At 34.7% G+C, this 72,089-nt stretch overlaps 6 protein-coding genes across 6 annotated transcripts in view; 3 read left to right on the forward strand and 3 right to left on the reverse strand.

Annotated features, from left to right (window-relative positions):
- The first annotated feature begins 14,155 nt into the window (after positions 1-14,155).
- On the forward strand, positions 14,156-18,174 carry LOC132554084 (uncharacterized). Its single transcript, XM_060218382.1, has 4 exons — positions 14,156-14,198; positions 15,146-15,293; positions 17,298-17,437; positions 18,095-18,174. The coding sequence occupies exons 1-4, from the start codon at positions 14,156-14,158 to the stop codon at positions 18,172-18,174; spliced, it is 411 nt and encodes a 136-aa protein (XP_060074365.1).
- A 1,862-nt stretch (positions 18,175-20,036) lies between these two features.
- LOC132554085 (uncharacterized) lies at positions 20,037-22,355 on the forward strand. Its single transcript, XM_060218383.1, has 4 exons — positions 20,037-20,079; positions 20,606-20,753; positions 21,835-21,974; positions 22,270-22,355. The coding sequence occupies exons 1-4, from the start codon at positions 20,037-20,039 to the stop codon at positions 22,353-22,355; spliced, it is 417 nt and encodes a 138-aa protein (XP_060074366.1).
- A 3,731-nt stretch (positions 22,356-26,086) lies between these two features.
- LOC132554087 (sodium- and chloride-dependent glycine transporter 2-like) lies at positions 26,087-36,600 on the reverse strand. The gene is made up of 14 exons (XM_060218384.1): positions 36,471-36,600; positions 34,994-35,125; positions 34,514-34,734; positions 34,043-34,125; positions 33,559-33,691; positions 33,040-33,174; positions 32,706-32,809; positions 32,239-32,363; positions 30,583-30,698; positions 30,216-30,347; positions 29,329-29,428; positions 27,645-27,745; positions 26,477-26,644; positions 26,087-26,269 (listed from the first exon to the last, which is right to left on the reverse strand). Exons 1-14 carry the CDS (start codon positions 36,598-36,600, stop codon positions 26,087-26,089), a joined length of 1,863 nt encoding a protein of 620 aa, XP_060074367.1.
- Positions 36,601-49,719: 13,119 nt separating this feature from the next.
- On the reverse strand, positions 49,720-58,836 carry LOC132554103 (tubulin delta chain-like). Its single transcript, XM_060218402.1, has 7 exons — positions 58,746-58,836; positions 56,972-57,202; positions 55,118-55,237; positions 53,233-53,546; positions 52,627-52,868; positions 52,143-52,307; positions 49,720-50,924 (listed from the first exon to the last, which is right to left on the reverse strand). Exons 2-7 carry the CDS (start codon positions 57,074-57,076, stop codon positions 50,521-50,523), a joined length of 1,350 nt encoding a protein of 449 aa, XP_060074385.1. The 5' UTR covers positions 57,077-57,202; positions 58,746-58,836; the 3' UTR covers positions 49,720-50,520.
- Positions 58,837-59,006: 170 nt separating this feature from the next.
- Positions 59,007-64,110, forward strand: LOC132554102 (large ribosomal subunit protein mL50-like). Its single transcript, XM_060218401.1, has 4 exons — positions 59,007-59,087; positions 60,494-60,654; positions 62,015-62,150; positions 63,360-64,110. Exons 1-4 carry the CDS (start codon positions 59,007-59,009, stop codon positions 63,654-63,656), a joined length of 675 nt encoding a protein of 224 aa, XP_060074384.1. The 3' UTR covers positions 63,657-64,110.
- Positions 64,111-70,189: 6,079 nt separating this feature from the next.
- LOC132554083 (potassium voltage-gated channel protein Shaw-like) overlaps positions 70,190-72,089 on the reverse strand; it is a 9,369-nt gene continuing 7,469 nt past the window's right edge. The window contains exon 3 of the mRNA XM_060218381.1: positions 70,190-72,089. This exon is cut by the window's right edge and continues 603 nt beyond it. Coding sequence (XP_060074364.1) covers positions 71,859-72,089 — 231 coding nt within the window. The 3' untranslated portion in view covers positions 70,190-71,858.

Genomic DNA, 72,089 nt, shown 5'->3' on the forward strand with positions numbered 1-72,089 from the left:
TGTATCCTGTATAGTGTATGTAGACTTTAGGACAATCAGATGGTGTAATCCTGTATAGTGTATGTAGATTTTAGGATTCAATCAGACCCTGTTATCCTGTATAGTGTATGTAGACTTTAGGATTCAATCAGATGGTGTAATCCTGTATAGTGTATGTAGACTTTAGGATCAATCATGGTGTAATCCTGTATAGTGTATGTAGACTTTAGGCTTAAATCAGATGGTTTTATCGTTTATAGTGTATGTAGACTTTAGGATTCAATCAGATGGTGTAATCCTGTATAGTGTATGTAGTAACTTTAGGATTCAATCAGATGGTGTAATCCTGTATAGTGTATGTAGACTTTAGGATACAATCAGATGGTGTAATCCTGTATAGTGTATGTAGACTTTAGGATACAATCAGACACTGTAATCCTGTATAGTGTATGTAGACTTTAGGATACAATCAGACACTGTAATCCTGTATAGTGTATGTAGACTTTAGGATACAATCAGATGGTGTAATCCTGTATAGTGTATGTAGACTTTAGGATACAATCAGATGGTGTAATCCTGTATAGTGTATGTAGACTTTAGGATACAATCAGATGGTGTAATCCTGTATAGTGTATGTAGACTTTAGGATACAATCAGACACTGTAATCCTGTATAGTGTATGTAGACTTTAGGATACAATCAGATGGTGTAATCCTGTATAGTGTATGTAGACTTTAGGATACAATCAGATGGTGTAATCCTGTATAGTGTATGTAGACTTTAGGATACAATCTGTATAGTGTATGTAGACTTTAGGATACAATCAGTGTAATCCTGTATAGTGTATGTAGACTTTAGGATACAATCAGATGGTGTAATCCTGTATAGTGTATGTAGACATTAGGATTCAATCAGCCTTTGTTATCCTGTATAGTGTATGTAGACTTTAGGATACAATCAGACACTGTAATCCTGTATAGTGTATGTACACTTTAGGATTCAATCAGACACTGTAATCCTGTATAGTGTATGTAGACTTTAGGATTCAATCAGATGGTGTAATCCTGTATAGTGTATGTAGACTTTAGGATTCAATCAGATAGTAATCCTGTATAGTGTATGTAGTTTAGGATCAATCAGATGGTGTAATCCTGTATAGTGAATGTAGACTTTAGGATACAATCAGATGGTGTAATCCTGTATAGTGTATGTAGACTTTAGGATTCAATCAGATGGTGTAATCCTGTATAGTGTATGTAGACTTTAGGATTCAATCAGATGGTGTAATCCTGTATAGTGTATGTAGACTTTAGGATTCAATCAGATGGTGTAATCCTGTATAGTGTATGTAGACTTTAGGATTCAATCAGATGGTGTAATCCTGTATAGTCAATGTATGATAGGATTCAATCAGATGGTGTAATCCTGTATAGTGTATGTAGACTTTAGGATTCAATCAGACACTGTAATCCTGTATAGTGTATGTAGACTTTAGGATACAATCAGATGGTGTAATCCTGTATAGTGTATGTAGACTTTAGGATTCAATCAGATGGTGTAATCCTGTATAGTGTATGTAGACTTTAGGATTCAATCAGACACTGTTGGTGTAATCCTGTATAGTGTATGTAGACTTTAGGATCAGATGGTGTAATCCAATAGACAGGATTCAATCAGATGGTGTAATCCTGTATAGTGTATGTAGACTTTAGGATTCAATCAGATGGTGTAATCCTGTATAGTGTATGTAGACTTTAGGATTCAATCAGATGGTGTAATCCTGTATAGTGTATGTAGACTTTAGGATTCAATCAGATGGTGTAATCCTGTATAGTGTATGTAGACTTTAGGATCAATCAATGGTGATCCTGTATAGTGTATGTAGACTTTAGGATTCAATCAGATGGTGTAATCCTGTATAGTGTATGTAGACTTTAGGATACAATCAGATAGTGGAAATCCTGAATAGTGAATGTATACTTTAGGATTCAATCAGATGGTGTAATCCTGTATAGTGTATGTAGACTTTAGGATTCAATCAGATGTTGTAATCCTGTATAGTGTATGTAGACTTTGTCAGACACTGTAATCCTGTATAGTGTATGTAGACTTTAGGTAGTAATCCTGTATAGTGTATGTAGACTTTAGGATACAATCAGACACTGTTATCCTGTATAGTGTATGTAGACTTTAGGATTCAATCAGATGTTGTAATCCTGTATAGTGTATGTAGACTTTAGGATTCAATCAGATGGTGTAATCCTGTATAGTGTATGTAGACTTTAGGATTCAATCAGATGGTGTAATCCTGTATAGTGTATGTAGACTTTAGGATTCAATCAGATGGTGTAATCCTGTATAGTGTATGTAGACTTTAGGATTCAATCAGATGGTGTAATCCTGTATAGTGTATGTAGACTTTAGGATTCAATCAGACATGGTGTAATCCTGTATAGTGTATGTAGACTTTAGGATTCAATCAGATGGTGTAATCCTGTATAGTGTATGTAGACTTTAGGATTCAATCAGATGGTGTAATCCTGTAGTAGTGTATGTAGACTGTATAGTGATGTAGACAATCAGATGGTGTAATCTGTATAGTGTATGTAGACTTTAGGATAATCCAATCAGATTCAATCAGACACTGTGTAATCCTGTATAGTGTATGTAGACTTTAGGATTCAATCAGATGGTGTAATCCTGTATAGTGTATGTAGACTTTAGGATTCAATCAGATGGTGTAATCCTGTATAGTGTATCAGACACTGATCCTGTATAGTGTATGTAGACTTTAGGATTCAATACTGTAATCCTGTATAGTGTATGTAGACTTTAGGATACAATCAGATGGTGTAATCCTGTATAGTGTATGTAGACTTTAGGATACAATCAGATGGTGTAATCCTGTATAGTGATTAGACTTTAGGATTCAATCAGATGGTGTAATCCTGTATAGTGTATGTAGACTTTAGGATTCAATCAGATGGTGTAATCCTGTATAGTGTATGTAGACTTTAGGATTCAATCAGATGGTGTAATCCTGTATAGTGTATGTAGACTTAGGATTCAATCTGTATAGTGTAGATGGACACTGTAATCCTGTATAGTGTATGTAGACTTTAGGATTCAATCAGATGGTGTAATCCTGTATAGTGTATGTAGACTTTAGGATATGGTGTAATCCTGTATAGTGTATGTAGACTTTAGGATACAATCAGATGGTGTAATCCTGTATAGTGTATGTAGACTTTAGGATACAATCAGATGGTGTAATCCTGTATAGTGTATGTAGACCAATCAGATAGTGTAATCCTGTATAGTGTATGTAGACTTTAGGATATCAATCAGATGGTGTAATCCTGTATAGTGTATGTAGACTTTAGGATTCAATCAGATGGTGTAATCCTGTATAGTGTATGTAGACTTTAGGATTCAATCAGATAATCCAGTGTATGTAGACTTTAGGATACAATCAAATGGTGTAATCCTGTATAGTGTATGTAGACTTTAGGATACAATCAGATGGTGTAATCCTGTATAGGTGTCAGATGTAGACTTTAGGATTCAATCAGATGGTGTAATCCTGTATAGTGTATGTAGACTTTAGGATTCAATCAGATGGTGTAATCCTGTATAGTGTATGTAGACTTTAGGATTCAATCAGATGGTGTAATCCTGTATAGTGTATGTAGACTTTAGGATACAATCAGATGGTGTAATCCTGTATAGTGTATGTAGACTTTAGGATACAATACTGTAATCCTGTATAGTGTATGTAGACTTTAGGATACAATCAGACACTGTAATCCTGTATAGTGTATGTAGACTTTAGGATACAATCAGACACTGTAATCCTGTATAGTGTATGTAGACTTTAGGATTCAATCAGAAATCCTGTATAGTGTATGTAGACTTTAGGATTCAATCAGACACTGTAATCCTGTATAGTGTATGTAGACTTTAGGATACAATCAGACACTGTAATCCTGTATAGTGTATGTAGACTTTAGGATACAATCAGATGGTGTAATCCTGTATAGTGTATGTAGACTTTAGGATTCAATCAGATGTTGTTTTAATCTTTATCTTATTTTGGCAGTGGCATTTCATTCAAAGCATGTTATACAAAAAGGATTCAGAAAGAAGTTATAAACTTATCTGTCTCCTGAGAAGTGACAAGCAGGCAGCGACTGATCGAATTTGGGAAAGGGAAAATGAAAAGAGTTTCGTAGAGGGAAATGAAGTAAGAAAAGTGGATAGAATGAGTAGTATAGTATGTATACATTATGTAAGATCGACAAATACAATATGATAAGGAATGCAAGTTCATCCATAGTAACATATGGGTATCTTAATAAATTGTTAATTATACATGTAGTACTACAAACTGCTGTACTGTTAGTTAATACAGACATACAAAAACTCATGAAAATAAAAAGATTCGCGTATATGGAAGGAGTACAGCAGTGTTGGCAGTAACTCTTCCTAATGCTCAAATTGTATAGTCTTTAATATGAAAGTTTGGACACTAACAAATATAGCTTCATTTTCTGCAAATGATAAAAATGTATCGCCAAAAAGAAGGACGTCTACAGATTCAATGGGAAGAAGATGAGAAAGAAAAAGATGTCTACATCTGTTATGATTAGAACAAGATAAAAAAATGTTCGGTTGTTTCGTTTCCCATACCACGATCACAAATAGGACTATCAACTAGATTTTTACTGAAAAGGTGACCCTTAAGTGAACTACATTGCATTCGTAATCTGGAATGATAAATTTTTCCTAGTCTTGAACCAACATAGAAATATCCTGGAATATTGGAATTAAGGCCATTTGAGTAATTCTTCAGAGTGTAAAGAGATGGGTTTTCTTTAGCATGCACAGGTAGGGAATTCCAAAGATTTACCGCCGGAGGAAGAAAAGAGTCTTTGTATAGCTTTGTTCTACATGCAACTGGACCTAAGTTCGCTGCGTCTCTAGTGTTATGGTTATGCAGGTCGGATTGACGAGGTGGAAGGAAGTCATGAAGGAATGACGGCGATACACCGTGAACTATTTTATGAAACTGGATAATTTTACTATGTTTGCGTCTGGTGGACAGACTAACCCAACCAGTTTGTTTATAAAGTCTATTTATACTTGTAAGCTTGGTTCCCCCAGTTACGATTCTAGCCGCTTCTAGTTGAATACTTTCTATTACATTTGACTGGGTTGTCGTTATATTATCCTAGACGTTATTGGCGTATTCTAGAACTGGCCTTATGAAAGAAAAGTACATAGTCTGCAAAGACTTTCTATCCACTTTAAATTTTAGTTTTCTCATAAGTCCTATTTTTTTACTAGCCTTTTTGATTATATTATCAACATGATCTGCCCAACCCCCATTTTCAGATAGTTCAACGCCAAGATGTCTATGGGAGTTAACCTGCTGAAGAGGAATATTGTTCATTAACAAAGGGGGATGATGTGGGTTTTTTTCTTACTTATTATTATTGTTTCTGTTTTTGATGGGTTGAATTTAACAAGCAATAAATCAGACCAATCCTGAATTTTGGCAAGATTTTCATTAAGAATATTTGCACAGACATCTGGCACATCAACAATGAGATATAAAGACGTATCATCGGCAAATAGTTTAATAATTACATTAATATTGTCAACTATATCATTAATAGAAATTAGAAAGAGAAGCGGACCTAGAATCGAGCCCTGGGGAACACCAGCTTTAACTTCTGTCCATTCTGAAGATCTACCATTTATAACCACTCGCTGTTTACGATTTAATAAGTAATTTTCGAGCCATATAAGCAATTGACCGTTAATTCCAAAGTTAAACAGCTTACGCAATAGACCCCGGTGCCAAACTCTATCGAAGGCCTTGATTATGTCACAAAAGACCATCCGTATTTCTTTCCCTCTATCAAGTGCGGAATAAATATCATTAGTTATAGATAACTGGTTGACAGTGGAATCACCTGACCGGAAACCAGGCTGACATAGAGTAAACAGAGAATGATCAACAACGAAATTGTAAATATATTTAAAAACACATCTGTCCATTACCTTTCCAACGATGGATAAAAGTGAATTAGGACGATAGTTACTAAGTTGCGAGCGGTCTCCTTTTTTATGGACAGGCGTAACGTTTGCCTGTTTCCATAACTGTGGGAAATGACCAAGAGAAATAGAAAGATTAAAGATTTTTTCAAGAGGAACACTGATGATTCTAACTGCCTCTGTAAGTAAACGTGGATTAATTAGGTCAGGACCAATAACTTTAGAAGAATCAAGGACTGATATAACATCTATAATATATTGCAAAGAAATAATAATATTAGAAATTTCAAAATTGTGATTCTTCATAATTGGGGGTAGAACTGCATTTGAGTCGTCTACTATTGATTGGGAATGAAAAAACCATTAAAAGCACTAGCCTTATCAGCATCATCAGACAGAACTATGTTATTTTCCGATATAGGAGGAATAAAACATTTTTTGTCAGAGTTTGACATGAAACTGTTTACTATTTTCCACTACTGTTTAGAACTAAGATTTTTTTTACTATCAAGATTTTTGCAAAGTTTCTCGAAATAATAGATTTTTGCCCATCTTACTGCATTTACACATTTATTTCGAATTCGTTTAAAGTTTGACCAATCCGTGTCAAGCGCTGTACGCTTAGCTATACGGTGCAACGTTTTACATTTACGAATCAGCTTCCGAATTTCATTAGACATCCACGGAGGGTTTTTAGATCTAACGGTTATCATTTTACTGGGAATACACTGTTTAGCGGCGTTAATAACAACATTGTTCTACACATTTCTACACATTTATTGGCATCGTTAATATCGATAATGTCGTCCCAGTTAATATTGTCGAGTTTTTGTCTATAAGAAATGTAGTTCCTTAGGTCAAACAACCAAATACTCCTTTTAAAGCTTACCTTTTTTGGTTTCTCAAGATTAAATGACACATAAACCGGACAATGATACCTTAACGGCTGGTCAAGAAAGCTTTCACCAACGTAACAATTTCAAAATCAATGACGAGTTGCTCGTGCAGACTATATCTATTAGGGACGACGTTGTTTCAGTATAAAAAGTTGGTTCATTTACTAGCTGGGATAAGTTAAAATTTGTGATAATGTCCGTAAATGTACATAAGTATGGCTCTGAACGAGTAAATTAACGTTAAAATCTCCAGTGATTATAATATCATTTATACCAGTATTAAATGCTAGATCGATAGAATGGCATATATGATCCCATGTAGATACCGGGGAGTTCGGGGGCCTATAAAATGTACCATAAAGGATTTTTCTATTACCAACGACAACTTGTAGCCAAACGCATTCGACTGCGCGAACTTCCAGATCAGCTCGACGAGAAGTTAAAATATTGTCATTTACATAGACTGAAACGCCGCCACCTAATCGCCCAGTCCTAAAGTAGGAAAAAGGCTCAGAGAAACCAGGAAAGCTAAGTTCGTTCATATCGTCACTTGGGCTCAGCCAAGTTTCGGTAAACGATATGATGTCGTTATTGTATAATTCACTAAAAAGGACATCGACCTTGTGTTTTAAACTTTGGACGTTAAGATGAACAAAAGAAAACTTCTGATGGTCGAGTTCATTACTACTTTCATATGTACACGACGATTCAGAAGACAAGTCGTGATAAGACCCAGGTCCTGGATTAGTTTCAATGTCACCAGAAAGTAGTAAAGATAATTCAGTAAAGACTAAGATACATAAAATCACAAGAGAGAAAATACCAACACTGCACTTCGATTGGGACGCGACTTTGTACCAACATAACACGATTATATATATCGTGGGCATTAACATAAATTGTAACAAATGCAGTTAAGAATAATGTGTCAAGAGCAAGAGAACTAATTAAGTTGAAATACCCTTTGGCACGGGATGTGAGAGAATGGTAAAATAGACCAATCCGAGCACGGTAGAGACCAAGACAATCAGGCATTTATGTCACACCTATCGGTAGGTGCTGGAATTGTTTACGTGCTCGGATGGGACATACAAATACATAGTTTACCACTAAATGACGTTTAGATTTCCTTATCATAACACAGAACAGGTTTGATGGAAAAACCATTGAAGAATTAGAGACAAAGGTAAAAGAACAGACACATAGGAGAGCTGAGAAGAAAGGATAGGAGAAAGGATAGCTGTTCATATAGAGTTTAAATCAAGAGATAATGACAGAGGTCAGCAGAATAATATTTTAAGTTAAATTACATCATTTGAAACACTAATGATATATATATATATATATATATCTGTATTTGATTGATCAAGCCTATTACGTCACATGCTACCAGCGTAAGCAGATCGGACGGGCAACTCTTTATATGATAAGAGATGGTAATATCTTCTTTATAGATATGAATATTTGAATGCGACTTCGAAAATGACTCGTTATAATTGTGTTTAATAAGCGTTCAATCAAATACCGAGTAATTCAGTTATGCACTAAAACTAAATATTTAAAACAAGGTATATATGTATACGATACACGTTCTTTACACCAGAAGTAAGCTAATATTGTAAAACACCGTGTCTGGCCGACTCAACCACTAACACAGGCTAATCCATCTGTAGGTAGAGATAGGGTATCAGACAGATGTTATCATACCAAAAATAGTCAGCTTTTCCAATGCATGCATAATTATTAATAGATAAGTCTAAATAAATGTTTTACATACAATTATCAGTACGAAGGTTCAGGACGATTTTCAAAGTATTAATATATACAAAAGTAAATAATTACAATGTAACATGAACAAATGTAGTTCCAGTATACCCAATGATATGGACTCGTCATGCAGACATGCATGCGTACTGAATATGTACATACCCAAAACAGTCATAGTATTTACATAATATACAAATTACTCGCGGTCACCGATTATTGGTTACCGACAGACGAAGCGAATAGATGATGGTAGTTCATTGTAAAAATGTTCTTCTAATAGGATTTTGAGTCGAACTTAATGGAGATAGACAAGATTAACGGATTCCATATCAAAAAGTTTAGTTTAGTAAGCGGCATATTTTAACTTAAGCTGATAATTTCATAAGCGAAAATAGCTGGAATAAGGGTACAATAATCAAGCCATCGAGCAACTGGACATCTATGAGCTCTATTGGGTGTTGATGAGCTACAGTACTTATGTGCTTGAGAACAACACGACTTGTTTATCTAGCTAAGAATTAGCTGATCGTATAAAAACATCTTATCTAACAGACTCGGCCAATAACACAGATTATTCCATCTGTGTGTAGTGATAGCTCGGGTGTCAGGCAAGTGACATCATACCATAAATCAATTACCAATGAAAAGAGAAAAAAATACAGGAAAATAATTAAGTTCACCAAAGAGATATAAGGATATCAATTCAAAAGTAATATTAATTATGCTGCACGTGTAGTGATACCAATATACGCGCGAATAAAGATATGACATCGACCAACGGATGTGCATGTGTACACGCACCCATGTACCAAGAGCTATCAGGCAGTGTTTACATATGCAAATTTCTCGTGGTCATTGGCTAACGACCGATAGAACCTGACAACCGATTTATAGAACTATTCAGGTAAATACAGGTAATAGGTCGGTTTAATGTAAAAAAAAAAAAAATAGCAAAAGAAACAATTACCAACACGTTACGTTCGATCATTAAAATTTTCAAAATCGACCAACTAAGCACTGGCCAAATCTGTACTGCTTTACGTAGTATGTATAGCTAACAAGCTATGTGTGTTGTTTTAGAGAAGCCAAGAGTCGGCTGATCTTATAAAAACACTTCACCTGACTGACCAACCAATAACACGGACTATTTCATCTGGAATTATTGATGGATAGGTGTCGGGCAGATGATACCTTACTAAAACACAACTTTCAGACAATTATGATATTGGAAGCCGAGTCTAAAATAAGGGGCTTATGATATGAACACTGAACTGACCTTCAAAGATTTCTTCCGTAATAAGTTAGTCTAAGAATTGCGCAACTTCTTGTACCTGCACACTCGGTGACATGGAGTAGCCCAGTGAGTGAATGGGTGCACATACATACACGTGAGCGACAATGGAATACGGAGCAGTTCAAACTTGTTTACGTGCAATGCAAATTTAAATTGCTTGCTAACATTTCATTGGCCATTCAAACGTAAACAGACACGCCCACAAAAGCATTTTTGGGAAAGCAAAACATGAATAAATAAAGAGCCTTTTAAAATGTAACAGAACTTCGTACATGTACAAAGAAGTTAATTTGTATACGAGTGAAACGTAAGAAAGATTAGCATGAAATAGCATTCACAAATGGCTGTATTGTGTAAATTCAACAAGACGGGCGCACGAGTGTACGCGTGCATGTACACACGTAAATAGCAGGATACCACAAGATTTATACGACATAACTACATGTACAACATAGATATATTAATCAAAGGAACAATCTAGACAGATATAAAGGTTTCAAATTATATGCAACTGAAAATTAATAAAAAATGTTTATAAACTGAACTAATATTAACTGGGAAAAACAGAACATTCCTATATATACAATACACTTGTGTCAGATTCATTCATGAGGAGCGGGTGCAGATACATGACCAAACGGGACGAGATCAGATACAGTGCGGACTTGACAAACACCCGAGGATTTGTCTTTAATCATTACTTTTCCGTTCGTTGTCCAGGACTTGAGAATTTTGTGCGACTTAGCGAGCTTACGCGCATGAAAGGCCAGTTCATTTCTGTGTTTGGTGAGATCCTCGTTAACGGACACATGGGCAAAGCGAGGACCGTTACGAAAAGCCTTACTAGTTTTCAGAAGCCGAAACTTGGCATCCACTGATTTCAGGTGCGCGATAATCTGGCGTGGTCTAACAGTCTGGTGACTGCCCTGCTGACTGGTTTACCAACTCGATGGAAACGCTCCACATCGGCAGGATTTAAGTCAACCCTAGCAGCAGTAACAGCCGCCACGATTTTGGCTGTGGTATCCTCATCTTTGTCCTCCTGGATCCCAGAGAATCTTATCGCGGTTTTCGCACTCCAGTGATTCAACACGAACAAGTATGGGTGTTACACGTTTGCTGACCTCAGCTTCCACAAGCTCATTAATTTCTTCTCGGAAGGAAATTTTCAAGGCCTGAACGACACGATTGATATCCTCATCAGAAAGTCTAAATCCACCTATAGCAGGCTGTCCCGGTGAATACAATGGCTGAGGAGAAGGGCTCATATAATTATGAGGACTAACATTGGGCACTCCATACTGACTTGCGGATACATGTGACATATTCATGTGAGTGGGCGAGAATACACCAGCAAAGGAATCGTCAGAAGATAATAATGAAGATGACGATGAAGAAGTATAGTGTTTATATTTTGTATTCTCACGGTGGATTGGTGAGTTTGTCGACGACGATGAACTTACACGTTGTCACTTGTCTCGCTGAGAAGAGACGGAGTGATTCATGTATCAGTATTAAGCAAGTCAGATATAATTCACAAGTAAGCGTATAATACAGGTAGCGATGGGAGAAGCAGCATATGTAACGTGAAGATAAAATGAAGTCACAATCATGAATACAATAAGGAATACTCGAGAAGCCAGTGCAGGACCGTCGTACTCATCGCTACAGAATGACATCAACAATGGTAGGCACGTGAAACATACACGTCCGTACAATGCGGATGTGCATGAGAGTAAGAGACGGGTATTGCAGCAGTATAGGTTCACATATACACAGCTTTCTACTGACGTCAGTATATCCTTAAACAGTCATTTAAGTGAAATTTATCGGGAGTCGACCATAATGGCTGCTCACCCATCAAGGGCCGTAACTCTCAACCGTCAGATCTCTGATCCTGTATATAGTATAGTGTGTTTATATATATAGCATAATCGGATTGAAGATAAACAGAGTGGCGTCTGTTACCCCATTTGATAACAGTTTATTGTTTAATTACACTATACGTCATTAACAGAGAATACCAAATGGTAAAATAATATTCAATGAATGAAGTGAATACATTATGTAGAATTCTGTGTTTTCCGTTGGAGTAAGGCTTGACGTTGTTTGCCTCCTGTGTTGTAAGGTTAGTATTTTTAGGGCTTTTCACCAACTGGTGAAAAGACCTATTGTTTTTGTTATGTTTCTTATTAATCTTCTTATTCTTCTTCCAATTTTGTGGGTTCGTAATCTTTTAAATTGTAAAAGCTAGACATACAGTCTATTCACCTGTTTGTAGATACGTATATGAAGTTGTCGATGCCGATTTTTCAACTAGGTCAAAAATCCAATATGGCCGCCATGACGTCATAAGTTAAAAAGTTAAAAACGGCAATATCTCGAAAACCATTGATTGTACAGAGCTTGTGCAATACTATTATTTGTAGAGAATTTCCTTATCTAAATTTTTGTCAGACATATTATCAGAAAATATGTCGAAATAAAAAAGCTCGCTGTTGGGTAAAGTTTTCGAAATTTAACAATTTTTTTCTTTTTTTCAATTTTGAAATTTCTTGAAATTTTCCTCTTCAGATCGATGCAGAACATCCTTCCGATGAATTTACTGTTTTGTTTTTCGGTAGATTGTCGCCAAAGAAGTGAAAAGCCCGCAAAATTCTTAGCAACAATTTCTGGTTAACAGTGAGTTTATACTGGAGGTAATAAACAATAAAGAATCTGAGACAAACGTGTCCTTACTCTCAGAGATAAAGGACTAATAGAAGAACAGGTATGAAACAACCTTATATATAATTCGGTCATGTTCCTGGTTTGTGGCTGACATATGTTCTATTCCCAAGATTAGGTCAAGCTATGTACTTATGGCAACTAAAACATTAATATCTAGTGACGAGGTTTGAAGTAACCCTTGCTTGTTTCTTACATTTGTATCGAGTGGAGAGTTTTGCTTTAATAATATCTGATTACTGTTGAGAATCCGTTTTAATCATATCTTAACAAATCCTAAATCGAACACATAGCGGATATTTTATTGTAAAATATCTTAACAAATAGTTTTAAGTATACTTTAAATAATATCGGAACGAAGGCTTAGGATGTTGAGTAATTATTGCAATGATATTGTATGTTATTTATTAATTACCATCCATTATGTAAATGCATACTTTCGCTGGTTTTATCTTGGTATTTATATAATTTTTGTCGGATATCGTCTTGGTGTAGTTTTTGACGCAGCACTTCGTTGTCGTAAATACTTCCTTTGTCACGTGTGCCTCTATCAATTGTTTATTACATCATATTAGATTCCATTTCTATAATGTAACCTTGTGGATACTTTTTTGGAAGTCGAGTACCGGTTACGTGTACATAAACAACAAAATAAATACTAGTATCCTAACAGAACTTTAACTCAAATTCGATGAAACTAGAGGAAAATATCAACAAATATTTACTTTTCCGATTTACCTCTATGCGTTTGTTTTAACTTTTTTAATTTTAAGAATTGTTTCGTATTCACTGGAAAACTCAAAACCATCTGTATATGATATATATGGAAATGGAAGTATTTAAAATTACTCACAAAAATGTAATAAAAAGATGACGTTATTCTTTAATGTTTTTCTGTTTACTTCATTTAGTTGGCAATCTTTTTTCGCGAAATTGTAATCAATTTTTTGTTTTTGTTTTTGTTTTGTTTTTTTAGTTGTGCTGTTCCACGAATGCGTACAACGTCCAAGGAACAACGATTATTGTTTTATTTTTTGAAGTGCGCACTGAAGGAAAAAATCCTTTCAAAATGTGGAGAGATTTTACAATACATTATACTTCATTTAAATGTGTTTAATATCCTCAAATTAATGACATTTCAAATTCAAACTAATCATTTCCTACAATACACTTCAAAACAACATGATTTCATTATACAACTGGCTAGTGTTTATCTAGATTTGTGTTACATTTCTGAAGTAATTGATGTCTCAATAATTCACAAGTCATTTTTAGATATCTGGCATCGTATAACTGTACTGAGTTCGAAAAACACGCGAGAAGTGCGTGACAGTCGTTGAGTGTCAAAGAATGTAGGTACAAGGTTTCCGCCTATGTTAGGGACTGATTACGTTTTGGTGCATAACAGGTTCGGTGTTCCTCAACAGCCATCATGTTGTCACTGTGTATTCTGATATTCCTATCACTGCAAATTGGTAAGTTTCAATTGAATGATCATTAAGAATATATTAGAACATCACTAAATGAGTAATTGGCACATTCTCACATTCCTTCGTCTATTTCGATCAGCTCATGGGTCACAATGGCGCCCTGGCATAAAATTGAATGACGTGTAAAGCAGCTACTCTTTAATCTATCGCCATACAGCTAAATTACTTCAACGTCCATATCCTTAAATATCGTCATGATGTAATTATCATTTTAAACATCGATACAAACCATTTCTTTATACGATAAAAAACTTAACAGGTGAATTTGATGTCGGGGGGTTTCAGAAACGTTATGGAATTTTTATTGTTATGGAGACACGTGTCTTACTTCCAATATCATCTTAATTGGCTGGCTTTAGTAGTGATATAAGCAATATATTAGGGCCAACATAGAGATGATAGGTTCTTTAAGAATCTATTGGAAATATTTTTGTAGACACCCAAATGTCAGGATGTAAAGATCTCTAATCCACAATCTATTGGGTGTAGAGCAGATGGCGTTTAATAATTTCAATGACTATTTCAAAATCATCTAATGAAAAGCAAATATTGTTCTTTTCCACAGTAGATCAAATAACCTAACATTAAACCTTCTGTCTCTGTAAGATAAATGTACAATACTTTATTTCTATTCGCATAGTTATATTGACTTCATCATAAATTATTTCAATTCTTTTTTTAATGCCAAAACAACATGTAAAATTACCTTACTGTTAAAATTTTGAAATATCTTCATTCATTTCCACTAGTATCAGCATTCATGTTTCGTTTGAAATGCGTCCACCTTTCAAAATTAGAAATTAATATCACCAGTATGAAAATTCTTGATTTTTCACTTCGAATACTGAGTGTGCACATGATGACAATGGGGGTGTATTTCTGCAGTACATTATGATAGTATCTACTTATCTTCCTTGTAACACTGTTTACAGTTGAAGGAGTCGTGAACTGCGACGGTCAAGCAGACGGGAACTACGAAGTGACATGTCTCGGATACACCAATTGTCACGACGGTGTGGCTACTGACGTTGACTGTTATGATGGGAAGCTGTACAATCCCACCAGCAATCAATGTGACGAGTAAGTTAACATTATGTATAATCTCGTAAATTTGGCTTATCCTTGTGTATTGATTTTGTATATATATATATAAGTATTGTACGCCACCTCGAGGCTCTAACTATAGCGAACTAAATAACTTATACGACTATAAAATATATATGGTATGGCACATTGCGATATTTTCATCAAAATTGCTTGATTATACGAAGATATAGACGGTGCATTTTCCTTTATCAGAGGAATTACCTTGTTTACTGCCTCTGTTGTGTTGGTAACCCATGACTACGACTGGTCATTCGCGCGTGACTACGACTGGTCATTCCCGCGGTAAAAGATGACGCCGATCCTATGATTGATCACTGTTGCATCATGACTATATCGCAATTATTTTATTCTATGGATTCAACAAGGTTTACACGGCGGGTGTCGTCGATGAAGCAGAAGACGCTGACTCTTCCGAAACGCCAGTTCTTGTCCTCTTTGTACCTTTTCAGGAGTATCCGTATAGAATCTTCTTTTGTTCACATAGTATCGTAGTTTTATTGATTTTGAATTTGGATTTTGACTATGTTGACATGTTGTTTCTTTGTTGATTTTTGAGCTTAAGAAGTAAAGATCTAAAAAAAATAAATACAAATGGGAAAAAATGTTAATATAGTAAATATATGATTGGGTTTCAGATCACAATGTCCAAAATTCATTAATATACATATTCAACTAGGTGCAATCATGATATGATATACATGTATGTAATAAAATATCTAGGTAAGACCAATGTGATCACTCTGACAATCAATTCATGACTCATGACTGTCCATTGAGTATCAAAAACCCATTATCTATACAGTTAAAATCAAACAACATGCAAAGATTTTGTCATAAATAAGTGACATATGAGTCTGAAAATGAAAAAAAATTATTCAGTATGTTACATCAGAAAAAAATCCATGGTTTCACTCTCGATAAACATATCCTTTTCTATACCCTGACGTGAAATCATGTATGAACACAAAAGATTGTAGTTGTACTCAAGGTTAATAATCTCCTGATCGCAAAACAATTTTAGATAAAGACTTATCAGATCACAGGCCTGCTGTTTCATGTCTCACATATCTAAGATAGAGATTTATCATATCACAGGCCTGCTGTTTCATGTCTCACATATCTAAGATAGAGATTTATCATATCACAGGCCTACTGTTTCATGTCTCACACATCTAAGATAGAGATTTATCATATCACAGGCCTGCTGTTTCATGTCTGACATATCTTAAATAAAGACTCATCAGATCACAGGCCTGCTGTTTCATGTCTCACATATCTAAGATAGAGATTTATCATATCACAGGCCTACTGTTTCATGTCTCACACATCTAAGATAGAGATTTATCAGATCACAGGCCTGCTGTTTCATGTCTCACATATCTAAGATAGAGATTTATCATATCACAGGCCTGCTGTTTCATGTCATACGATCATGTCACATTTGGTTTAACACCATTGTGACGTCATAAATAAATCATGTCTTTTTCATGTTTACGAATCTCATACTCGTCTCGATGTCATGTTTGGTTTATCAAACTCTTTTAATAATATGATAATCAATCCTGGCAAATCGAACTATCTTAAATAACGTCTATCGAGACTCATGTAAGGTCATTTATAGAAACAACTGTACAATAAGTGGAAATCTATCAGATTTTTACCCTTAAAACATCGTCAGTCCTCTTGACAGTTAGACTGATTTGCCGCAATGTGACGAAAATGTGAAGCTTGGCGTATTACTGGGTGAAATTACCTTAACTATAGTACATGGTCGCATTGAAGGGGGGATCTTTACGTGACTCTATCTTCCCGATCATGTTAGAGTGTTTCCCAAGAGTTTTCTACATTAACGTAATCAAGTGTACATGGTGACAAATGCCGGAGTCGGTGTTACCTATGTGTTATTGTACCATTGAATTTATATTTCTTTTAAAACGAATGACTTTTTTATTGATGACATTTTTGTTTTCCATCAAGTCCTATATATCCACCCTGCAACATAGACCGGGACTGCAGTGGTACTCCTAACGGTCGCTTTCCCGACATGGAAACAAATTGTACGTCATATTATACTTGTTCAAATGGAATTTTTTTCGGCCACAACTTCTGTAACCCAGGTAAGTTAATCATCAGATGTGTATAATGTTAGTTAAAGTATTGATAATGTGTAATACCAGGATTAAATTCAAACAAAGATTCAATCTATTTAATCAGGCATGTAGGTGTTAGTAGTATTGTGGTAAACAAAAGATGTCATTTTAAATATAAAAACCAACAGAGTCATGTCACGTCTACGTCGAATGTCTCAACCTTGTTAATTGCATGCTTGTATACAGATACCAATACGCATAGTCGTTTATGCTTATAAAAATGGCAAGTGGAGATAACTCTGGATTTACATATCGTTTTCCGGTTTTAACTTTTACTGTGGTTTTAAAATGTGTTGTAGATTTATTAGATTTATTACACAGCAAATCCTGATCACTTTCCATTTATTCACAAACTTTATAAGTGTAAGACTTTAATTCAAATTGTGCCATCACTTGTAATAAATTATATATATATTATCGCTGAAATAAGGAGAAAACTTCACAACATGGATCAATCACTGTTGTTCGAAATCCTCGGGTTTTTTCGTGATAATGTATTGATGTATCATGGAATAGCACACATGCTCAATCAAACAACATTTATTTTCCTGTCTTGATTTTAGGAATAATGGAGACGATTTGGTAGATATGTATAGACAGTCATTGCTACTTGTCTTGTTTCAGGTTTGGTATATGACCAGATAAAACAGCTATGTAATTGGCCTCACAATGTATCTCCGCCTTGTGGTACGAGTACTAGATAACTCGACTGATGACACTATTTCTATATAAAGTCACTACAACATAATTAGTCTTCAGTGTCCTTTGTTTCCTTCCAGAACTTTGCAATATGAAATGATGATACACATATAAAACACACCCTCAAACACCGTCATATAACAAAATGCACACACAAAGACTCTCAACAACCACCATTCACATTCATATAATGTTTATCATACCTCATCCATACCCTTACTCATTCTCATACACATACCCTCTTATTTACCTTATCCACAAAGCTAACATTCATAAACAAGTATGTTCCCTTTCCGCCATACCTTTACAGATTTATCCATCATCTCAGACAATTTCTGGTTTGAGTGAGAAAAATAAGAAAGACAGATAATAGCAACATGTCGACACAATCATAATCCAAACTCACATTCAATAAACCCAAACAAAATATGGAAAAAAGATTTACACGGAGACTCCTGAAAAAGTACAAGGAGAATTAGACCAGGTATTTCGGAAGAGTAAGCGTCTTCTCTTTCATCGACGACACGCGCCATGTAACCCTTGGTCGATCCAAGTAAGTAATATCACGTTCGCAAATAAGAACAAAATATACAACAACGGAAGTAACAGGAAAACTAACGAGCATCAAATACGACCAGCTTCAAGTCACAAAAAGAAATAGAATATTTCTCAATGAGATCACTATTGCGAAAATCGTGAAACTGGGAACAGGCCCTTGAATATCGAATCAACTGTGACGTGTAAATACCATAGGTTGGAGATGCAGGGATATTGCTATCCACAAATGGAAAATTCAGAATAGTGAAATTGATACATCACATTTATCAAACAGCTTGACGGAAAGTTATCGATGTTGGTTTCATTGTAGGAAAAGATTGAGATAAGCAGTTGCTGTAGAAGAGTTTGCCGTATCTTTGATTTCAAGTTCTAACGGGTATATACAGCTTAAGACAAGTGAGGAATGAAGTTGCGATATGTAACAACGGCTGAGGGCAAGTAATCCCCAGGCTATACTGCTTCCAAAATGTCATAAAACTGTTTACACTATTAGCGTAAACTTCCTTGGAAGACTAAACGATGGAGTTATTCAACAAACACTCAGTTTCATGGTGCAGGTCAGCTGGATTTCATGATGAGAGAATATTGTCGCACTGCATTGGTGAGAAAAGCGACTCCATTGACAAAATAGCATCAGAAATACCACGAAAGAATAATTTCAACCTTGAAATAAATACACATCAATTGTAAATCTCAATAATGATTTCTGTTATACCACAATACTTACTGAAGCAACCAAGGAAACATACCAAAGCCTCTTAAATCTTACTTCACACACTTATTTTTTTTACTTCTAATAAAATTATGGTGATATTTTACTACTGACATGGCAACACATCATTTCCTTATGCACGCCATACCATGTAGAATAGCTCTGACATAGAAATTAAGTTTTCCTGTTTGATCATGATGATTCCTTAAAATTCTTTCCTTTTCTCCCGAAGAAAATTCTGGTAACTGAAATCACAGGCTAATGAGCCGTTTTGAATTATTAGTGTGGTCAGTGTCTCCTAACTGTGTAAGTTTCAGAGAAAAGATAACTTCAAAGTGACTAATGAATAACATCAACATGCACTATACCTTAAAGCATAGGGTTGAAGCACCATTTACTTAAGCATTGGAACTTTTCTGTTACCTGCACACATTTTAATACCTTTTACATGCGATTACCGTTTGTCCAAAAGACATACGATAACTGCGTGACAGCTGTTGAGTACTGTTAAAGAAGGTATCTAAGGTTATCTGCGTCTATATCCGGGACCGATTACGTTTTGGTGCATAACTGGTTCGGTGTTTCTCAACAGCCATCATGTTGTCGCTGTGTATTCTGATATTCCTGCCACTCGGAATCGGTGAGTATCAATTGTTTGATGATCATTACGAATATGTCAGAATAGAATTTCACTAATAAAATAATTATCATGGTTATCTTTTTCTGGGGTCACTTTTTATTCAGATTTTTTAGCGTAACAATGTTCACAACATCACGTTCGGATGAACGTGAATAATGAATGTGAACTGTACCTTGATATTTCTTACCATTGGATGAAATATATAGTATCGTAATTTTAATAATGCCAAATAATCTAATGTTAACAGGCGTGTAAATCATCTTTTCATGACTCAAAATAGCTTATCGCCGCAAATCCAATATGTTTTCCAGAAATACTTTGACATTTGTGTCAATATCTTTTTGCCTTTTTGAATCGAATGCCTCGATTCCTTTAAGTAAGTAGCTCTCCTCTTCATGAAGTCTTGATAGAGATGTAACCAACTATGCCTGGGTTCTATGGTTAAAACCATCGTTTTTTCATGTATTGAATGTATGTTATTAATATCCTTTCGTTTCATACATTGCCCATATACCATGTTTTACAGTCGAGGGTGTCGTGAACTGCTACGGTAAAGCAGACGGGAACTACGAAATAACCTGTCACGACTACACCCGTTGTCACAACGGGCTGGGCACTCATATTACCTGTCCGAGCTCACAGTTCTACAATCCAGCCAATGAAAGATGTGACACGTAAGTTACCACGGCGTAGGTGTGAAGATCTCTTCAATTAACTTTGCTCAAGTATGGCGACTGCCAAAGAAATGAAAAAACATCAACTTTCTTTCTTCTATGCATCAATATGCATATCCATTAAAGACAAACATAACCAAGCATGTTTAATGAGTCAGTATATCTCATATTAAAAACACAGGCACTTGGCACGAATTCCAAACCATTGGTTCAACTATTTGTTTTTTTTTTTAATTAGCGAAGTCATGCCTTAGTCAGTCTTATCTCGTTCATCAAGCACTCATTGGAACGATTAAATTTGTTGTTGATATTTTTAGTTAAAGATAATGTATGTGACGATTCAGATCTACGGCCCATAGAATATAAAAGAAATGATAGATATATATATTCCATTTTCCCTTCTCAAGAATTACAACTGTTGCCACTATGATACATAGATATAAACCATGTGTTGTCGGCAAACTATTCGTGTAAAGTCTTTGTGTTTAAAACTTAAGGACATCGTTCTCGGTCAAAATTGCTGCAGCATTTTTGACAGACTTGGAATCCCGCAATATTCTCCTGTGCACAATCTCGAATCTAGGTTTCCTGAACATTCAGGATCTCTTATATATATATATATATATATATATATATATTTGTGAGTCATTGCCGAAAAGTTGGCCTTTTTATCTTATAAATGACGTTGGGCGACTGAATGGTTAAGTATTTAATTGCAATTGAATGTAGAAAAAATTAGGACATGAAACTTGAAACTTCAACTTTCGAATAAAAGACATGTTGATTATGACCTCAATGTTTATTATCTAACTCCGTTTGAGAGTTCAGGCGATAGCGTCTGCATACAATATAGCTGTATATATTTATGTTAATGTCAAAGCCTGATAATAGTAGTCTATTCTTACAATTCTTCATATATTTGAGAAGATAAAATCAAACATATTAATTTTTAATCTTTCATTCATGTCACAAGTGATGCCGACATTATTTTGTTATGAAATATGTTACAAAAAACAACCTATTAAAAATATAACTTCCTAATACTGAATAAATAATTAATACTGTTTTTGGTTTCCTACAGTAATATCCACATACCATGTAGCATTCAACGAGACTGCAGTGGTATGGCTGACAAGCGTTATGCCGACCTTGAGACACATTGTAAATCCTACTATACCTGTGCAAATGGGTATTTCCTTGGTCATAACTTCTGTAACCCAGGTATGTTAATCATCAGATGAGTATGACGTCATAGTATGGATATTGTGCGATATTTCATACCAGAATTAGATTCAATAAAGCTCAAATACATGTATCTTCCTACAAATGTCTGTACTCTAGGGAACAATAACGCTTATGTTTTTAATAGAAAAACATTAGTGTCTAATTCATGTCTTCGTTGAACATTCCAACCTAACCGATATACAACTGTTATGTTCCCGAGAAAACATCATCTAGATGATCTAGTTGATTGACATGTAAAAGCATGTTTTTGTATGAATTCTCAAATTTTCAGGTTTGGTATATGACGAAGCAATGCAGCTCTGTAATTGGCCAGTGAATGTTGTTGCACCTTGTGGGGGTGCTAGCGTGGTCGGTTGATAGCACGCTACGTTTATAAAGTCATTTCAGCGTTCTTAATCTTCCGCGTTTTCATTTCACAAACTTTCGATGTACATTGATAGATAAATAAACTAACACACAAAAACCCTCAGCAACATTCACACACTCCTCCGTTTACACCCTACTAACACAAACACCTCCATGCGATTTCTTTCTTGTGAAAAAGCGTGTTTAGAAATCAATGCGTATTCTGGAACGATGAAGTGATAGGATATTTGATGTTGCATAGATATGATCTTTTTTTTATCATATTGTATATTAGAAAATTTCTGTTCATGACACATATGAGCTGAATAGCACTTATCCGTCACGTCTTAAATATACACTAAATTCGAGATAAATTCATGAAACTTATAGAAGATCGAGATTACATTACTTTCTACGCCTTCAGTTGTAAACACCCCCAAGAGACGCTGAACGTCTTCGAAACTGCTTTCTCTCTCCGCCAGTAACAATAGATAAACAGATCTTGCATACATACTATTCAATTTCATTTTAGATTCAAAAGTGAATGCATATCGACTGTATACTACCATTTGGTAACAGTTCAATGCTTAAATGTAAAACAGCCGATGTAGACAAAAAGTACGCGCATTACTGCCTTTGGGCAACAACTATATAACTTTGCAATGATCAGGGTCACGAGGCACGACGTATGATTTTTATGTCCTCTCAAAAAATAATCTTCATTAAGATCCTACACTAGAAATGTTTCTTTTTGTCAGAAAAAAACTTTAAGTATAGCATTGCCCACTAGTTCACTCCCCAACGAGGAAACTACCGATAAATGGTGTGTAGACCACGCCACTGCCGGTCAAATTAACACTCATGATCAACCACGTGTTCGAAATAATCATGGCTATTAGATCACATCTAAGACATCAGCCCCGTATTCTTTGCCAATGCAACATTTCATGGGTATATGATTTCCATTTTTTTCAAAATAGATGACGGATAGGTAAATATCATGATTTTTTCGTACATACTGTCATGTCTAGCCATCCAAGCGGTCATTTCATCCAAGCGTTTCTTTGGAGCCGTGTCACGTTTCATGAATTAATAACAATGCGCGAATTTAGGGCGACATGAATATGAATCTGTTACTCAAATTGTATTCATATTAGCTGTATATTACCACTTGGTAAGAGTTCATTGCTTAGATATAGACAAGCTTATGTAACCAAACTGCTTCTCTCTTGGATAAAATTGGGTTTTTCATACGAGGCTGAAGTTAAAGAAAATCTTATCAAAACTGGGAACAAAGACTGGGATAGCATTTGGCGTTTTGTCTTAAAATAATAGGAAATAAATTGTCCATCGTTTATAACCCTGAAATTTGAAATCATTGAAGCTAAATACTCTTCTACATCAGCTGCTTGCCTCGAGTTTACCTTCAAAGAAACAACAGAGACAGCTGTCCGCCGTGTGATAAGTGTAATGACTGCAATTTCTCTATCACTAATTTTCCTTTTTCTTGTGACGTTCTTGCTTCCCTATCCTACACGTGAGAGTTACTCCCTGCGTTCAACATAATGATGAACAACGGTTCAGCAAGCAAGGTTTGCGATACAGAAACAAGGGCCCAAAAAGACCACGGAACTCACCCGTTTAGGCAAGCGGACGACCAAGATGGCAGAATGTCAGATAAATTTCTAAGCAAGAAACACATTTTTATAAACATAGCAGTGACTACAAAAACTTTTCTTTGGTCTAGTCATTTCTGCTTAGTGAACACTTGAAACGCTTCATTCACAAGCATTCTACATCATCACATGATCTATTACAGCTTGATATACAAAAATGCAACAAGAAAAGACCAAATGCCAACATGCCAACATCATCTAAACTCAAATCTAATAAAACTAGGTACTAATATGAGCCAAAGAAAGATTTACAGGCAGACCCCTGCAAATATACATGGAAAATAAGACCAAAGGTTACGAAAGATTAAGCGTTTAGGACTTCATGTATTTACATAAAATCACAAAAGTGTCGCATGGAAATTTTTAACTTCGCCAAAATCCAAGTTGATATTGCATCTCAGTGCATCCAAAAAAATAAGAGAGAATCTGCAAAACATACGATATGACCCGTGATATTTAAAGCATTATTCAATGTATATAAAACAAAGTCACGCGTATAATGGAAATTATTAACAACTTCTGAATCAAATGTGCTAAAAGTTAGCAAATCACTGAAAGATAAAACCAGAACAAAACACTTTGTATTAAAATCAAGTCTATATTTAAGGCGCTTTTAAAAAACAACATCACTTTTATGAAAACTGTAGAAGAAAGCCTAGACAAGCTACTATTTTGGCTTAACAACTTCAAACAGATATCAATGATTAAAGTGCACTCTAGAGCAGTTTGAAAACAAGAATTGCTACTGAGATAAATGACAAATTATAAAACAAAGTCGTTTAAACGATGGAAGAACAAACCTTCACTCTTCATAGCAATATTTAAACTGACAAATACCACCAGGTGTAGACAATATGTCATGTCTGGGTGATTCTTAGAATATATCACAAGGTTAATATAAAAACTGGAACTTTACAAGATCATACTGAGTACTATCAAATTGGATCAGTGAGAGCCCTGTTAAGTAAACATGTAACAAGCTATCAAAATATGGAACGAAATGTCTCAAAACATATTTCTTTTAGACTTCTGAAATTTAGTTTGCAGACGTGTATGTCAAACAAAACACGGTCATGTATGTGGCATGACATGTATCGTCTTATCAAGTACCATTGCAATGATTTGCTGTTCCAAACGATTTTCAATATTCCAATATGGTTAGTGACAGGGAATGTTTGTATAGACGTAAGAAGTAAGCGCGATCATAACGCCCTCTTTGCCCGATCTCTGCTTTCAAAGAACCGATACCCATATTAAAATGTGAAGGGGAACTTATCTGAAAGTCTCAGATTAATTAAATTCAGCACCTTTTGCAAAGTTCTGTAGGCTTTGTACACACAACTTCAAAATAATATAATAAAGTGAAAACAATCTCAGTATTTACTTATTTTCATGCTTGTGATATCAATCTGAAATCATCAAAATAAACCAACTTAAAATTAATCAAAAATGAAAAAATATGACATTGTACTAATATGGTGTGTCTTTAAATATTTATATCATTTTGATAAACTTTTAGATCTATTTCATTAACTGTTAATCTGGACACAATTATAACAATTTTAAGTCATAGATGTAAGTGTTTCAGGAAAACCTTACTGAACATAAAGATATTTTTGAAAATGTTTATGACCGAAGTCAAAAAGCTGAAAAATCAAGCAGAATATCAAAATATTACTTTGAAATAAATCATGAATTGTAAAACTTCCAAAATAAACATCTTCACCTAATATTCTAGATAAAACATTGAATATCTACATTTGAGGTAAACTACGTGTATTAAAGACAATTTGCTCTTAGATTAATATCTATATAAAAAGAAGTTATTTTGTTATTATGAATGACAGCAGTTTCAACTTAGCCTACGAATAAAATAATTTTAGTTAGAAACATCGTTAGAATTCACGATGTAATTTATTTAATTTATCACTCAGTTGAACTTTAAACTTCAAATGTACATGAATTTACGTTGCTTTTTAATTACCACAATACCTATACAGATTATTGATTAAAGTGTTGTTATTTGGAATATAAATATGAAACTGTTACATAGTCCTCATTGATAATTTATAACATTGGTACAGAGTCCGTACATTCCTTTATAACAATGCCCCCTCGTCCAGTTAGATTAAACCAAAACAGTTGTTTCCAGGTATATTCCGCAGAGCGCTCCGAATCCCGATATATATCCCCGGCCTTCTCATCGGCTGGTATCCACTTTGACGAACGCCTTGCAAGATGCTTGATACGCTACAATGAAAGGATAAGTATTATTGCTTGCATTGACCCAATATGTATTTTCCAGGTTGAAATGACATTTCAAAAAAGCTTTTAATTCCAAAAATAAACAAATAAAACAATAAATGGATAATCTGTACGTTAAAATATCTACTTAACATTTTCCCATATAGACAACATTAATGGTGTATCTGACATTGAATGTGACACAATACATACCTCCCCTAATGTTCCTTCTGCTTTGGTAGTGACCCACACACAGTAGCAAATAGCTGGTAGTACGGACGAAAAAGTAAAACACCAGCCTAATGTTTGGGCATACACAGGGTAGTTATACTCTCCAAAGGATGGCGGCTTGTAGGTAAAGACGCTGATAACCAGGAGACACTGTAGAAAACATTGGTAGAGTATATAAAATGTTCCCCAAGATCGCAATAACATTAAAGCAATGCTACGAAATAGGTTAAGGTTTTAGACTTCGTTTTAATCGTATCGAATCCAACTCCGAAGAACACAACGTGTGAAGTTATACAGATGAACATCATACAAATATGTCATTTTGTCATGCCGGCTATAGTTCATTTGATTAGCCATCGTCTATAATTTACGACTGTATAACATCAATATACTGAATCACAGTTCTTATTCACATATATAGTCAAGGTAGCAACGTTCATGACCACCGATCGTCCTGATTGGTCATTATAATTACTCTAGGAACAACGGGAACTGTCAGCCCTATTTGCTGATGCATACGATCTGTACAATATTTGTTTAGCATGCCTAATAAGAGGCAATTTCTCATTGTTTCTTTTTAAAATGGTACCATGGTAATTTTTCATAAATTAAAAATGCCATATCCTAATCATTATACATATGCTTTTATTGCATAAACCAAATATGACAAATACATTGTAATAGGGATTTATCGTCTGACCAAGGTTAACAACTGATTACATGGCCGATGAGTTGTGTAGTACACTACATATCTATTGTAAACCAAGCTGCCGTAGGTTCTGAAAGTAATGCCAGGACAAAATTTGCGGACGACAGGGGGACACCAAAGCAACTTCATTGTGCTTTTCGTATAACTTCAAAAACAAAGTTCGCTTGGGTGGAAAAAGCTAGACCCCAAAATATAAAAAGATATTTCCTTCGCTTTAAATGGTCCTTGCTTCATAAGTCACGTGGTTTCTTTAAAATGTTTCTACCCCGTCACTTGGTTATGTACAGCTATAAACCATATAACTGCATGAGTTTCTCTCACAACGAAATGAGGTCGAACGAATGAGCAAGATGAGTGGGGGTGACTAAGGTTTCCAAGGACAGATGTAAGGTATGAAAAACACTAAATTAACAGCACAATATCACCAGCTACTGAACATACCGTGAGAAAAAAAGGCATAATAAATGCAGTGCTGATTCGAACAATGGTTGGAAGTGGCCTTTTGAGCATCAGTCGGACATCACGATCGATCCTGTGTGTACCTGTAGCATGAAGAAATATGTAATAAACAGCTAACATATCTGTGTGCATATCCTGTCGGAATTAATTTTCTTCTGATTTTAGACAAGTACGAAACCTGAATACGATTGTGTGTTTTTTATCTCCCGGCGGATTGATATCGGTAATAACACTGTAAAATACGTGAAAAGGTCCGTGTACGAATACATACAGGACTATCAGGACTACTTTCTACAATAGCTGCCAGTGAGAATGCGCCACCAAGAAAGCTTTTGTTACACTCTACTTAAATATGAACTGATTTTATCTCTTTATTGAAACAAAAACGTACACATGTCACAAACAATTACATCGAAAAGGCACATGTAAAACGTGACCAAGAAAGATTCTTAAACTCAATTTTGTTGGTTTTTAATCATACCGGCAAAAGTTAAGAAATATCGGTTTATCTTTCAAATTTATCTACGTTTTGGATATTCCTGTAAAGTGAACAACTACATCTATCTAGTAACAGATTGACCTTTGTGATACGTTCATATTTGTCCATATGCCAGTTAGAAAGGATAGCTTCCGACTGTCGCTGCCAGTAAGAATGCGTCATCATCCAAGTACAGTTTAAGCTTTTGTTAAAATTTTCCTAAATATGAGTTCTGTTATATCTTTTCTATCAATACATACACACTGTTTGTATTCTCTTTTTGGACACAAATTTTGATATAAAAACCCTTTTTGTTCTGTTGGGATGTAGGCCTTGGCATATGGACAGATGTGAAATGTTTTCTCCGGGTGGCACAACTATCTAAATTTGTGTTTATATAGATTTCGTTACTGAAAATTGGTGAAGTCTATTTCTGAATGGCAAAGCTTTACTGATGTAGATAGATAAAACAACGGTTGTTGAGGAGCTGCTTAAAAAGACAAGACACTCCTCTTTCGAATGGAGATTCATATATTATTCTGGAAATGATTAACCAATAAATGTAGTAGAATAATAGTCGTGATATTACAACAGAAATTGATATCTGAATTGCAAACATTACCTAACAGTTACTTGTCGTATTTTCCAACACTATGGCATTAACTTTCTCTACTGTTAAGATCAATCATCTGCCTCAACAGCAAAGACGGCAGCCACGGTTTGGCTAGAGTTAAAATGATTTGCATTGCAGCGTCTTGGTAATTCAGGAGTATATTAGGGATAAGACCATTGAAATAATCTAATAAAAACCGTTATATAACCATTGTTTTAGAATTCATTGTGTCCTTCCCCCTTCTTTATTGATGATAAGTGACTACATGTTGTATAGAGGAGAGGGGGAAATTAAAAATGAAATGTCAATATGCGAGGTGTTTTCACTCTTCCGCCCAAGGTTTCGCTGCATCTTACAGAACCCACACCCCAGTCATTTTACCCCCACACGCCTGTCTCTCCTACCTCCCCCTTCCCACAACCCTCACCTCGCCATGAACGATTCATCATTAAAACAGAGATATTTGTATAACAATGTATGTATATATAGGTATGATCGTGCAAGTTAAAGCTGATACGAAAGAGAAAAAGATTAAAATTCTAAAGAAAAAAAAAAGAAAACTTAAGTATAATTACCATAAACCCAAGCAAACACGACACACTCGGCAATACATATCAACATCACGCTCCAGGTTCCAGTGTACCAGTCAATTAGAAGAAATATGTAGACTCCTGCCTGCCGGAAGATAAGTGGTACAAATGGAATATATTAATAGTTCTTTTTTCAGAATTAATTTGCACACTTATTTTTTCACATTTGCATAGAGCTCGATCAAATATTGTTTTTCATTAAATTTGCATTGTAAGGGATGACAAACGAACATCCAACACGAACTCCAGCCTTGTTATGATATAGCCACCACATATCGCCTTTGATAACTTGCATGCGTTAAGCATATGATAGAAGACGTATATGTTCTGCTTTATATGTTACATATTTCAACACAGTGCAATAAATATTGTCGTGCTGTAAAAATATCACAACGTAGAACCTGAGAAACAGATTTAAACTGTTGCAAAGATTTCATAATATATAAACCAGCACCTTCAAACACATAGAATAAGAAATAAGTATGGAAAAAATCTTTTCTCCTAATTGTGAATTCTCCGTTTCAAAACAACATATTTATGCTTCTCAAAATATTACATTTTCGTGCGAGATGTTGACAGCTGGTCGGTTTTGAGAGATACAAGTGGATGAATGTCGTGGATAAATTTTATAGTCGTCCTCGTAATCTCATTGGGAAATTTTATATTTCTTTGCGGTATGTAATGGTTTATGTTTGATAGCATTTGCCTTAAAAATTCTGTTGACAAAATGGTATTTTAGTTTTTGGTCCAGGAAAGCTCTGTCCTGTAAACCGATCATATAGGTACTAGCAAGACTATAAAACATAGTTAAGGTAAGAATTCCACACCGCTTTAAAGCTATGTAAGGAATTCCGGCATACAGTAAACAGTACCTGTGTAGCGTGTGGTAGACCAAGTAAAAACATTACAACACTGACAACAGTCAGTAGAGGAATCCTTCTGTTGTTTAAAAACTTTGGGAACAATTCTTCACAGATCATCAGAAAAGGTTCTGTAAGTATCGCCTGAAAAATATGTACACTTATATATAGTTAAGAGTGTTTTGTCGTTCAAAAACCTAAACTCTCTGCAATTAAAGATATTTAGCTTAATTATTGTCATGAGTCAACATTTTATTATTTCCGTTATGAGATATTCGTTTGAAATATCCGATCATCATATGTCGTTTAGCTTAAAATAAAAAAAACTACCATCGATGATATGAGTCATCAATGAGAACGATATATTCAAAACAGTCACCATGGCATCCAGTCCCGGAAGCAGAATGATCAGATAGAAGATTCCACACCAAAGTTGTGGTAAGGGGAAATAACTCAGAGCCTTTGGATAAGCTATAAATCCTATGGAAAATCCACCTAGAAAAATCGGATGAACGTTATTCGCAACAAAGCAATATTTAAAATGTCAACAATAACAACAGACAGGCGCAAGCAGAAGTATGTCATGGTAAATCTAGTAAAAATATTTGAATTAATAGTGTCTCTCTCTCTTTGCTGACTCGAGGTTGTTTCCCAAAAAGCCCGAATTTAACGAAAGCCTTTTCAAAATAGGTAATACAAACAACGAACCCTTTCATTTACTTTTGATTGTCAATCGATTATGTGTACCCAAAGCGTTATTATGTGTACCCAAAGCGTTATTATGTGTACCCAAAGCGTGATTATGTGTACCCAAAGCGTTATTATGTGTACCCAAAGCGTGATTATGTGTACCCAAAGCGTTATTATGTGTACCCAAAGTGTTATTATGTGTACCCAAAGCGTTATTATGTGTACCCAAAGCGTTATTATGTGTACCCAAAGCGTGATTATGTGTACCCAAAGCGTTATTATGTGTACCCAAAGCGTTATTATGTGTACCCAAAGCGTTATTATGTGTACCCAAAGCGTGATTATGTGTACCCAAAGCGTTATTATGTGTACCCAAAGCGTTATTATGTGTACCCAAAGCGTGATTATGTGTACCCAAAGCGTTATTATGTGTACCCAAAGCGTGATTATGTGTACCCAAAGCGTTATTATGTGTACCCAAAGCGTTAATGTGTACCCAAAGCGTTATTATGTGTCAAAGCGTTATAATGTGTACCCAAAGCGTTATTATGTGTACCCAAAGCGTTATTATGTGTACCCAAAGCGTGATTATGTGTACCCAAAGCGTTATTATGTGTACCCAAAGCGTAATTATGTGTACCCAAAGCGTTATTATGTGTACCCAAAGCGTTATTATGTGTACCCAAAGCGTTATTATGTGTACCCAAAGCGTTATTATGTGTACCCAAAGCGTTATTATGTGTACCCAAAGCGTGATTATGTGTACCCAAAGCGTGGTTATGTGTACCCAAAGCGTTATTATGTTTAGCGTGATTATGTGTACCCAAACGTGATTATGTGTTACCCAAAGCGTGATTATGTGTACCCAAAGCGTTATTATGTGTACCCAAAGCGTTATTATGTGTACCCAAAGCGTTATTATGTGTACCCAAAGCGTTATTATGTGTACCCAAAGCGTGATTATGTGTACCCAAAGCGTTATTATGTGTACCCAAAGCGTTATTATGTGTACCCAAAGCGTTATTATGTGTACCCAAAGCGTTATTATGTGTACCCAAAGCGTTATTATGTGTACCCAAAGCGTTATTATGTGTACCCAAAGCGTTATTATGCCTGGTAACTTTGTTGTCACATTTGTTTACATGATATGCAGTTGTGGACATAATATTATTACAGTATCGAAACACATCATCTTTATATTTTTTGTTGTTCAACTGTCTCCGAGTAAATGTTTCACTTGTTCATTACGTCAGGTTGTTTGAGTTTACTTACATGTCGATATTCTCAAGTTATTTTTGAAAACCGAGGTAAGTATACCAAATCGTTTGAGACGTGCCATACTAACCTGAGGTCATTACGTCTTTAATTGGGACGCCGATCTCTTCTGACATCACACCGAGCACGGAAAACACCACGAGACCATTGAGAAGCCCAAACGTCAACGTCGCCGCTGTTGAAATTACAGCAGACCTTGCAAGGAAAATTGGCATAATGATGATTTTATCCATTTAATACGATATGTCAGACAGCAAAAATGTAATTGGAATAGGTACCCATGAAATAGGTTATGTTGTGTTTATTGTAGTCAATGGTAAATTACAATAATTATTATGAAAAAAATCATTCTTTCATAATAACAGAATGTGTAACGTCATACAAGTTTGGTTGATTTCGGTAATGCAAATTCAGTATGATATTGAGATCATGTTGTTCAGGGCTTACCGGTTATCGATTTTTAATTTCATGTCACTTAACCGTTAGGGAAAATCACAAAAAATGAATACATAAATAAATAAATGTATAGATATTTACTGGAAGCAGTTCGTGTGAAATTTATTATGAGCTCCAATCATCATCAGCCCTCCCCAGCCTGGACCAAGTGTTATGAACGTCTGGAAAGAGGCTTCTATCCACAACTACAAGTGTACAAAAACCAATGACGTAGGAAATATGTTTTAAAAGATATTTATGTTTGATTAAAGCGCTAAAATACCCTTTCGTGACTTATTTGTTACCAAACCGAAATTGAGATAATTTTAGGAATAAGAAAAATAGTGTTCCAGTTTCGAGTTTCCAGTCAAAAGCTCTCTGATGTGAACTACACGGTACGGTGTATAAATTTAAATCATGATGATAAAATTTCTACCTGTGGATCAGCAAACCTTCCGAAGTCAGCCGATACAAAATACAACATCCCTGTAGCAGCACCTGGTAAAGTCAAGGCCCGTATCCAGATTACTATCACCAAAACTAGAGGTAGTAGTGCTGTTATATACAATACCTAGAGGAAAAAGAATGGTATTACTTTGTCATTCGTTTATCATCAAACGTTTTATCACATCTAATCTTTCATGAATTTGCGGCAAGTATGGTTTCCAACAAAACTGATGTCATATCATGTTCTTTCAAAAGCAACTAAAAACATATCACATTTTGGTTATTAGCAAATTGCAGAGAGTATGTAAACATTGCCAAAAGGATATGAATATCTTGGCCATAGAGTATAAATACCTTGCCCACGGAGTATAAATACCTTGCCCATAGAGTATAAATACCTCGCCCATAGAGTATAAATACCTTGCCCATAGAGTATAAATACCTTGCCCATAGAGTATAGATACCTTGCCCATGGAGTATAAATACCTTGCTCATAGAGTATAAATACCTTGCCCATACTTTCGACACTTTTCACTATGGTGATTGCAGCTATTAGTCGTATCACAAACAAGTAAACAACAAACAAAACACTGATAGATCCCAGGAAGCCAATCCCATCTGATATCTTCAGGATCCGATATCTAATAAAAGCAAAAAACTCCTCAGAATGTGTGCATCTATGTCAATTTCATAATTTCTACTGAATATCGATTCAGGAAATAACTTGTAATGTATACAAACTTCATCTAACGTAAGACGACGACTACCATTTTACAGCAGTATGTTTCAGTATTATGCAAAATATTGAGACAAATTTAAGTATTATATTTGACTGGAAAAGGGCATATTATCATTTTATTTATTAATGAAAAAATGAATGGGTTACATTTCAAAACATGAATATAGATGATAAATATACATGAAAGATGAGCAAGTACTCTGTCTAGTTTCGAAAAAGAAAGAGAAACTATGTACATAGTTTATATACTTACAGCCAGAACTCGTTAACGGAATCTACTGGATGTTGTATTGTTTCATTCTGTTTAAAAATCGCCGTTAATGAATACGTCAAGTTCTGGAACATTGAAGTTGGAAATTTTGATGAAGCAATACTTTACAACATTACAAAACTGGAAACACTCTATGTGATTAAACAGCGGAAAATACTCTACTGTAGTGCATCAAATTGTACTATATATAATACATTTATTGAAAAAAGTTTTTATCATAAAACCGATTACCACAAGTATATGATTGGGAATATTTCTATTAGAAAGAATTGATACCGATTGCTTCAGTTCTCAGAGCTGAATGTGTTATATGGATTATTAATGGACATATTTGTACCTGGAGTGCTATTGTGAACACTCAGGTCTCAGTGATTGAAATGTTATCAACTAAGTATTTCGGTTACTCAGAGAAAAGTATGAAAATTCTTCCAATGATACAAAAATTTACATTACCACCATGCTCAAGTTTCTATTGTTGTCATACAAAGAGACGTTCCCAGCAATGTCGTGTGAGCCCTCCTTGTAACATGCCGGGGTGTTCCAGTCATTGTCACAGTTTGTCCAGGGCAGGACTGCTTTAAAGGAGTTCACGAAATACTCAAAAGCCCAGGCCTCCATTATAGCAGTGTTTATGGAGCTTATACCATTGAAAACTGCTATAGCGATTCCAATCCCTGCATCAACATTAACAACATTAACGTAACCTACCTACCAATTATCATCCTCGAAATGCTTACATCTGTTTATTTTTCGTTAAATATTTCATCTTATAGAAATAGCAAATTAACTTAAACGGTTTCCTATTTTGATGGGGACAGGGAGTATTCATACAAATCTGGAACTAATTTTTAATTCAGTTGGTCGATGCTACTACACCGATTCTTTTTCCAATCTTTCACCTCCACGTTGAATATACCGTTGTACAACCAATACCTCGTAGTAGTGGACAGATGTCCCAGAATTTCCATGGTCCTTTACCAGAGTACTGCGAAAGTGCTAACTCGAGGAAGTACAAAGGCAGGCCGCACACCAGCATCAACAGGATGTAGGCGATAATGAAAGGGCCTGCAATATCGATTGATACGGACTAATGTAAATATCAATATCATTTTGGTTATAAGCTTAAGGTTTTCTGTAGGTAGAGAGGGGTATACTATCCAAGTCATTCATTCCAAAACTGTTCAAAATAAAGGGGTACACCGATCTGAAATGCCACACTGTAATACTTTTTAGGGGGATGGGAGTTGGGATATGCCGTTACAAAACTATCGTACTCTAAAATGCACAAGTATGATATCAAACATTCGTATAGTACATACGTGTGTGAAGTTTAATCAAAATCTAAGGACAAGAAGCTGCTAGATGGCTTATAATTACTTGTTAGTCATAGAAATGGTGACCTTGACGTTGACCTTAAATCGTAGATCACTTAGACTCGAATCGCGTTTGTTGAAGCTGTCATAGTCTTTGTAAGTGTGTGAGGTTTGAGAAAAATCTTATTTAAAAGCAGTGTCGAGACCTATTACAAGAAGTAGGCATGAACGTTCAAAAACGGTACATTATGTGCCAACATACAAATAGTTTAAGTCAGTATTTGGCACTACTGCGTCTAATTCCAAGTTGTCTTTAAAGGTGCTATTCCCTGTTGAACTTCAGTTATTACTAAAGGCGCTAACAACATCAGCAGTACTCAAGATATTCGATGCTTTCAATATCATGTTTTCTTCCTGTGATCAGCTAAATGATAGTTACAACATAGAGTTTCGAGAAGATGTAAATTGAAGAAAACAATGGGGAAGTTTTCCGATCATCACGGCAATTTGATTAGGAAATATTACTTTGACAGAGAGCAAAGGGACATATGAATATATACACATTGTCTATGAGATATCGTGGTAAACGCCCAAATGAAAGAACGTGAAACACATCCTATCGTAGCAGCTCAGCAGCGTAGGCTGGCGAGTGTCGTAATGCATCGTCTCATAACACTTTCGGGACGAGTTGACATGGACCAATTTACTAGCGGACAGTCGACTTGTCATCTATCAATCACAACAAAATTGTCATCATCTCATCTTCAAATATCCTATGCAATATTAAATAAGACATGCTCTATACTTGTTAGTATGTTTCCAATTTCAGAACAAAATTTAGTTTAAAAATACCTTTACACCGCGTGCTATATGTGATTATAACATCATTTTGGAGAGTCAGGTCATAATCAAAAAGTAAACTTTACCGTGTAGTTATCTAGTATTTGGCAACACTGGGCGATGGTATGCGTCTGTCAATATGTATGTATTTTTTCACAAGAATTTATCTTCTTCGGGGATTCATCTATCTCTGACAGACAGACAGTTAGCCTGACAGACAGACAGACAGATTAATTATCTCGTTATTGCATAATTACCCCCTCCGTTCCGGAATGTAAGGTATGGTACCCTCCAGAATTCTGGTAAACCAATGGAGTATCCCAGTAACGCTACAATATACTCAAATCGAGATGTCCATTTCACATTGACAGCACTGGTCTCCGTCATTGTATTACTATAGCCTCGCTCTGGAAAATAACACAAACTGATGTATTTTCCGTTTTTGTATTATGGTTCAATAAGATATCGGATCTCCATAGTCACAGAGGTCATTCAAAGAAAATATTTCCTAAACGATCCACAGCTATGCTAAGAAAAAACATTTTTCAAACAGAACAGTAAAAATTTGAAATGAACTACCAACTACATATCGTATTTTTAAACATCTTTTCAACCTGTCATTATTTCCAGCGTTTTATCTAGAACGTTGTGGTCATTATTGTCATGGGCACTAGGCCCTGGACGCTTTGCGAACTACTTATATCCTATAGGAAATCTGTTCGGGCATGTTGTTGTATAATCTGGTCCCTCTCATGATGAAAAAAAAATAGTTGACAGTACACCTAATTCTCTTTCATAGGTAATCATAACTACATGATCATGAAAGGGGGTTTGTGCACTGGACTGTGGTAACAAGTCGTCAGATAAGGAGAGCTAATTATCAATTTCGTCAAGCAATGAAGTTGAATAGGTTAAAAATGCATTGTATATGAAAATGTGTTTTAGTGTCGTGCGTGTTCAATAATTTTACTCATGCTCAGAATGTGCAACTTTTCCCGGCTTTTTCTTTCGTTCCAGAACAGATTTTCCATTGTATCCGATATTATGTTCCTTCTCCGATTGTGCCGAGTGTTCCATTTAACAAGGATTTAAATGTTCACTATTCCAGATCTAGAATATTTGATGTTGAATTATCAAAAATATCCATAGTTTACTGACTTTTAAGACAGAATTCACAAACAACCTTTAGAGGAAAGCATGTAAAGAACAATAGCAAACTGATGTCAATACAAATTCTGTAGTGTTACGATACCGAGAAATACCCACACAGGTATGGGTAAATTATTCACAAAACAATACAAAGCAAATGGTGTCCCGATACAGAGAAATACCCACACAGGTATGGTAAATTATTCACAAAACAATACAAAGCAAATAGTGTTCCGATACTGAAAAATACCCACACAGGTTTTGGTAAATTATTCACAAAACAATACAAAGCAAATAGTGTTCCGATACTGAAAAATACCCACACAGGTTTTGGTAAATTATTCACAAAACAATCAAAGCCTGTAGTTTCCCGATACTGAGAAATACCCACACAGATTTTGGTAAATTATTCACAAAACAATACAAAGTCATTACGTAGTTTATATGATTCTTGAACAATACTGTTTAGTTTGGGTTTAAAAGTTCTAATAAAATACATTTCCTTTTCTCTTCTTTCAATGGGATTCTCCGAATAGAATAATGATCTCCCATTCAATTATGTCGTCACATAATCACTCTTGTTATTACGTCACAGACATTGTATCTAGGCAATTTATTAAGCATCATGAAGATTCAGGAATGAAAGCACTAATGCTTAATTCGACGTGTTGTTTTAAGTTATTCTAATATATATGTGTGTGTGTGTGTGGGTGTGTGTGTGTGTGTGTGTGTGTGAGAGAGAGAGAGAGAGAGAGAGAGAGAGAGAGAGAGAGAGAGAGAGAGAGAGAGAGAGTGTGTGTGTGTGTGTGTGTGGGTGTGTGGAAAACCACAATATGTGATTGTTGAAAAATTATAGCTAGGTTTGATAAAGAGTGTTGGAGATTTTATCATTTTCTCCATATCACAAATATCATATAAATCACGTATGATGTTTGTATTACGATATTGGCCTGCATCAGTTCATATTTTGCAATAGTCTTATCAAAGTTCAGTATGAATGGAGATTCTGTTGATATGTTGGTAATGTCTGACTGATACAGTACAGTACCGATATAAAGAAAACTGAAATCAGATTTACATAGATAAAATGATGACTTACCTCTATCAAACACGTGCTGTGCAATGTGTTTACCTGTGGCTAAGAGCAAAATATGTAGCTTTCCCATCAATGGTTAGTGAATTCGTGCATCATAAATTTCGTTATTATGTTTTCATATCTTTTATTAATATCGCAGTATAATTGTTTAAGATCACATTAGCGGAGTATGTCTGTACTTGGTTAGATTTACACACATCTCTCTTATCCCAGGTAGATAAAAGGTAACCAACATGCCACATAAGCAAGCACCCGAAAAATTAAGAGTTACACTAAGTGTTCCTAACATACCCAGTCAATAAAATATACTCATTGTATGTAGCATATCAACCAGTGTAGACACAAAGAAACAAAGTTATATAATGTTAATCAGTTGGACAATTATATATGTAACAAGAATAACACTGTGTATACTGTTGAAATAATAAAACCTGAAATCGAATTCGAATAGATAAGATGATTTACCTGTATTACACATGCCCTGTACATCCAAGTAAATATGTGGGTAATGGTAAAAATACACTACGCATGCGCATAGAAAGATTTTGGAGTCAATTCACGCTTGATATGTTTCGGCATTGTGCTTTCAAACGCTTTAGTTTTTAGTCTTAATTTTAAGAAAGATTTGGAGAGACAACCGTCTAATCATGCATTTCTTGCAGAGGGTGACATATTGTAGATATAGAGTATGCTTATTTAAAGGTTTTCTCGTTTAGATAAAGATTACACGTTTTGCTATATTCGGTTTATGACATACTGAATTCAGTGGAAAACTTGGTAAAAATTTCAATATGTTCCTTTGGATTTTTCATCTCATAAACTAAACAAAATGAAACGTTACTACTCATATATTTAATGATTTAACAATAATCCTTATTTCTGAGAGTCAGGTACAAGTATATGCCTTATACAATGTATGTTAACCAAGCGGTCAATCACCTCGTAGGCCACTTATCTACGTCTCAATACAGTCGTCCCAATTACATAATTTAACATTTTAAAAGTACAAAAACTTTGTGATTTTACAAAAAGGTTTACATTGAACAAATCGTTTTTGCGTGTCTGAAAAAATGAACAGAATATTAGCTTCATGTGCGTGCAATAACAAGCACAACATCAAAAGACATGACAAGAACAAGTCACCGCCAATTGACTTACACAATGCGAATTTATTTCCTGATCTGTTTGGAATATCATCAGCTGAAATGTTTTGCTTTTGACTCTAGCGGAGCGTTAAAATGTCGAGATATGGCCTAAACAAGGATTTAAGCTAGATCACAATAAAATTAAATAAAAAGGACGCGTTTAGAGGCTGAAGTTGAAATTAATACATAGATATAGTTAAAAGTTCTCGCTGTTGGGTTACATGTTAGGATGTCTCACCTGCCAGTAAGATACATATAAGAACAATGTATTAATTTGTCCATTTGTCTATATAAATGGATCAATATTCGATCAATCACCATATTATATCAGTGTTCACGTCACCTTAATGTGTGGCTTTCTACTAAATTTCAACAATTTCCTCGTCCTATAGTTGAATGTAGAGTAATCTGTACAACCTTGTTCACTTGTTGTGCACGAAGGAAAGACTTCTAGTTCACAGGTAAAAGACTACAGGTACACTAGAAGTACACTAGGGTCCACAAAGTTAATGTGAAAAAATTCCTAACATATAATGGGTAGAGCCCATGGCCTCCTGGTATTTAAGCCCACAGACAATACAACCCAAGGCTACGCGATACCGTTTATTAGTATTTGGTACCATAGCATTAAACACATGGAAAAATAAAGATAATGTGTAATTATTAAAATGGAACATAAAACTTTCAAATCTTTCAAAGGTAGGGTACTTTCTGATTTAAAGTTTTTTTTTCGATCCGTTTTACCGGTAAAACAAAAATATTACTTGATTATACAAAGTCAGATTTGAACATGTAATATGTCGTCCACTTATCTCGTATTAATATTTACAATTAATAATTCCTTGACAAATAAACACTCCCCTATATACACCTCGGTATATTAAACACCTACTTTAAATACACTTTTGAGAATGACTAGTAAATCGTATAATCTCTCCTCCAAATAGGATGACTTTCATTTATCCCAGATCTTTTGTTCCTTTCAAGTGTTTGATTTTTCAACTATTAATTATTGTGAGTTTGTAGCTAACAATTTATTTTTATTTTGAATAGTGAAATGCATCAGAATTCACATTAGAATAAACACAATGCCATTAACACAGCACAGGTAAAAGTTACAGGTAGGCGTTGGGTTCATAACCACTCAGCCAACATTTTAAAAAACATTACCTGTAGTTACCTGGACAAAAATAAGTAAAATCTATTTCAATACTTACAAGTATAATTCACCTGGTCAACTATAATTATGCTATTAGAAACATGTAGGAAAGGGAAAAATCGAGGAAAGGAAATAAGAAAAATTTAAATAAATACTTTTATAGCCAGATATATATACCGTATGTATGAAGACATGAAGAGAACTAGTGGTTTATATAACAGAAACAATAATCATAATTACATTATGTCACTATTCATTCTGTTGATGCAACATAATCAAACTTTTACAAGTTGTTTTTTCATATATTGGTTTGTGAATGCCATTATACTGGCTTATCAAAACATTGATTACAAAAATCAAATAAAATTGTTGTCGAAATGAAAACAATAATTCATTATTCACTCTAGATGTGAGTAAATGATTATTTACTTTGCACCAATAACTTTCTTTGTATTTTGCACTACTGTTTGATGACGTTATAAGATATTTGACCTTTGAACTGTATACCGCTATCTATCTGATACGGCTAAAGCACAAGTAAGAGTAGATCTTCTGGAAATGATAGAGGTGGACACCTCTTTGTGAATCAAGACGGATTCAGGTATTCTGTTAAGACTAGACGTAATGGTAGATGTTATAGGAAATGTGTAGATAGTCAGTATCCAACAACAGTAACCACACTGAACAACATCCCTGTGACGTTCACAAACAATTACCGTCATCCAGGAGTTACCATCTGCCTGGCTGCTTTTGTTTTACTCAATAACGTCAAGAAGCTGAGTCGTTAAGAAACTGAACCAAATCCTTTTTTGTTTGATGAAAAACAAGAAAATCTGTTTGACATAGATTTTGATGCTGATGTTGAGGAGATGATACAGAAAATCCCAACCTTCAACAGATGTAAAATTTAGGCTAAACGTACTCAGTACGCATAGCCTATTTGGACGGCCTTTCAGAAAAAATCTACCGATCCTGGCCTTCTCATTGGCTGAAATATCGAAAAGAGTTAGAGCCCTCTAGCGGCAATTTTCTGCGTAAATAATGCCGCGATCTTTCAAATCGCTATTTTAAAAGCATCCAAAATTAGTTTATTTTTTAATAACAATACGATTACTATATATTTCAAAAAAGAAGCACAGTGTGGTTGAACTACTGATAAATATTGAACAATATATTTTACGCAATTCTCGACATGACGTAAGCGTACAGAGCACTGTAGGTGCGAGTTGATAAGAAGCTAGTCTGGGGGCTTTGTTTGAATTATCAACTAACAACACTTATAAACAAACAAAACTTACAAACAGAACATCAATTTTGTTTTAATCCTTGTCGTTGTGGCAAGATCGTCTTAATATACAACATCTCTTTACCTCATAAGACGTCACCGAATTGGACTGTTCGTCCCACGCGCACACCCGCCGATATGATACTTTTTCAGGTTTTTCACACCCACCGCCATGACACTTTTTCAAGTTTTTGAAGATAAAAAGTTTGCGCTTCGTAGGCAAGGTACATTTGGTGCTCATGATTTATGAATAATATATTTTTGATACTGTACTGACCATGATATTGACTCTGTTATAACTTATATTTTTTGTCTTTTAGTTTTATTTGATGACGGTTGATTGTGCTGATTTCTCAAGGTTTGTTAATGTGTATGAAAGTTCCTTGAAATGAAAATATTCCTTCAAACAAAGTGCGTATAAAAAACCAAAATATTCATGTTTATAATTATCAATTAACGAGAACGAAATATTTCCATAACAAATTTATTCATTTAGCGTGTCATGGTGACATTATCTAATGTATTGGAGATCAGAAATAACAGTAGGTATAGTGAAAATATTGTAAATTTTGTATGTATGTGGAAGTCTGGTTTAATCTCAAAGAACTATGTCTTTATAGACATAATTACTGGAAGAAAAGTCTTACCATGATACTTCAAGGAAGATAGGCATGTAAATACATTTAATGTAATTACTTACACTTTAATCGATCTGAAATGCTGTGTACACCTTATCTACTTTCCTCAACTACAAATATGATTTTAAGAAGTAAGGACTATTACTTTGCAATACATTCAAAATAAAGAAGTAGGTATAAAGTCCTTTTGATTTGTCTAAATCCTCATATTGATAGGATAGTAATTGCAACATCTTGGGTATTTCAAAGGTTTTATTTAGTCAACTTCATCATAGATCTATTTATCATTTGGCTTGTTGGCGATAAATATATGGTTGTGTGTATTTTGTTATTTTTTTTGCCTATTTCGATTTGTTCACATTATTGTCGTCAAATTTGAAATGAGAATCAAAGAAGATATAAAATCGCTTAAAATTAAGAAAATAGCCTCTGATTCTCTTATTTTAGTAATGTTTGCATTCCGAAGTGTAGGAGTATGGGGAAAGTAATATAGCTTAGAGGTTATTTGTGAACATTTTTCAATACGTTTAGCCTCTCATTACTTTCAGTACTTTGATTATTGCCTGGTATTCCCATTTGCCCAGGAACCCAGCAAGATGCAATACGAAAATTAAAGGCAAGTTCATGAAAGAGTATTAATATTTTACGAATGAAAATAGTGTCGACATTTCTATTGCTAAGATTTTGGAGTACAGAAAGAGAGTCTCTCATCACTTTTTTTGTTGCTTGAATATATTCAAGGGCGAGGTAGATAGCCCGCTTACGCCGAGAATATTGAGGCGCTCTTTGTAGCCGGCGTCCATAGGCTTCATCTCGTGAAACCATTACAACTGCAATGTCGAGAAGGATGAATAAAAGGTACAAGTGTCAGTGTCTGATTTAACCGTGGAATTTCTATCGTTCCAAACGACTGAATTTGTTCAATATCAATATTCGTAGTTTGTAAAAGAGCGGAAATCCGAATACCGAATGGTGGAATGGTCTTTGGTTGGTTTTGAAACAATGTTTTATATTTTGCATCAAATATAGGTGAAAAAAGCAATATTTGAAGGATTTGACTGTAGCGGAATGGTGTACTGTTAAGCAAATTTATTTTCTGTGTAAGATTTTGTAACATCTCAGCCTAGGTTCTTAATCAGCCTACAGACAGACGACACGACTCGTACAAATGGCGTTAACAAGCATGGACTGCTTTTCGTTTATTCGGACCATTTCAATACTCTACATGTAAGTACAGGGTAATGGTCGAGGAGTCAAAATGGATCTTGGGATTGACTAAGAGCTGGAATCGGATCTATTATATCCGGAATTACATGTAATGATAGTACTACACTACAGATTTCACCTGAGAATTTGGTTTGCTCAACAAACGAAATAAGTACACCACAGAGATAGATTTGGATAGTCGCCTTGTTTCCGCATTTGACAAAGATACATACAAACTGTTTTTGACTGTGAAAAATTAAATCGATTTTCCTCTGCCCAAATTTATAGTCAATTCAAACATTTTTGGTTTTTTGTTGTGTTTTCTTTTGGACTTTGGTATGCATTCATCGGCTATCTTAAGAAGTTCGGTAGTAAATTATTCTATCGCTCTCTGTGGATCCACATTTCATTAGAAATATTGGAAAGTGTTCGCTTCCACAGAGATCGAGAATGTTCCGGAAGAGGAATGCCGATAAGTTGGAGATTTATTATTGTAAAGACAATGGTGAATTTCCGATATGATTTTTCAAGTTTTGGTCCTCTGTCATTAGTGTCGGGTGAACCCAAAGGTGGTTATGGCCATTTAAGTCACCCATGAGTATGAATGGGGTAGGCAGTTGCGATACGAGTTCGTCTAGTTGCATGTTCGTAAAATCAGAGTTAGGAGGGAGATAGATACGCTGTATTTCGGCTTGAAACAGTGAGACGAGAGTGGCTAGCCACGTTTGTCCTTAATCACCCTTTCTAAAATATAGCTTATATTTTAAACCATGGATCATTTCTCTGTATGTTTCATGAGTTTCACATAAAATCAGTATTTATCACATATGCTAAGCATGAGTGAAAACGTAGATTTATTCTGTCAGATACCAGGGAATAGTAACACATTAAATGACAACTCTAGAAAGATACAGATAATGTTGAAATAATCGTTAGTATGTGATGATTGATATAATCTCGCGAGGTTTGTCATGATTTAGTAGTTGTAGGGCACTTCTAATTTCTCTGTAGTTTATTATCGGTGAATTCATTGTCAATTATTTTTATATACAGAAAAAGACATCTGAGTATGTTTCCTTATATGGAGTTGGTATTAGTCTGGTATACGGACAGGATCAGAAAGCAAAGGACATGTTCCTTCAGATCGTTCTACGACGAGTTGTCCGAAGGTATTTCATTAAGCTCTCGGTTCCTTCAGATCGTTCTAGGACGAGTTGTCCGAAGGTATTTCGAGCTTGTTCCTTCAGATCGTTCTAGGACGAGTTATTTCATTAAGCTCTCGGTTCCTTCAGATCGTTCTAGGACGAGTTGTCCGAAGGTATTTCATTAAGCTCTCGGTTCCTTCAGATCGTTCTAGGACGAGTTGTCCGAAGGTATTTCATTAAGCTCTCGGTTCCTTCAGATCGTTCTAGGACGAGTTGTCCGAAGGTATTTCATTAAGCTCTCGGTTTAACTACCACGGGAGGTTTAATTGCACACGGCTATTCGTGTACATATTTAAGATGACTCGGCTACCACTAAGTAGAAGAAGAAACACATACTGTAGAGTTTTGAGATATCACATTGACCACTATTAGGGAAAATATATCTGTTCCGGTTTCCTGACTGTCCCTATTTTTTCTTCCGAATCTAATGTTTTTCCAACAATGCAGAATCTCCAAGTTGGTTTTGCATGTGTTTTGTTAGATGGTGATCACTAGTTCTCTGAGGGGTGTTAAACATCCATAACGCCCCAACCATATCGCACCAAAAGTTGATATTCGTTCTTAAATGTATGACGGCTGATGGGGAATAACTGTTTAACAGAGATAATGGCCTCCAATACCTTAAATCTAATCTTGATTTCTTTGTTTTGGATGCAGTTAATTCTGCCTTGTCCCTGAAAAACACAAAGTTGTGCTTCTTCTCATGATTTATTCAGAAAATTTAGAAAAAAAATAATGAAGAAAAAACCATCAAGACCTGGTGATTTAACATTTCCCTTAGTTTCTAAAAAAAAATAAAGAAAAAAACCCCAACTCATTTCAATCTACTTAATATACCTTTGATATTTTAGGCCTGTTCTGATGTTAGTTTTCATTGTATAAGTTTTCTCCATTTGTGTAATATCCATCACTCATTTGTGTAATATCCATCACTCATTTGTGTAATATTCATCACTCATTTGTGTAATATCCATCACTCATTTGTGTAATATCCATCACTCATTTGTGTAATATCCATCACTCATTTGCGTAATATCCATCACTCATTTGTGTAATATCCATCACTCATTTGTGTAATATCCATCACTCATTTGCGTAATATCCATCACTCATTTGTGTAATATCCATCACTCATTTGCGTAATATCCATCACTCATTTGCGTAATATCCATCACTCATTTGTGTAATATCCATCACTCATTTGTGTAATATCCATCACTCATTTGTGTAATATCCATCACTCATTTGTGTAATATCCATCACTCATTTGCGTAATATCCATCACTCATTTGCGTAATATCCATCACTCATTTGTGTAATATCCATCACTCATTTGTGTAATATCCATCACTCATTTGTGTAATATCCATCACTCATTTGTGTAATATCCATCACTCATTTGCGTAATATCCATCACTCATTTGCATAATATCCATCACTCATTTGTGTAATATTCATCACTCATTTGTGCAATATTCATCACTCATTTGCGTAATATCCATCACTCATTTGTGTAATATCTATCACTCATTTGTGTAATATCCATCACTCATTTGCGTAATATCTATCCCTCATTTGTGTAATATCCATCACTCATTTGTGCAATACTGCTCATCAATATCAAAATAATCAAAAATACTTTTTTTTCTACATATTAAGACATGATTCATTACAACAAAGATCAGACAGCAGCGATTCTAAACATCAAACAGATTTTATTTAATAAAATACTAATATATTACATCAAAAGATATTAATGGAGAAACCCGTCTTTGTTTAAATAAACTGCTCTGTGTGAGAATACCAAGGAATAACTAGATAAGGTTATTGTTGGGTCAAAATAAGTTAAAAATTGAATTCTTACTCCATTCTTAACTTTCTTTGTCTTGTTTCTTGTATTTGAGATAAACAATGTACCTTGTGTGTGTAAACATGGTATACTGACGGGCTGTTTGGCCAAAAGCTCATGGATGAATGAATGAATGCATGTGACTGCCAGTGATAGTATAACAGACCTTGTTGTGACTGACTAGAAGCTTGAAAACTTGTGACTGTAATGTTTAAACAAGAGGCCTAGTGGCCTTGACGGTCACCTGAGATAAGCAATTTTGAATATAAAGGTTATCAAGTGTCATGAAAAAGAAATTGTGACACTGAATATAGTAAACCAGTGTCAATACATGCATTCCATCAAAACTGTCATCCTATACTAACAATTCTTGTAAAGTTATTTCTAGTCGGAAATAACTGTTATGCTCAAAAATGCAATTTTTCTATGAAATTACAGTAAAGTCTTATAAAAACTATTCCTTCTCAGGAAGAAATGCCAGACTTATTTTGGTAATTAAAGCACCTAAAGATGATTCCATCCATGAAGAGCATTTGATTCTACCATATCTGGGTGTTGAGAAGAAGATTTTTGAAATCTAGGTCAATTTTACCCTTTTTGGCCCTGCCCATCAGTCCCTGGAGGTCAGTCTAGATCAATATGGGCATACCATCACACCATCATCCTTCACTCATAATTCTGATTGAGTTTGAAATGTTTCCAATGAAAATTAAACAAATTATGCTCAAAAATCTAGTTTTCCTATATAAACTATAGTAAACTTTACCCCCTATCCTGTGTTGGACTAGTGTTGGACTTGTGTTGGACTAATATAATGTAAACCACTGGCATTTATTGTTAACACTGGTCATCAGATCTTGAAGTGTCCAGTACTTAGTTTACTACAAGACTACTGTGTAACTGGGACACAGCATCAGTGATCCTTACTGCTGATGTTTCTGTCTCTGACTTGTAACTTGTGTATAACTGGGACACAGCATCAGTGACCATTACTGCTGATGTTTCTGTCTCTGACTTGTAACTTGTGTATAACTGGGACACAGCTTCAGTGATCATTACTGCTGATGTTTCTGTCTCTGACTTGTAACTTGTGTATAACTGGGACACAGCATCAGTGATCATTACTGCTGATGTTTCTGTCTCTGACTTGTAACTTGTGTATAACTGGGACACAGCATCAGTGACCATTACTGCTGATGTTTCTGTCTCTGACTTGTAACTTGTGTATAACTGGGACACAGCATCAGTGACCATTACTGCTGATGTTTCTGTCTCTGACTTGTAACTTTTGTATAACTGGGACACAGCATCAGTGACCATTACTGCAGATGTTTCTGTCTCTGACTTGTAACTTGTGTATAACTGGGACACAGCATCAGTGATCATTACTGCTGATGTTTCTGTCTCTGACTTGTAACTTGTGTATAACTGGGACACAGCATCAGTGATCATTACTGCTGATGTTTCTGTCTCTGACTTGTAACTTGTGTATAACTGGGACACAGCATCAGTGATCATTACTGCAGATGTTTCTGCCTCTGACTTGTAACTTGTGTATAACTGGGACACAGCATCAGTGATCATTACTGCAGATGTTTCTGCCTCTGACTTGTAACTTGTGTATAACTGGGACACAGCATCAGTGATCATTACTGCAGATGCTTCTGCCTCTGACTTGTAACTTGTGTATAACTGGGACACAGCATCAGTGATCATTACTGCTGATGTTTCTGTCTCTGACTTGTAACTTGTGTATAACTGGGACACAGCATCAGTGATCCTTACTGCTGATGTTTCTGTCTCTGACTTGTAACTTGTGTATAACTGGGACACAGCATCAGTGACCATTACTGCAGATGTTTCTGTCTCTGACTTGTAACTTGTGTATAACTGGGACACAGCATCAGTGATCATTACTGCTGATGTTTCTGTCTCTGACTTGTAACTTGTGTATAACTGGGACACAGCATCAGTGATCATTACTGCTGATGTTTCTGTCTCTGACTTGTAACTTGTGTATAACTGGGACACAGCATCAGTGATCATTACTGCAGATGTTTCTGCCTCTGACTTGTAACTTGTGTATAACTGGGACACAGCATCAGTGATCATTACTGCTGATGTTTCTGCCTCTGACTTGTAACTTGTGTATAACTGGGACACAGCATCAGTGATCATTACTGCTGATGTTTCTGTCTCTGACTTGTAACTTGTGTATAACTGGGACACAGCATCAGTGACCATTACTGCAGATGTTTCTGCCTCTGACTTGTAACTTGTGTATAACTGGGACACAGCATCAGTGACCATTACTGCTGATGTTTCTGTCTCTGACTTGTAACTTGTGTATAACTGGGACACAGCATCAGTGACCATTACTGCTGATGTTTCTGTCTCTGACTTGTAACTTGTGTATAACTGGGACACAGCATCAGTGACCATTACTGCTGATGTTTCTGTCTCTGACTTGTAACTTGTGTATAACTGGGACACAGCATCAGTGACCATTACTGCTGATGTTTCTGTCTCTGACTTGTAACTTGTGTATAACTGGGACACAGCATCAGTGATCATTACTGCAGATGTTTCTGTCTCTGACTTGTAACTTGTGTATAACTGGGACACAGCATCAGTGATCATTACTGCAGATGTTTCTGCCTCTGACTTGTAACTTGTGTATAACTGGGACACAGCATCAGTGATCATTACTGCTGATGTTTCTGCCTCTGACTTGTAACTTGTGTATAACTGGGACACAGCATCAGTGATCATTACTGCAGATGTTTCTGTCTCTGACTTGTAACTTGTGTATAACTGGGACACAGCATCAGTGATCATTACTGCAGATGTTTCTGCCTCTGACTTGTAACTTGTGTATAACTGGGACACAGCATCAGTGATCATTACTGCAGATGTTTCTGTCTCTGACTTGTAACTATAATGGATACGGCTAGTGATTGTTATCATAATGGGTTAGGACCTAGGACAAAAACACTGTCATATTTTTCAATCTTTAACTGAATATGAAATGTAATTTGTCAATCAATTTATTACAGACTGTCATACATGTAAACAGTTGTAACAGACAATGAATTAGTATCATGATCATTGTTGTAGCTGGTTATGAAATATGCCAGTTATAACTTCTGGCTGGTTATGAAATATGCCAGTTGTAACTTCTAGCTGGCTATGAAATATGCCTGTTATAACTTCTTCTAGCTGGGTATGAAATATGCCAGTTATAACTTCTGGCTGGCTATGAAATATGCCTGTTATAAATTCTGGCTGGCTATGAAATATGCCTGTTATAAATTCTTCTAGCTGGCTATGACATATGCCAATTATAACTTCTGGCTGGCTGTGAAATATGCCTGTTATAACTTCTAGCTGGCTATTCAATATGCCTGTTATAACTTCTAGCTGGCTATGAAATAAGCCTGTTATAACTTCTAGCTGGCTATGAAATATGCCTGTTATAACTTCTGGCTGGCTATGAAATATGCCTGTTATAACTTCTAGCTGGCTATGAAATATGCCTGTTATAACTTCCTCTAGCTGGCTATGAAATATTCCTGTCATAAATTGCTATAGCTTGCTATTACTTGTTCCAAAGTTACAAAGCTATCTAAGAAGTCCTCTTCTGCTAATCCATGGCGTACATACTGATGTACATAGGCACGTGATGAGAACATACTCCATGCCTTATCCACTATATGGTCCAATGTCCGTACTGGTGTCCGACTGTTTGACACTAAAGAGGCACTCTTCTCGTAGTTGCTGAAAAGACGAGGCTGAGCACCAGTGAGGAGACAAGCACCTGGGGGTACCCATGGGGCATACAATGAAGAGTCAGTAAACATAGAGGTATCAGCTGTTGCCACATCCTTACCACGCAACACCAGAAAGTTGGCAAGAGACAGGTTGTGGCGGGTACTCCCGCGTGGTGTTTCATCTCCTAACTTCACCTGCCAGTTTATACCTGAAATGAATTTGTTTTTAGAATTAAATCTCTAATAAAAGATTATTGTTACCCCTTAGGGCCTCTATCACTCACCTGTCTTTGTTTTGTTGATTATTTTATTCAAACTAAAGAAAAAGGAATTCTAACAGTTTGAAACTATTTCTCCTGCCACTCTGCCCTTATCCAGTCAGCTAAACCAATTATATACAAGTCTCCTTCACCCAAGAATGCTTCAGATCAAACTGGGATAGAATCCTGTTAATCCTACAGGAGATTTTAAAGAATCATGTATTTCCCATTTTTGGCCCTGTGGCCACAGGGGGCCGAGACAAACCATTTATACAAGAGTCCTCTTAATCCAACAATATTCCAGACCAAATTTGGAAAAATCCAATCATTCCTACAGAAGCAGAAGGATTCAAAGGACGTTCTTCCATTTCCTGAATTCGGTTTCTCACTTTCTGCCCACAGGATCAGTCTTACCATTTCCACAACACTGAGTCTCCTTTATCAAAGTATGCTCCAAGCCAAATTTGAGCAGAAACCCGGCATTCGTACCAACAGAGAAGGATTTTAAGGAATTTCGTCTATTTTCCCTATTGGGCCCCATCCTTCCTGCCCTAGGGGCCATACCCAACAGTTATACAAAATTTAGTCCCCTTCTACCAAGCATGTTTCAGGCCAAAACTGTACAGAAACTTGACATTCCTACAGGAGAAGCATTTTAAAGAATTTGGCAATACTCTTATTACACAAAGTTGATTCCCCTACACTTAAGGATGTCCTTTGGATCAGACGAGAGAAAAATTATCCTGATACATACATGTACATGAAAATACTGCTTTCTATCAGGATAATGTGTATGAAGCATTTGTAATAATTATCATCTTTTTATAATTACATACAATGCTTAAAAATCATGCAAAATTGTCAGTAAAAATCAGTTACTAAAAGCTGTGTACAACTTTTATATTATAAAAGGTGCTTAGACATTAGCGTATCATTAGAGTTTTTGTTCTTTTTATTTCATTTTCATATATAAGTTTTTTTTTCTTTTCAGAGTGTGTCAATTGTGTACTATTCCTATTTGATCAAAAATTGAACAAAATAAAACCTATTTATTTACTTTACAGAATACTACCATTAATGACCTTTCTCCATTTATCAATTGGTTGAGGTAAGGAAGAAGAAAATCAAACCTATTTATTTACTACATAAGATGTTACAATTACTGACCTTCCTCCATGGCAGCATCAGCAATAAGCATCTGCCTCAGGTGTTTTAGTAGTCCATGCCACTGGTAGGACGAGAAGGTCATAGCTGCCTCAGACATCTGGGGAATGTTCTTCACTGTTAGCAGTTTGTAATCACTGTGTGGGACCAAGTGCTCCATCAGCTCTCCTGTAACAAAGGTCAAGGTCATGGCTAACGAAAATCAAAGGTCAAGACTGGTTATATCACATAATACACACATTTTCATGACTTAGAATGATGCCTTTGTTTAGTGTGTTAGAAAACTAGTTGACATATCCCTAGAAATATATTTACCTAGTGTGTTCTGACAGGAGTAGCCAGGATATTTGTCTACACATACAGGTTGTAACACACTAGCCAGCTTGTGTGATATCTCTTACCTAGTGTGTTCTGACAGAAGTAGCCAGGATATTTGTCTACACACACTGGCTGTAATACACTAGCTAGCTTTTGTGTTTTCACTTACCTAGGGTGTTCTGACAGGAGTAGCCAGGATATTTGTCTACACACACTGGCTGTAATACACTAGCCAGCTTGTGTGTTATAACTTTATTGATGTCACGGAAGGATATCTTCTTGAGGTCTAGGAGCTGTGAACAGATCTTCTGGATGTGGTCATTTTCCATGACAATGAGGGCATCTGCCGTACGGTATAGATGTGACAGGGTCAACACAGCATTATAGTTCTGTACGATCACCTCGCCCATACTGTCAACAGATATTTATAGTTCTGTTCCCTCAATAAAATATCCTGAACAAATAGCATAGAATGCTGAATACAGTTTAGATGGGTTAAAAGTGATATGGAATTTTTCATTGATACAATGTAGCAATGGTACAATGTACTACAGTTATTCAAGGTAACTTCACAGCATTTGTTTTAGACGACAAAAGGTATTCTTATAGGTGATGTGTGTGCAATCTCTGAACAAATTCTTAAAAAATAATTTTACACTTAATATATTTCAAGTATAAATCAAGCCTGTTATTCCTTGTTTATCTTTGATTGTGATGTAAATGTATTTGAAGGAGAAATCAACATTTTCTACAAAGAATGATTTTAGATAAGTACCTGTAAGGAAGGACCACTTGATTGAGGAGAAAAGAATGAGGAAACTCGTCCTTGATACACTCTGTTATGTAAGCCCCAACACCAGACCCTGTACCTCCAGCAACACTCATCAAAGACAGGAAGCCTGAAAGATTATCACATTTCTCAGCCTCTCTTTGGACCATTTCCATGACCTTGACTTCCTGCCCGTGGCCATGGATACAATAGCCATGCGCCCAGTTATTTCCAGATCCTTTCTGCTGACAAAGTTGCTGTTTGGCAGGATACATCCATTGGCCTGTTTTCTTAGCATCACTGCATGTCTGGGCTATCACCTAAAACATTCAGGAGAATCTGTGTGTCATATCGCATATCATGGCTTGTCAATTATCTAAACATACCATTAGATTACTAGATGTGTGCTTACATAAACACACAGCGGATCTCTTGATCAGCTGTGAAAGGGAAAGCTTTCTACACGGAAAGTGATGAGACACAAAACTGAGATAAAAGAAAACACAATATGAATTAAATAAAGATCATAATTTCAGCATATTATTTAGTGACTGGTTATCGGGAGGCAGAAAATTAAATGTCTCAATATTGTGTTAGTGAGATGAGAAATCAAATTTTAACCTTAAATATGTATGTAACCCTGGTAAAATACTAGCCGCAATATACCACTCGGCTAGGGAGAAATTCTCTTTAGCTCGATTGGTTGAGCGTCAGACTAGTAAGCCAGGGGTTCCAGGTTCGATTCCTAGCGGAGGCATTGAGATGAAAAATGACCTCTGTTACATGTACATTAACATTCATCTATCACTAAAAACTGGGTGTGCAATTCATGTCAAAATACAGTATTCTAAAACATCCCTTTTTTCAGTAGATAAGTTAACCCTATTCAATCATAAATAGGTTACATGATTTAGAACTATTCTGTTGGGTCCCATTCTTCTTACACAGATTAAAATATGGTTACCCAAATATCCAGACAGAAGTTAGACGATGTACATACAAGTGTCACTTATGTATTGACAGCTACTACAATGTATGTGTAGAGCATTTAACTCAGAATAATAACATCAAATGGTAAAGGTTGTTTTATCATCCCCTGCTAATCGCATTTGCAGGGAATATTAATTTGGTCTCCGTCCATCTGTGCATCCATCCGTCCGTCATATTACTTATCCGGGCTATAACTTCAAAACGGTTCAACTCAACTTCACAAACTTGTTGTATATACTAAGTTAGTACCCTTGTTGTGTCTTTTGCTATTGACAACATTTCATTTTTTTTTTTAATTTTTTGTGTTACCATGGAAACATAGCCAAAAACACAAAATTAGTGTTTACTTTCCTTTCCAGGCCACAACTTCAAAACCGTTGCACTTGACTCAACAAAACTTTCTGTATATAATTGGTTAGTGCCCTAGTTGTGCTTTATAGCTATTGAAGACATTTAATTTTTTCACATTTTTTCAGTTACCACGGAAACATGGTCCTGTATTGGAACTGGATTCTAACAAAGAAATGTTTGTTGGATGCATATTACTGGAATAGATATATGATCAATGAAGTAATAACGACAGCATGGATAAGTGAATTGTCAAATTTTCGAGGCAACCTGCCACTTAATCATGACACATTTACTTCGTAAATCACATCACATACTTAGAACATAAAACAAATACAAATTTATAAAGTAAAATTGAGAGCAGTAATGCAAATTTAGGTGTCTCAATAATCCCCTCTGCCAACTGATGCGGAAGGCCCTTTACAAGGGACAAAAAAAACATCCTAAGTTGTTGTATGGAATATGGTGATTGAAATATTAAAAATGTTTCATCTAGGTACTGAGATTTAAATAAAATATTTTTGATATTTTAATGTTATCATTGAAAATATACCTTGGGCTCCATGTCAACCATAACTGCTCTTGCCTCAGGAACACTTTCTTTAATGTGATCATTGTAGAAAAATCGAGACAAAACCTCATCTTTGTAGGCCTGATTCTTATCAGGAGGTACCTAAAACATTCAAAAGAATCAAACATCTTTGTAGACCTGATTCTTATCAGGAGGTACCTAAAACATTCAAAGGAATCAAACATCTTTGTAGACCTGATTCTTATCAGGAGGTACCTAAAACATTCAAAGGAATCAAACATCTTTGTAGACCTGATTCTTATCAGGAGGTACCTAAAACATTCAAAGGAATCAAACATCTTTGTAGACCTGATTCTTATCAGGAGGTACCTAAAACATTCAAAGGAATCAAACATCTTTGTAGACCTGATTCTTATCAGGAGGTACCTAAAACATTCAAAGGAATCAAACATCTTTGTAGACCTGATTCTTATCAGGAGGTACCTAAAACATTCAAAGGAATCAAACATCTTTGTAGACCTGATTCTTATCAGGAGGTACCTAAAACATTCAAAGGAATCAAACATCTTTGTAGACCTGATTCTTATCAGGAGGTACCTAAAACATTCAAAGGAATCAAACATCTTTGTAGACCTGATTCTTATCAGGAGGTACCTAAAACATTCAAAGGAATCAAACATCTTTGTAGGCCTGATTCTTATCAGGAGGTACCTAAAACATTCAAAGGAATCAAACATCTTTGTAGGCCTGATTCTTATCAGGAGATACCTAAAACATTCAAAGGAATCAAACATCTTTGTAGGTCTGATTCTTATCAGGAGGTACCTAAAACATTCAAAGGAATCAAACATCCACTTCACATGTATGTCATACCACATGTAGCATACCAAGTATACAAGTTGGAAAATGACCTGATATGTATTTTTATAATTCTAGTTTCAATGACCTGATATATATTTTTATAATTCTAGTTTCAATGACCTGATATATATTTTCACAATTCTAGTTACAATGACCTGATATACATTTTTACAATTCTAGTTACAATGATCTGATGTACATTTTTACAATTCTAGTTACAATGACCTGATATATATTTTTATAATTCTAGTTGCAATATCATAGATGCAGCTGATATCCTGAAAGATAATGTAACAGATTGGTACATATACAGTTAAAAGCTAGAAATGTAAGCTAGTTACAGACAAGAATACTTGTTTGGACATGCAAAATATGTGTCAAGTTAGGAAAATGAACAGAAATGAAACCATCCCCTAATATCCCATACTGGGCTTGAATTTATATCAGATCAGTATACATAAACATTGTAGGTTAATAAGAGTTAAACACGGTCTGTTCAAATTGTTATCTAAAGCCATAAACATTGATAATGATAAAATATAAATGATATTTGAAATACATGGAGCTCTTTACCAAAATTAGTGTTATCTTTATCATTAATCTAACAGGATTATGGCCTTTCTTCCTTTCAGCAGATGGGAAGTAATATCTATCAGCGTGCCTTGATAGTCAGGACTACTAGTATACATCAACAGTCTAACTAATGTTGATTACATGTAAACAAGCATATTTAAGTGTGAGCTTCAGACCACTTTCCTCTAGAACATAGAATTGAAACACACTGGTCACAGAATGGGATGATGCCCCCTCGGTTTATTGTTTCCTTGTACTGATAGAATTTAGTTTTCTCCTGATTTCCTTCAACATATATCAGAAGGTGGCATCAAAATAGAAGCTCCACAATGCTTATATTAATTGTTACACATGTATAGAATTAACTGTGTAAAATAAATATTCATTTTCATTTCTAACATGTGTACAGAACCTAGTTTATTTATCAGGCTACGAGTTTACCTGTGTCTGTGAGGGTTTGATGAGAATATCCTCCATGAAAGTCTGGAAGAGTTGTCCTCCAACTTGATTCCCACACTGACCAAGTTGCAATGTGATCACAGACATCCTGATTTTTACTCCCAACAAATCATATGTGTCTAGCAGTCAATTAAACATCCATCTTCATACAAACATGTGTTTACTCTTCACTCTCACAATGGCATCTCCATGGTACTGCTTCCCGGACACCTGCTGGTAAGTGTTGACAAAAAAAGTGCATATATTTATATATTAACCTTTCCATACATTTATATTTAAAAAGATCAACCTCAAATTTCATATCTATATTTCTTTTTATATGTTGATTCATGTAAACAATCACAAGGCGTTTATTTTATTATTGGTACAGGATTTTATATCTTTTTTGTATTTTCTTACAAACTTTAAATCTGTACAATAACTCCTGGAAAGCATTTGACTTGAATAAACCTAAAATTCATTCAAATATCCTCATTTTGTAACCTTATGTTCAAATCATTACAGTACTAGACTGTCTGATTATTACAGTACTAGACTACTTATCAAAGGTCATGAATACAGCTTACTCCACTAAAATTATGAGGAATCAATCACACAGCTAGAAATTGTGTGAGAGAAGGAATTTGGTGTTATTATAGACTCAAACGTAACTTTTGAAAAGCATATCTCTTCTAAACTGAACAACACAAATCAGCATATCTCTTCTAAACTGAACAACGCAAATCAGCATATCTCTTCTAAACTGAACAACGCAAATCAGCATATCTCTTCTAAACTGAACAACGCAAATCAGCATATCTCTTCTAAACTGAACAACGCAAATCGTCATATCTCTTCTAAACTGAACAAGACAAATCAGCATATCTCTTCTAAACTGAACAACGCAAATCAGCATATCTCTTCTAAACTGAACAACGCAAATCAGCATATCTCTTCTAAACTGAACAACGCAAATCAGCATATCTCTTCTAAACTGAACAACGCAAATCAGCATATCTCTTCTAAACTGAACAACGCAAATCGTCATATCTCTTCTAAACTGAACAAGACAAATCAGCATATCTCTTCTAAACAGAACAAGACAAATCAAAGGGTTGGACTGATACAAGGGCCATGAAACACTTTGATTATAGTACATTCTGTATCTTTGTTTAAGTCACTTCGCATCTAGAATATAGTAACAGTGTGTAGTCACATTTTAAAACAGGAGTTATAGATTCATTGGAAAATGTACAAAGGACAGCGACCAAGATGCTGCTAAACATGTCACACTTTTTATATGAAGATCAACTAAAAAGCTTAAATTACCTACACTCACATATCGCAGAATGAGAGGTGATAAGATTGAAACTTAACATAACAGGGATTTACGTTGCGAAACTTATAGAAAATTGTTCACCGGGAAGAAATAGAGGTCGTCAATTAAAAGTAGCCAAACAATGACCATACATGGATATCAGGAAGTACTGCTTTACAAGTAGAGTAGTCGACCTGTGACTACCAGAAAATGTGATTAGCGCGGAAAATGTGAAAACATTAAAAAAAATCGTTTAGATAGGTTATGGTATAACCATCCAATGATTTACAATTACTGCAGTGACTATAACTTTAAAATTCATTAACCGGGAACGCAAGCTGATTTTAATAGTCAGGTTCATGTATAGCCCAAAACGGAGGGACCATGACAAACTATGTTCCTGCTTTCGGAACAAATATATGTAGTTAGGTATTAGGGCCTTGACAGATGAGGCTGTACCTGTAGCCTCGCTGACGTTGTTGATGCTTTTTAGATGGACCCAAGAATTCATAATGTTGAGTCACATCATTCACGTGTGCAGGCTCGATTGATCGATAACGGGTAATCTTACGGCTGGTTACAATAAAGATATGGTTTACTTCATCTACAAACCCACGATATTAGTATCTGATACATGTTATAGATCATTGTCTTTTGGACGCTTTACCCGTGCAGAAAGCAGCATCAAACGCTTAAAAGACACAGATTTTAAAAATAAAAATGGCAGCGTCCTTGCGAACACTGTCGTGTAGTCCAATTTACACGGTTTTAAGAAGCTTACAGTTAAGTAATCGAACACAGGTATGTTCATATCAAATTATGGCTATATAAAGCTAATTTTGCCATCATACATGGTGACTGAAGTCGAGCTCGGTTCCAGTAGGGAAAACAGATATACATGCACATAGAGAAAACACGATTACCACCGACTTCTGAACTCCGGCATGAAAATCTATGGCTCTGTCAATCGAGCAAAATATCTAAACCACTTTCGGTGTCCCAATAATCTTGTCGCTGTGAAATCACTTCTGGCATATATTTATCATCAATATGCAGGAGGAGCACAGTAACTTACTGACCACAAGGCGTTTGTTGTATTCCATCTTTTGGGACATCGTCCGATATAAATGAGTCACATTGGGAAATCCCAAAAGGGATTATTCCATCACTATAAATCATAATAAATCTGATTTTCGAGTCAAGATATCAAACGTCTATGTCTACAGTGGTTGACAGGATTTTGTCGTCTTGGAGTTGGTTGTGCAGTCCTTGGGAAATATGAGAAATGGTATATATATGGAGTAATGAAAAACACTCTCCCTTGGTAGAACTTTTGTATCCACAACATAACTTTGCTTGCATGTAAGCAATGATAATGGAACTTAAAGTGTAAACATTGATAATACTAAGCAGGGTTTTCCATAAGAGCCGGTCGTCGGCCAATTTGACAGGCTACTTTGATCATTTGGCGCTACACCAATCCAGTTCCGTAGTAATGTTCCGTACACGACTACATGTACACGGCAGGCCAGCCTCCTACTTTCACTACACAGCCTACTACTAACAAAATTATGGAAAACCCTGACTAAGGTCATGTGCAGTGCACCAAATTACGGGCCCACAACTCCATATTTGAAGAGTTACTGCCCTTTTGTTAAAATTTTGTGTTTAGAGCACAACTTTAGATTGTTTGTATTTAAGCTAGGATAATGAAACTTGGTGGATACATTGATCTGGCTTACTAAGACAATGCGCATATTACCAGGTTCAGGGTCCTTGACCCCTCAATTACAGAGTAATTTCCCATTGCTATAAAATTTTGTGCCCGGAACATAACTTTGTCCTAAGTTAAGCAAGGATCACAGAACTTGAATATGCTAAGTTGATGTGGTGTGTACCAAAATCAGGGCCCCTTGACCCCTTGATTACAAAGTTATTGCCCTTTTTTAAATTTTGTGTCCAATAATATCGTTTTTTGGGAGCATTCAGTGATACTTTTGTTTTGTTTGGTAAACAACAAGTAATCAGGCATACATATATAATTCGACAAATAAGATCTTTGTTTCAGTCTGTCTTAATTTTTGTGATATTGATTTGGATTTACAAGACGGGACATCTATTGGTATAGGGAGAAACTGTAACTAAAGTTCTTTCTTAGGGTGGAACAGTCTATAACTAGATATACATGTAAACTGTCTTACATTTAGATCCAGGTTCCATGCCGCAGTGCAAGCTTTCTGAAGAAATTTTGGAAAGGATCTTCAAAATCTGAAGAAGCAGAAGAAGAGCTAGAGGATGAAACGTTTGAGTTTGCAAGGAAAACCCCTATCACAAGTTTAGATGGATTACAGTCCCTAAAAAAGAGAAGGTACATGTAGCAGAAAAGTAAACTGAAAACCTCTTATTATAGTGAAAAAAAGATTTTCATATGCCCAGTGAGACCAGGTGTAGTGAAAGTTAAGTTATCTCTTCATACAGTAAATCTTTCAGAAGTTCATGAAATAGTAAGAACCTATTTCCATAATATACATAACAATTAAGATGAAGTAACACAATTTCCATGAAATATGTTTTGTGAAATCATAATTTTTCTGGCAATAATTCATTTTATTTTTGTAAGCAATACCATTGATATACAATTCCAGTATACATGTACATTTCCATTCCTGTAAAAGCTTAATTGTTCCTGTTGTGCTATGTTACATACTGTACAGACAGAGATGCAATCTGTAGGTGACCAGCCTGTGTGGTGAATATAAATGAGCTGCATTTAAAGTGTACTAATTCTGGTGTTGCTTAATGATAAATTTCACATTTAATTGCATGTTTCCTTAAAATATTTCATTACTCTTGAAGTTGGCTTGATACAAAAAATGAGTGATTATGAAATAAATTATTAAGATGTTTCCTATATATTTTGTGTAAACCTTGAATTTTCATAATTTCAAAAAATTTGATATGCACAAAACTGAAAATATAAATGTATTTTTAGACCCTTGTAAACACTTGTAAATGGCATTTTTTGGTGTCTTATTTGAATAAAAGTAAGACTTTATAAAATTAGAACAATTAAGTAAATTATCTTATTATTTTGGAACATTTTCTTCAGGTTAGTGATGTCAGTACAATAAAAGTTCTTATAACACAACCAGTAGAAGATTTGATTGTGATATGTTAACCAAAATGTATCCAAATCCACTACGATACATTGTTACCAACTTGTATGTATTTTTTTTTCTATAATCTGTTGACCATCTCATTACCCTAGGATTATAGTAAAGCCAAAATAGTTGGTGAATTCCTAACCATCTTGTACATGCTAATCAGTGCTTCTACTCTCCACATTGCTCATTTGTCTGATGAAGATGACCTTGTAGTTATCAAAATGTCACACTCAAATCTTCTACTGGTTGTGTTATAAGAACTTCTGTTCTAAATTCAATTGTTGAAAAAGGTCAAATTAGGGAGCAAAATCTGCAGTCTTTCATCTAAAAAGGTAGAGTTGGCATGTATGCATATCAAGTTACAAACACTTGAGAAAATTATATTTCCATTATGGAAGAAAAAAGAAAGTGTATAAGTGTGTAATAAATAAGAATTGTCCTATCAGTGTACATACATTACACTGAAGTATCCTAAATCTTATGCCTTAAACATAGACAGATACCAGAATCCTAATTCTGTAATTCTGATAAAGTGTACTGACAGTGGTTATGGTTAATTTACAGTGGTGTGAAGACAAAGAAATGCTACACTCCCCCAGACGATGTTGAGGAAAGGATACAAGCAATTGCAGATAATATTTTTGGGGAGCATGAAAACTGGAAAGAGACACTGTTAACAAACCGTATAAACAAATATAAGGTTTGTATTGATGCTGGATTTACCGAAATTTACAACATTCTTTGTTTAGGCACCATATAAAAAGCTTTTATAAACACTACTGATCTCTTACGTTTTTGTTTAGTGTACCCTATAAGTTTTCACTCTGACAAAGTTCAAGGAATCATTTACAAAGTAAATACTCCCTCTTTCCTTCTCTAAGCATATCCTATGTATTATTTATTCCGGTCTATAGCAATAGCAATTATCAATGTTATCCAAACCAAGGCTTTTGACTGACTTAATCATACATATTGAGATGATTGTTATTATGACTTTCAAACGATTATGCAATGCCTTCTTGTCACAGGTCATATTGAAGATTTGAATCATGATAAGTTTAGATATAAATCAGATTGAGTAATTCAAAACGAGTGTAAATGAGGCTTGACATTAATGATAAGTTTAAAACTTGTTTGCTTCTTTAGTAAAGCAGATGTTGCTGATGTTGTCCTAAACCAGCCTTGGTAATTCACCATCCCTATCTTTCATCAGATGAGAAAATATGACCACATGGTGTCTTGAATCTTAAATTGGTACAGAAAAAATGAGACTAGTTTCTTTTCAATTGAAAGGGAGATAAGTTAAATGATATATTTAGAAGCTGGCAGTTATCTGAATAATCCCTCCCTATATCCATTATAATACCCTCCCTCCATATATCAATTATAGTACCCTTCCTCCCTATTTTCATTATAATACCCTTCCTCCCTGTTTCCATTATAATACCCTCCCTCCCTATATCCATTTTAATACCCTCCCTCCCTTTATCCATTACAATACCCTCCCTCTGTATATCCATTATAATAACCTCCCTCTGTATATCCATTTTAATACCCTCCCTCCCTTTAACAGTTATAATACCCTCCCTCCCTATATCCATTACAATACCATCCCTCCGTATATACATTATAAAACCCTCCCTGCCTATATCCAGAGAGCTTGACATTTTCCAATGAGTTGGCAAGTCTTTGGTAGTGTAGATTTCTACATATTCATTTTGTGTCTGTGTTATGGGTTGTTTTGGACTTTTCTGTTACCTTGTTCTGAAGTATATCTGAGTTTGCAAGGAGATATTTCTTCCTTAACAGTATGTACTTTATCAGTCTGAATAGTCAAAAAATAAAGAAGAGAAAGGTTTATTATCTAACTCAATATTCATAAAATTCATACAGTTTATTCTTCTTTCAGTTTCTAACCAAAACGATAAAGGAATTTGATCACAACATACCAAACATGGTGCTGACACACCTGGATAAAGTGGAAGATGTTGTCGACCACTTCAGCACTGAAGTCCGAGGGACAAGTGCTCTGGAGGACATATCCAAATTAGACCTGCCTCAAAACTTACATATGAACTTAGACTATATAAGATTTAATAGTAAAGAAGATACATTATTTGATGGTAAGACAGCGTATCCAGAACGGCCTACAATCATACATAGCATTAAACACAGACGACAGTATAAAGGATCGGAAGAGGAATGAATTCTGCGTATGTCATTTTCAGGTGGAAACCTTATACCTTTTTAAATCTCGACACCTGAAAAATTGCTGAACAAGAAAGCAAGATTTCTGTAGTGCTATTGGAATATAAAGGTAGTGTTGATAATTGTTTATAAGTTATATGGATTTATCATCTGTATAAATTTAAGAATAAACAGGCAGGATTCTATTTCTTTGTTGCTATGGATATACAGATATTGTGTAAGACTTGTGTCGAGTCAATTTCATTCATAGTCGTATCAAAATAAACCTCTGTGTTGAACACTTTGTCAACTACAGTGGGATACAGGTGTAAAATAGTCACAAATTATTGCAGTGAAAAAATACACATATAATAGTAGGGGTTTCTTGTAGACCACAGAGTATACTGGTTAAGGCTGTATACACTATATAGATATTTTTGTGAAGTTGACATTGCATTACAACAATAAATGAATTAAGGTACTAGTAACGTGTTTGTAATGAAGTGTTTTGTTCAGACTTTCTTACATCAGTAGACGTAAGAGCAGAGAAAAGAAAAATGTTTTTTAAACAGTCTTAAACATTTTTCACCAATATCATCTTTATAAGTAAATTTCCTAGTCTCATATATAATACATATTTACCCATACTCTACTTAGTTCACAGACAAACAGTACATACAGATTTCATTCAGTAAGTTCTTTAAATGTATTCTTCCGAATCAATATGAATATTATTGTCTAGAAAAATCATTTTTTAACAACATACAGAAGAAGAATATAACAAGAGATGCATCTATGTTTGAGTTATCTCCCATCCTGAAACCAGTTGTGCTTGTCTGAAAGAAAAATAAAACTTATCTATGAAGTTATTTTGATACAGAATCATGTACATGTATAAGATACAAACATTGTATACATGAAGTTACCATGAAAACTCACATAACAAATTCGACATTGTTTAACCAATTCCTTATCCAAGTCTGAGCCTTAACATTTAAGAGCAATACACGAGATGTAAAAAATCTATATTGAAATTCAAAATAGACAAATGCGCTGCACGCTATCTATTTGTTCAGATGTGATTTCCAAAACACATAAATCACGCCATTAGAACCGTGTTAATATTGGTAGGTAATGTAAACACTTTTCATATTGCAATGTTCGAAATTATATTACAAGATATCACGATATATTGTATTTTAGTATATGTAAACGATTTTTGTAGAACAAACATGTGCGTAAGTTAAAGAAAGTTGGTATGATACATTGCAATATTGAAATTTGTATTGTAGTATACTGTCTTTAATAGAAAAATGTAATATCATTACCAGCTACGTATTATTTTCCTTATCCTCAAAACTGAGGAAAACAACACAATACTGACATATCAACGTAATCTTCAATCAAAATCAAATTCGATGAATGAAGACAAAATATGAGCAAAAACATTATTTTCACGGAACAAGAATGATAAGACCAAATGTTCCGGAAGTGTGGTCGTATTTTGCTTCATCAACGTCACGGCCATGTAAATATTGGTCAGTTCAATTACGTAATATCAGGTTCTTAAACTAGAACAAGGTCAACAACAACGGAACCACCAGATATACAAACGAGCATGGAATACGCCCAACTTCATATTACACAATTATATATAGGGCAAATCTAGCTATTGACATTGTGAAACATTTGTAAAATATGGATATTACACAGGGGAAAAAACTAGGACGGAGCTGTGAACGATATCGAGTCATCAGTAACAGACGTGTGCATAATTAAGAAAATGTCTAACCAGGAAAACTTAAAATATACTACTGGATATCAAGTCTGGTCACATGTTATAAGGAAGAGTCTGATATAACAGTGACAGACGTGGCTCGGACAGATAATACATTTCATAAACCAGTGAACAGTGATTTCCTTAAAAACATAAGTGGAAGTAGACAACGTAGATTTGTGATTTAAGCTGCATGATAAAGCTCTTCCGTCCTTGTGATGGAAAGGACCTAAATTTTGAAACATATGAGGCAACTGAGGGAATTCTATAAACTGCCGTACAAAAGGTTTGCAGTTTAAAATTAAAACAATGACCATCACACTATTTAAAGCAGTATTAAATGTGGAGATTAAATGTGGAAGGTAACAAGTATACTATAGGGACGTGATTACCTTTCTACTTGTTATCATGTTATATATAACGTATATAAAACATGTACAAACCCACGAATCAACGAAACAGTGACAGTAGTAAAATGTCTGTTAAGATCTAGGAATAGTCACATATCGATAAGTATAGTTGTGTCGCCCGTATCCTGACTATAGATCAGTTCTACTGTAGAATGTGTTCTATCATCCTCGGACAGCACAGAGTTCAATCAGATGGAAGACAACATAACTGGTTATCCATTGTTAGTATTATACATCAATCAAGCATTTATTTGCTGGGCTAGTCGTCCGTGAACAGACAGGATAATGTTTAGGTTGAGTTTGTAATGGGTGTTCCGGAAGAGAAAAAAAATCTGTTTCATCGACAACCCTTACTATGTAAATCTTGGTCAATCAAAGTAAGTGATGACATGTTCTCAAATGAAAATAAAGTATAAAACAATGTAATCAACAGACAAGCTAACGAGCGTCAAATAGCCCAGCTTTATGTCGCACAAAGAGATAGAATATTTCTCACTGAGATCACTAGGACGACCGTAAAACTTCTACATAATTTTATCCAACTTCATCTTTTGAAACCTCGTGTTACAAGTTTGTCTGTCAAATAACGATTACTCGCTGGAAAATTACGATAATGGGAGCAGGTCACTGCGGCATGTATACACCATTGGTTGCGGAAGGCCGTCTGTTGATATCCAGAAATGGAAAATTCACAACGGAGAAATAAAAATAATTACGCTTTCCATACATCTTGATGGAAAGCAGTCCATGCTAATTTCGTTGTAGGAAAAAATCAATTTCCCTATTGATATTGAAAACAAGAAAACAATATCTTCATTGAATTAAAAACAAAAGATCAGCATAAGCATTGCAAATGGCTTATTTGTTTTTATAGGAATGTGAATTTATCGAAGAGCTTCATCCCTTCAATTTCACTTACCGACATATTCAACGTTTAAGTAGCAACCCTGCTTACATCAACTTCGTTATTTTTATTTTATCTGTTGTAGTAGGTTCGTTATTTTAGAACTTCCGGAATAGATCTCAGCAGCTGACGTCAAACTTAAAACACGTGTCGTCTTATATCAGAAATATGTTTACAAGGTAAATATATCGTCTTATATCAGAAATATGTTTACAAGGTAAATATATCTTCTTATATATATCAGAATATATGTCTTATATCAGAAATATGTTTACACGGTAAATATATCGTCTTATATCAGAAATATGTTTACAAGGTAACGTGTTGTCTTATATCATAAATATGTTTACACGGTAAATATATCGTCTTATATCAGAAATATGTTTACAATGTAAATATATCGTCTTATATCAGAAATATGTTTACACTGTAAATATATCTTATAGAAATATGTTTACAATGTAAATATATCGTCTTATATCAGAAATATGTTTACACGTGTAAATATATCTTATATCAGAAATATGTTTACAAGGTAATCATAAATATACACGGTAAATATATGTCTTATATCAGAAATATGTTTACAAGGTAACGTGTTGTCTTATATCTTATATCAGAAATATGTTTACAAGGTAACGTGTTGTCTTATATCAGAAATATGTTTACAAGGTAACGTGTTGTCTTATATCAGAAATATGTTTACAAGGTAACGTGTTGTCTTATATCATAAATATGTTTACACGGTAAATATATCGTCTTATATCAGAAATATGTTTACACTGTAAATATATCTTATAGAAATATGTTTACAAGGTAACGTGTTGTCTTATATCAGAAATATGTTTACAAGGTAACGTGTTGTCTTATATCAGAAATATGTTTACACGGTAAATATATCGTCTTATATCAGAAATATGTTTACAAGGTAACGTGTTGTCTTATATCAGAAATATGTTTACACGGTAAATATATCGCCTTATATCAGAAATATGTTTACACGGTAAATATATCGTCTTTTATCAGAAATATGTTTACAAGGTAACGTGTTGTCTTATATCAGAAATATGTTAACACTAAATATATCGTCTTATATCAGAAATATATTTACAAAGTAAATATATCTTCTTATATCAGAAATATGTTTACACTGTAAATATATCGTCTTATATCAGAAATATGTTTACAAGGTAACGTGTTGTCTTATATCAGAAATATGTTTACACGGTAAATATATCGTCTTATATCAGAAATATGTTTACAAGGTAACGTGTTGTCTTATATCAGAAATATGTTTACAAGGTAAATATATCTTATATCAGAAATATATTTACAGTAAATATATGTCTTATATCAGAAATATGTTTACAAAGTAAATATATCGTGTTGTCTTATATCAGAAATATGTTTACAAGGTAAATATATAGTCTTATATCAGAAATATGTTTACAAGGTAACGTGTTGTCTTATATCAGAAATATGTTTACAAGGTAACGTGTTGTCTTATATCAGAAATATGTTTACAAGGTAACGTGTTGTCTTATATCAGAAATATGTTTACAAGGTAACGTGTTGTCTTATATCAGAAATATGTTTACAAGGTAACGTGTCGTCTTATATCAGAAATATCTTATATCAGAAATATGTATATCAGAAATATGTTTACAAGGTAAATATATATCTTGTACAGAAATATGTTTACAAGAAATATGTAGGTAAATATATCGTCTTATATCAGAAATATGTTTACACGGTAAATATATCTTATATCAGAAATATGTTTACAAGGTAAATATATCGTCTTATATCAGAAATATGTTTACACGGTAAATATATCGCCTTATATCAGAAATATGTTTACAAGGTAACGTGTTGTCTTATATCAGAAATATGTTTACAAGGTAACGTGTCGTCTTATATCAGAAATATGTTTACAAGGTAACGTGTTGTCTTATATCAGAAATATGTTTACAAGGTAAATATATCTTCTTATATCAGAAATATGTTTACACGGTAAATATATCGCCTTATATCAGAAATATGTTTACAAGGTAACGTGTTGTTTTATATCAGAAATATGTTTACAAGGTAAATATATCTTCTTATATCAGAAATATGTTTACAAGGTAAATATATCGTCTTATATCAGAAATATGTTTACAAAGTAAATATATCGTCTTATATCAGAAATATGTTTACAAGGTAAATATATCTTCTTATATCAGAAATATGTTCACAAGGTAACGTGTCGTCTTATATCAGAAATATGTTTACAAGGTAAATATATCGCCTTATATCAGAAATTTGTTTACAAGGTAAATATATCTTCTTATATCAGAAATATGTTTACAAGGTAACGTGTTGTCTTATATCAGAAATATGTTCACAAGGTAACGTGTTGTCTTATATCTGAAATATGTTTACAAGGTAACGTGTTGTCTTATATCTGAAATATGTTTACAGGGTAAATACATCTTATATCAGAAATATGTTTACAAGGTAACGTGTCGTCTTATATCTGAAATATGTTTACAAGGTAAATATATAGTCTTATATCAGAAATATGTTTACACGGTAAATATATCGCCTTATATCAGAAATATGTTTACAAGGTAAATATATCGTCTTATATCAGATATATGTTTACAAGGTAAATATATCTTCTTATATCAGAAATATGTTTACAAGGTAAATATATCGTCTTATATCAGAAATATGTTTACAAGGTAACGTGTCGTCTTATATCTGAAATATGTTTACAAGGTAAATATATCTTATATCAGAAATATGTTTACAAGGTAACGTGTCGTCTTATATCAGAAATATGTTTACAAGGTAAATACATCTTATATCAGAAATATGTTTACAAGGTAACGTGTCGTCTTATATCAGAAATATGTTTACTAGGTAAATATATCGTCTTATATCAGAAATATGTTTTCACGGTAAATATATCGCCTTATATCTGAAATATGTTTGCAAGATAAATATATCTTATATCAGAAATATGTGTACAAGGTAAATATATCTTCTTATATCAGAAATATGTTTACAAGGTAACGTGTCGTCTTATATCAGAAATATGTTTACAAGGTAATATATCGCCTTATATCAGAAATTTGTTTACAAGGTAAAATATATCTTCTTATATCAGAAATATGTTTACAAGGTAATATATCGTCTTATATCAGAAATATGTTAACACGGTAAATATATAGTCTTATATCTGAAATATGTTTGCAAGATAAATATATCTTATATCAGAAATATGTGTACAAGGTAAATATATCTTCTTATATCAGAAATATGTTCACAAGGTAAATATATCGTCTTATCAGAGATAGGTTTACAACATATATGGTATAAAATAAAAACAAACGCACTTATGACAAATATAGTAAATTTACTAAATATACAAGCATAACTGCAAATAAAACATTGTACATAGAATGTAACACGATTTGATGATGTACTATATATGAACAAAGAGTTTAACAATAATAAGCTTGTATAATAATATGGTTATATATATATCTTAAGGGCACATTTAATTAAACTGTATCACAGAGAGCAGTAACGTTACTATAAAATACTTAAGTATACTTTCTCAATATACTGTAAAACCGTCTATTTTCTCTTAAATTCTGATTACTGTCATATCCGTTATCTCCAAATTGTATAACACGAATACCCCGTTTAAGTCGAAGCATTCCGTCCGTCCGGCAAAACTTCACACCAAATATTCGTACTTACTGTTATCGGATTCTCGGAAAAGTTTTCCCATGGTCCTGTTGACTTCTAGATAAGGAAGTTCGACTGGTTTTTTTTTATCTTTTAATCCATATGTACTTGAAATGGTTAATAAGATTTTATGAGCAAGATTTAAACAAGTGCCAATGACAATATGTACTGTTAGGACCACGAAGTTTTAAGTATGCCATACAAGTCCTAACAATGCATTAAAAGAACTTTCTAGATTTTTTGAAAGTCATTTATCGTTTCGTGTCTTTTACTTCCAGACATCACTCAGCAATTTCTTACAGATATCACAAATCACCACTTTTATCGTTTGGCCAGTAATAAACGTTAAAAAATAGGATGAAATAAAGTCGATTTAAATAGTCTGTTTTCTTATTTAAACGTGGAAATTTAGCAACTTTAAATCTGATAATTTGGTTTCAATCCTTTAATACAGCTTGTAGTCGATATAATCTTAGATATTGGTTGGCTGGTAGTGGTGGTCTTATCATGGGTTTGGGAAGTCAGAGAAAAGAAAGGACCTATCTAGGCCACTTACAGCGATTTAGTCTTCACTCTACTCTTCTCCTTATAAACACTAAGATCTTAAGTGCGTTATACCGAACATCCGTTCCGTAAAATATTTTTTCCGGTATGAACTTTTGACATTTCTGTACTTTAAACTGACTTGTACAACATTACAGACAGACGCCCGAGTGAATATTCTTCCTGGTTTATAGAAGCGAACGGTGAAAAATATACATGTAGGTCGTAGTTTTTCATGTCCCTCTCCATCTCCCTAGTCAAGAATTTCATACTTAAACTCTCGTTTTAGTACAGCTGTCATACAATACTTATCACTGCATATAGGTTATAAAATGTTTCCGAGACAGACAAGCACCTTGCAGACAGCGTGTTAAAACTTCTTGTCAGTGCTTCGTAATTAGTAATCATTGTACGAGTCTGACGTGTGATCTTCCATTATACATTGCACTGTCTAGGATACAGACATTACCACAGCAGTTCATCAGAGACGTAAGAAGGCTGCAGCTAAGTATATTATATATTGAATAATTAAAAGGTACACATGATTATTGATCTTTGTGTGTAATATGGAAGGTAATTGTATAAGTGATTTACATTGTTTTTTACAAACTGTCGATTTCCCACCTATTTCTCACTTTCCTGTCTATATTAGGTGTTATGAATCCAAATCCTCGTTCAAGGATACCACTGTATTCACTACACATAAAAAATACAACCCTCTCCCTCAAGACCGTCCTATCCATCCTCTGACAGGAAACATAACGAACCGATATAGAAAAGATATAATCACAGCATCTTATTGTAGAATGTTTTAGAGGGAGAGGTTTTCTTTTCTCCACTTATAATTTAAGACATTGAACTGGTGACGCCGTTAGCTAGGGTGCTAAATTTTATGGTTTTCCGGCATTTCCGTTTTTCTTTACTGTGATGTTCCCTGTGGGTTAATCTGGTATATAAGTATGAGTAGTTCTTGGAAATGATACCTATTGGCATGGCCAACAGAAACAACCCCGCCATAGCGCATATACTGGCGACTATCCGTCCACCTGTAGTGCTTGGGTAAAAATCGCCATACCC

This window comes from Ylistrum balloti, unplaced genomic scaffold (assembly GCF_031769215.1).
Source record: "Ylistrum balloti isolate Yb309-2 unplaced genomic scaffold, AGI_CSIRO_Ybal_v1 Utg370378, whole genome shotgun sequence".
In the NCBI taxonomy this organism is placed as follows: domain Eukaryota; kingdom Metazoa; phylum Mollusca; class Bivalvia; order Pectinida; family Pectinidae; genus Ylistrum; species Ylistrum balloti.

Coding starts and splice junctions, on each gene's coding strand:
- LOC132554102 (XM_060218401.1), top strand. CDS start 59,007: ATGGCAGCGTCCTTGCGAACACTGTCGTGTAGTCCAATTTACACGGTT. Junction 59,088..60,493: donor AGTTAAGTAATCGAACACAG/GTATGTTCATAT, acceptor TCTTACATTTAG/ATCCAGGTTCCATGCCGCAG. Junction 60,655..62,014: donor CAGTCCCTAAAAAAGAGAAG/GTACATGTAGCA, acceptor GTTAATTTACAG/TGGTGTGAAGACAAAGAAAT.
- LOC132554087 (XM_060218384.1), bottom strand. CDS start 36,600: ATGACGGAGACCAGTGCTGTCAATGTGAAATGGACATCTCGATTTGAG. Junction 33,175..33,558: donor GTGTCGAAAGTATGGGCAAG/GTATTTATACTC, acceptor TTTTTCCTCTAG/GTATTGTATATAACAGCACT. Junction 26,645..27,644: donor TTATGCCTTTTTTTCTCACG/GTATGTTCAGTA, acceptor TGTTTTCTACAG/TGTCTCCTGGTTATCAGCGT.
- LOC132554085 (XM_060218383.1), top strand. CDS start 20,037: ATGTTGTCGCTGTGTATTCTGATATTCCTGCCACTCGGAATCG. Junction 20,080..20,605: donor ATTCCTGCCACTCGGAATCG/GTGAGTATCAAT, acceptor CATGTTTTACAG/TCGAGGGTGTCGTGAACTGC. Junction 21,975..22,269: donor TCATAACTTCTGTAACCCAG/GTATGTTAATCA, acceptor TCAAATTTTCAG/GTTTGGTATATGACGAAGCA.
- LOC132554103 (XM_060218402.1), bottom strand. CDS start 57,076: ATGTCTGTGATCACATTGCAACTTGGTCAGTGTGGGAATCAAGTTGGA. Junction 55,238..56,971: donor TCAAACCCTCACAGACACAG/GTAAACTCGTAG, acceptor TGAATGTTTTAG/GTACCTCCTGATAAGAATCA. Junction 52,308..52,626: donor CTCCTGTCAGAACACCCTAG/GTAAGTGAAAAC, acceptor CCTTTGTTACAG/GAGAGCTGATGGAGCACTTG.
- LOC132554084 (XM_060218382.1), top strand. CDS start 14,156: ATGTTGTCACTGTGTATTCTGATATTCCTATCACTGCAAATTG. Junction 15,294..17,297: donor ACCAGCAATCAATGTGACGA/GTAAGTTAACAT, acceptor TTTTCCATCAAG/TCCTATATATCCACCCTGCA. Junction 17,438..18,094: donor CCACAACTTCTGTAACCCAG/GTAAGTTAATCA, acceptor GTCTTGTTTCAG/GTTTGGTATATGACCAGATA.